The sequence below is a fragment of the Triticum urartu genome, chromosome 6A (assembly GCF_056163025.1).
Source record: "Triticum urartu cultivar PI428250 chromosome 6A, HENAU_Tu73, whole genome shotgun sequence".
NCBI classification, from domain to species: domain Eukaryota; kingdom Viridiplantae; phylum Streptophyta; class Magnoliopsida; order Poales; family Poaceae; genus Triticum; species Triticum urartu.
Window position 1 is genome coordinate 473,298,965 of NC_141878.1, and position 72,089 is coordinate 473,371,053.

Below are 72,089 nucleotides of genomic sequence, written 5' to 3' on the forward strand. Positions count from 1 at the left end.
TATAAGGGGATAAGGATCCACCTTTTTACCTACGCCTTCTTCCTCCTTTGCCTATCCATCTCCTGCGCACTCGAGCTCCAGCGCCCAAGCCTGCACTTCCCACCTCAACCTTCTCCAGCAATGTCCGGAGCGGGAAGCAAGTGGATGGTCTCCTCCGCTACGGAGGGCCAAGTCAAGAAGCTAAGGAAGGCCGGATACCTGTCTAAGGACATCGCGCACCGGCTTCCCGAAAAGGGGCAGCTTCTCCCCACCCCAAGGCCCCATGAGAGGGTAGTATTTCTTCCCCACTTCCTCCGTGGACTGGGTTTTCCACTCCACCCATTTGTCCGGGGGCTCATGTTCTACTACGGCCTGGATTTCCACGATCTGGCCCCGAACTTCATCCTCAACATCTCAGCGTTTATCGTCGTGTGCGAGGCTTTCCTCCGCGTCCGCCCTCATTTCAGCCTCTGGCTCAAGACCTTCAACGTCAAGCCCAAGGTGGTGCGCGGCAGCCAGGCGGAGTGCGGAGGTGCCATGGCGGGCAAGATGGCCAACGTCCTATGGTTCGAGGGCTCTTTTGTGGATACCCTAAAGGGGTGGAAATCCGGGTGGTTTTACATCACCGAGCCACACGATCCGAACTGGATCGCAGCCCCCGAGTTCCGATCCGGACCCCCCACGCGGCTTATGTCCTGGAAAGAGACGGCCTGTCGTGGGGTGATGAAAAAGAGGTGACCGGATTGCAAACATGCATCCAGTCCCTGGTGAACAAGCCAATCCGGCTTGTTAATGTAATCCAGGTTATGCTCGTCCGCCGGATCCTCCCGTGCCAACAACGGGATTTTAATCTGTGGGAGTTTGACCCGGCGTAGCACCAAAACCTTAGCAGGCTCTTCGACACGACGTACGAAGATGCCTGGAAGGTGCTATTCAAGGGCGCTGAGGCTCCCGCATCCGCTTCCGAGGACCGCGGATACAGCTCGCAGCGTCACGCTAGCGAGGTAAGCTATCTTCACCTTTTACAGGATGTTAAGCTTTTTTCATAGTTTGACTCTATGTGAGATCTAAACTCCCTTACCTTTGACAGGCTTGGCGAGCGATATCCGGACTGATTAACTGTCCGGCTCCGCTGCCCGAAGACTCAGCCCCAGCTCTACTAGTGAAGCTGCTGGTTCCGGCGCCTTATGTGGTGCCGGAGAAGAAGGCCAAGAAGAAGAAGACCACGGGGACTCGAAAGAGTGCCCGTAACGTGGTGGTGTCGGACTCGTCATCCGACGAGTCCGAGACGCCCTCCTCCCATGAAAACGAGGAGGAGGAAGAAGAAAACTCCCCCCCCCCAGCGGAGGGAGGAGAGAAGAGGAAGGCCGCCCCAACGGGGGAGGCCGAGGGGTCTAGGAAAAGGAAGACCCCTCCGCCGGACTACTCCCCCGACGCCAAAGAGGGCGGAGAGGAGTGGCCAAACAGGGCCAAGCGTCCGGTGAAATCGTAAGTTCGGATATCAGAGTAACTCATGATGTTCCTTTGTTGCACAGCTTTCCCTAATGTCGAACGTAATTATGCAGCCTGCCCCGGGCCGAATTCAACGAATCGTCGGGCGGCTCCCTGGACTCATCGGACGTGAACTCAGTTCCGCCCGCTGTCTCCCCCCGCACTGCAGACGACGCCGAAGTGGCATCGCGACAAGCTCCAGGGCAGGAGGAGGTGGTCCCGGAGGAGCCGCAAGGCAACCTCCCGGACTCCAGGAGTGAAGGGGATAAGGCCCCCCCAGGGCTCCAAGTCCGGCTTTGTGCCGGACACCGCACCGGAATCTTCCACAGTTCCGGACCGCGGTAGGCGAACTCCTTCCAAGGGGAGCAAGCCTTATGAGCCGGCAGCCTCTATCCAACCGGGGGTGCCGGACAATCTGCTGGAGGTGCTTGACGGCGCCTCCATCGACGAGGGGCACCGTACTATTATGAGTACGGTGATCCAGAAGGTTCAGTCCGCCAAGAGCGGACTGACTGAAGCTTGCGCTAGCCTTCTAACAGGCTTCGAGGTAAGTAAAAATATGTAAAAATATTACCGCATAGACAGTAGCCCCTGATGCTCTGTTTGGCGTTCGGAAAGAAAAGCCGAATAGAGGATCTATTAAATATCACAGGAGTCTAACAAAAAAGAGTCAATATGCGCATGCAGGCTTCGCTGCTATCCACCGCAGCACTGACTGCGGAGGTGGGTTTCCTGAAGCAGGACCTCGAGCAGACCAAGCGAGAGCTCGGCCTTGCCAAGCGGCGGCTCGAGGAGAGAGAAGGTAAGAAATACCTTACAGAAAAAGTGCCTATAAAAAGGCGTGATTGCAAAAAAATAACAGGATTGTACTGCTTATTGTAGGGGCCACGACTGAGGTGGCGACCCTTAAGCAGGCGCTGTCTGAGGCCGAAAAGAAAACGGCCACGGAGCGCACCGAGCGAGACAGACTTGGGGCTCAGGTCGGCGAGGTGCATCAAGAGCTTCAGGCTCTCATGAAAAAACATGAGAGTTTGGAGCTTGAGTCAAAGGCGCAAGCATCCGAGCTCGCGACGGCCCTTGAGACTGCCAAGTCTGCCAAGGCCGAAGCCCAAAAGGCCCTCCAAGAGTTGGAGGAGATGAGGAAGATAGCAGCGGGTAAGGCATTCTTCATGCAAAGCAGAAATATAAAAGTAAACTACTTGTTACTTACCCGAATCCGGAGCTCTCCAGGGGCATTCGCAGATCTTCCCCGCAGCGTATCCGACGCCGCCGCATTCTACCGAGCTGAAGAGGGCAGCTCGACGGAGAAGGTGTTCTGGTCTCAGTATTCTGAGGCCGGACACCCTGTGCCTTTGAGCGACCAGCTGAAACAGCCGGTCGAGCTCCACAAGACGGCCGAACAGGCCATGAAGGGCTTCATAGTTCGGCTGTGGCCCGGAGAGGCCCTGCCTGGGAGCTATTTCGGGTTGGTGCGGCGGCTGGTGGAGGTCTATCCGAGGCTCGAGGTCATCAAGCGCTCCGTCTGCATCGAAGGTGCCCGTCGGGCCCTTGCCCGTGCAAAGGTGCACTGGGGTAAGGTGGACGGTGAGAAGCTTGTGAAGGACGGGCCGCCGCCGGGGAAGGAGCATCGCAAGCTCGAGAACTACTACAAGGATGTTCTTGCAGGTGCCCGCCTTGTGGCGGATGAATGTACCAAGGATGTGATTTTTGAATGAACTCGCTCGTGTTTATCCTGTGCGCTGAAAACTTGTTCATATGCGCTAAGCAATGCTTATTGAATTTAAAATATTACTTTCTGTGCGGCCGTTTATCAAAAAATTGAGAGATGGCCAGTCGTCGGCTTCTGCCCCCATGCCACTAGTGCTGGGGTGTTCGGGATAAACCTGTGCGCTCTTTTTCCCATAGTTGGGTCCTTCGAGGGAGGCGCTCAGCACAACGAACCAGGCAATCGGACTATAATGCTCGAACACTCTCACTTAGCCATAGAACTCTATAATTTTAAATTTCGGCAAAGCCCCTAGTTCGGAAGACCGAGTTCGGGGCGCTATCCACGCCTTGGCCGGACAAAGCCAGCTCCTCGCTCGAAGCGGCATAAGTCTTTAGGGACTCGAAAAACCTCTCGAACAGCGACCGGTCTCTCGCCTCATCATGACAGTCAGTTTTAGCTTTCTCCACTGAGGTGCTTAACCCAGCTGAACCGGGGCACAATCGAAGTGGTTCTCCTAGTGCTACCTTAGCCGATATAGCGGAACGTAAGGCACCAAAACATAGGAGCCGGGCAAACCCAACTATTGACCCAAATCATGATTCGGAGCTGATGCATATAGTGCTATAAGTTCGGGGTGCCGCACTTGTGAAAGTGTACGGACTTCTCACACCATAATGAGGGGTACTGAAGCCCCTGGCGTGTTTGCCGTACCATGGTGTACGGGTGCAATCATGTCATTTAATAAACATATATGTGAAAAGAGGATAATGCAAAAAATAGACAAAAAGCTATGCATTGTTTATAGAGAGGCTATTTATCAAAGCCGAACGATACAAATAGTGCGATAAGCAAAAAGATATTGGACTATTGAACATGTCCTGACCAGGGGCAGGCTGCGGAATTGTATTTAAAACACGTATACTGCTCGTAACAGAGACCACCTGGGAGTTCCATAATGCGGCATGGCTTGTCTACCTCCCTGGATCTTGCATCGTTTGTGCGGCAGTCGAATTGCCGAACAGGTCGTCCGAAGTATGGAGTCCTGAAAGTAAGAAAAAAAATTAAAAAAAAGAATCCGGCAGCCCCTAGTACGTTTTAAGCCGTATTTTGGGCATGCCGTTATTGTGCCCCTTCCCCTGTGCCCATGGTATTTCAAGGGCGTAGTTATGTACGCGAGGTACTAGTTTTGCTATGTCACGAAAGCTGGGGTTGGGGCCGCATTGCTACGCTTGCTCAGAGTGTGCCAGGCGGTCCTGCTGTGGGTTACTCCGGGCGCGCTTGGCAGTGTCTGGCTTTTTAATGGCCGGACTGGAGAATTTCCTGAGAAGGCTACTTTGTACCTCCGCTGCGAGAGCCGCCGTATGCTCCTCCATACGGAGGGAGCGTTCGGTGTTTCCGTTGACCGTAATTACTCCTCGAGGGCCTGGCATCTTGAGCTTGAGATATGCGTAGTGCGGCACCGCATTGAAATTTGCGAATGCGGTTCGTCCGAGCAGGGCGTGATAGCCACTGCGAAACGGGACTATATCGAAGATTAACTCTTCGCTTCGGAAATTGTCCGGGGATCCGAAGACCACATAAAGTGTTACTGAGCCTGTACAGTTGGCTTCTACACCTGGTATAACGCCTTTAGAGGTCGTTCTTGTGGGCTTAATCCTTGAGGGATCTATGCCCATTTTCCGCACTGTATCCTGATAAAGCAGGTTCAGGCTACTGCCGCCGTCCATGAGGACTCTTGTGAGATGAAATCCGTCGATGATTGGGTCGAGAACCAATGCGGCGAAGCCGCCATGACGGATGCTAGTGGGATGGTCCCTTCGATCAAAAGTGATCGGGCAGGAGGACCATGGGTTGAACTTTGGGGCGACTGACTCCATCGCGTATACGTCCCGTAGCGCACGCTTCCGCTCCCGCTTGGGAAAGTGGGTTGCGTATATCATGTTCATCGTCCGCACTTGTGGGGGAAAGCCCTTCTGTCCATTGTTGTTCGGCGGCTTGGGCTCCTCGTCGTCGCTGTGCCGCCCCTTGTCTCTGTTTTCGGCCCTTAACTTGCCTGCCTGCTTGAACACCCAACAATCCCTGTTAGTGTGATTGGCTGGCCTTTTGGGGGTGCCATGTATCTGGCACAAGCGATCGAGTATTCGGTCCAAACTGGACGGGCCCTGAGTATTCTTTTTGAATGGCTTTTTCTGCTGACCGGATGTATAGCCTTTGAATCCGGCATTGACTGCCGTGTCTTCATTGCTGTCGCTGTTAACGCGGCGTTTTTGCTTATTCCGACGTGTCCTGCCACTTTTGTCCTTGGTATCCGAATTACCAGGGTTCTTTGATAAGTTGTTACTACGAGCTAGCCAGCTGTCTTCTCCCGCGCAAAAGCAGGTCATGAGTGTCGTGAGGGCTGCCATGGATTTCGGCTTTTCCTGTCCCAGGTGCCGGGCAAGCCACTCGTCGCGGATGTTATGCTTGAAGGCTGCTAGGGCCTCTGCATCTAGACAGTCGACTATCTGGTTTTTCTTTGTTAGGAATCGTGTCCAGAATTGTCTGGCCGATTCCTCTGGCTGCTGAATTATGTGGCTTAAGTCGTCGGCATCCGGCGGTCGCACGTAAGTGCCCTGGAAGTTGTCGAGGAATGCGGCTTCCAGGTCCTCCCAAGAACCGATTGAGTCTGCTGGCAAGGTGTTAAGCCAATGCTGGCCCGGTCCTTTAAGTTTGAGCGGGAGGTATTTGATGGCGTGTAGATCATCGCCGCGTGCCATGTGGATGTGAAGGAGATAATCCTCGATCCATACCGCCGGATCTGTTGTGCCATCGTATGATTCGATGTTTACGGGTTTGAAACCCTCTGGGATTTTATGATCCATTACTTCATTCGTGAAGCATAGCAGGTGTGCGGCGCCTCTGTACTGGGCTATATCACGACGCAGCTCGGAAGAGCTATGTCTGTTGTGTTCGGCCCGGCCGGATTTGTTGTATTCGGCGTGAAGATCATTGTCACGTGCCGTAGGGCGCCTGCGCGATCCGTAGATCGATCTTGTTTGTCTTGCCTTATCCTCCAGTATGTCTCGCAGGTCGGGCGCATTTTCCCGTGCCTTAGTTGAGCGGCGTCGGGGCATGGCTTGGGTGGAGGGCCGAGAGGCCTCTCTATCGCGGCCGCGAGGTGGCCGGTCTGCCATGTCATGCGCTGGTGATGTAGGTGTTTCCTCCTTTGATCGGGCTAGCGTCCTGCACTTCGGGTGACTCTTGGAGGGGCGTTCGAGTTCATACTCTTCGACTGCAAGGACTTCAGTCCATCTGTCAGCTAGCAAATCTTGGGCAGCTCTAAGCTGTTGTTGCTTTTTCTTGAGGCTGCTTGCTGTGGCTAAAAGCCTGCGTTTAAAACGCTCTTGTTCGGCGGGGTCTGATGGTATGACGAATTCGTCGTCATCGAGGCTTGCCTCGTCTTCGGAGGGAGGCGTATAGTTATCATCCTCGACCTCTCGGTCTGCCGCTCTCTCATGAGGGCTGGCTTTTCCATCTTCCTGTGCCGAATCTTGCTGAGGTGGGTGTTCTTCGGCGCTATCCGGGGTAGTATTATCTCCCGTGCCGGAATCACCGTTTTTGCTTTGGCGGGATTTAGAGCGGCGCCGCTGACGCCGGCGCTTTGGCTGTTTCTTGGGGGCGTCATCCCTCACTGTTCCATCGCCATCTCCATCTTTTGGAGTATCCACCATATATATGTCATATGACGAGGTGGCCTTCCAGCGCCCTACAGGTGCCGGTTCCTGTTCGTCTCCTACATCGTCGTCCATGCCGTCGATGTCTTCGGAGCTGAAGTCAAGCATGTCGGTTAGATCATCGACAGTGGCTACAAAGTGGGTGGTGGGTGGGCTTTGAATTTCCTCATCGTCCGTATCCCACCCTGGCTGACCGTAGTCCGGCCAGGGCTCTCCTGATAAAGAGAGAGACTTAAGAGAATTCAGGATGTCGCCAAAAGGCGAATGCTGAAAGATGTCTGCGGTGGTGAACTCCATTATCAGCGCCCAATCGGATTCGATTGGCAGGGGTGTGGGGGGTTCGGGGTCCGGGGAGGAGTCCGGATCCTCGGAGTCACGGGTCGTGCAGAGTGCGGGGCTAGCGTTCGGCTCGATCGCTTTCGGGATCGCAGTCCCCGAGGTGACGTCCAACCGCTCATCCTCGATTGGCGCAATAGGCTCCGAGTTAGGGGTCGGAACCGATGTGTGTGTGGCCTCCAGGACACTGTCTGGGGGCAGAGCTAGATCATGCCCCTCGAGATAGTGCGGCGCGCTTGGCCGTGGCTCGAGCCCGTCGAAGATCAAGTCTCCACGGATGTCAGCCATGTAGTTTAAGCTTCCAAACCTGACTTGATGGCCAGGGGCGTAGCTTTCGATCTGCTCCAGGTGGCCGAGCGAATTGTCCCGCAGAGCGAAGCCGCCGAAGACAAAGATCTGTCAGGGGAGCAAAGTCTCACCCTGGACTGCATCGTTGTTGATGATCAAAGGAGCCATCGGGCCTAAAGGCGACGACACAGAGGAACTCTCAATGAAAGCACCAATCTCGGTGTCAAAACCGGCGGATCTCGGGTAGGGGGTCCCAAACTGTGCGTCTAGGCCGGATGGTAACAGGAGGCAGGGAACACGATGTTTTACCCAGGTTCGGGCCCTCTTGATGGAGGTAAAACCCTACGTCCTGCTTGATTAATATTGATGATATGGGTAGTACAAGAGTAGATCTACCACGAGATCAAGGAGGCTAAACCCTAGAAGCTAGCCTATGGTATGATTGTTGTATATGGAGTTGATTGCCTACGGACTACAACCCTCCGGTTTATATAGACACCGGATAGGTTAGGGTTACATAGAGTCGGTTACAATGGTAGGAGATCTTGAATATCCGCATCGCCAAGCTTGCCTTCCACGCCAAGGAAAGTCCCATCTGGACACGGGACGAAGTCTTCAATCTTGTATCTTCATAGTCCAGGAGTCCGGCTGAAGGTATAGTCCGGCTACCCGAACACCCCCTAATCCAGGACTCCCTCACCCCTAGATACGTGGGCCCTTTCAAGATCATTGGCAAAAGAGGCGATCTCGCCTATCAACTTGAGCTTCCATCCAACTTTGCAAACGTGCACGACGTGTTTCACGTGTCTCAACTCCGCAAGTGTTTCAAGACTCCTGACCGCACCATCAACTTTGAAGAGATTGATCTCCAAGAAGACCTGTCTTATCATGAGCACCCCATTGCTATTCTTAAAGAAACTGAGCGCAAGACTCACAACAAGTCTATCAAATTCCTGAAAGTCAAGTGGTCACATCATTCCGACCATGAAGCCACCTGGGAACGCGAGGATCACCTCCGTTTTGAGTACCCGGAGTTTCTCCAGTCCTAGATCTCGGGACGAGATCCTTTCGTAGTGGTGAAGTGTTGTAACACCCCGTATGTACCTTGCCATATTTGTATTCCAACTCTTTCCATTTCCGGCACTAAGTTATGTTATTTCCTCGTTGTCAGGTTTTTGTCTTCGTGTTGCTTTGTCTTTGTCTTACATCTCATATCATGTCATCATGTGCATCGCATTTGCATACGTGTCCGTCTCATGCATCCGAGCATTTTCCCCGTTGTCCGTTTTGCATTCCGGCGCTCCTATGTCCTCCGGTGTCCCTTTCTACCTCTTTTCGTGTGCGGGTGTTAAACGTTTTCGTATTGGACCGAGACTTGCCAAGCGGCCTTGGTTTACTACCGGTAGACCACCTGTCAAATTTCGTGCCATTTGGACTTCGTTTGATACTCCAACGGTTAACCGAGGGACCGTAAAGGCCTCGTGTGTGTTGCAGCCCAACACCACTCCAAAGTGGCCCCAAACCCACCTAAACCCTCTCCATCATCTAGGTCATTCGATCATGATCGCGTGACCAAAAACCATGCTCAATTTGGAGCCTCCTAGCTCCTCCTAAATATAAAAGGGCCCTCTCTCCCGAAATCCGGACGAAACCCTAACCTCTCCGTCCCCTCGCGCCGCCGGACGAAATCTTGCCGGACGGACATGTCCGCCCCCGCCGCCGTCCACTCCTGAAGCACCATGTGTCCTCGCGGGTGCCCCACTTCGCTGCCGACCGCGCGGGCCCGCCAGGCCTAGCGCCGACCCTCCCCGCCGCCAACTGGGCCAAGCCTCGCGCGCCTCCTCGCCTCTCCTCCTCCGCCGCGTCGCCGCCCGCCGGCGCCGCCCAGCTCGCAGCATCACCGCCCTGGTCCGCCCGCGCCGACTCGTCGCCGGTGGCCGCCGCCCCGATCCGCCGCCTCATCGCCTCGCCGCGCCGCCGTAGAAGCTCGCTGGCGCTGCCCCGGCCCTGGATCCGGCACCCCGACCTCGCCGGTCCTCTTCTCCGATCCCCGGCGAGCACCGACATCAACTCCAGCGAGCTCGAGTTCATCCTCGGAGTGCGTGCCCGATCTAAATCTGGATCTGAGGGTTGACTTTTGCCCTAACCCTAGTTATTTTATGCATTATTCATCATGCCATATCTCATCATCTGTGGCTCCGTTTTGGGCGTGTAGCATATCAAATTGTTCGTCTCGACGAGTACTTCAGTTCATCCCATTGCACCATGTTCATTTGAGATCATCTTGATACCCTAAATGCTATTGCAAGAGTGCTAGTTTATATTAGTTTCAGATTCTTATCAGCAATTGGACTTTTGTCATTTCTTGCCATGATTAATGTGTGCCTCCTATGAACTTGAGCCCTACATGAGTTTTGAAGTATGCCATGCCATCCTTACAGGGGTGTATGCCATGTATTTTTGTGATCTTTGTGGTGACTAGCACAAGCATGCAAAGTAGCTCTCGTAATGTTGCTGATTTCAGAGACTTAGAAATCTTCTAAGTCTTTGTCCTGTTAATATTTTAATGCCATGTAATCATGTTGCTACAGAGTGATCCATGCCTCTTTTGAGCATGATCAGTAAGGATGTTTTTTAGATATTGTGGTGCTCTATCCATCCATGTATTTGTTTGCAATTATGGAGCACCCTAGCTTGACTCAATCGAGCTCTACTTTTGCTATAAAATGTTCCTGGCAGAATGTTTACGTGTTAAGCATTTTTGCCGAGGTTGTTGTAGTTGATCCATGCATGCTATGATGTTATTCTTGCCATGTTTAGCTTCTATGTCATGTCTACTTGCTGGGTGTATTCTTAGTTTGTCATGCAATGCCTTGTGGTGAGTGCATAGAGCTCGTAATCATGCCTACTTAATATCTGTTTTGCCATGTTTCAGTTTTCTACTAAGTCTGAATCTGTTAACGATAATTGCTATGTTCACATGGTTGCCATTGTATTTTCTGATCCCTTTTGGCTTATGGACAGTAAGGGACTTTTGTTGTATGCTTTGAGTAGCTTCATGACATGCCTTGATTTGCCATGATATGTTCCTGTAGCATGTTGTTATCTTACTCTAAACATTGCTTCCTGATGTTAAATTCTTGACATGTTGTTATTTTCACTAAGTCTGTAACCTGATATCTTTTGCACTTTTGCCATGCTTGTTTGAACCTGCTATTGAGTGAATTAACCGTAGCTCAGTGTTCATATTTTGTCAAGCATCTTGAGTGGATCCCTGACATGTGTTTTTTTGTTATGTTAGAGTGCAGTAGCTTAATTTTCTTGATGCATTTAGATGGCCTCGTGCTGTTAATTGCAGATCGGTGCCATATTTGTTTTGCTTGCCATTTGCAAACTGTGCATCCGATTCCGGTGATCTTTATATCTATTTCGACCGAAATCAACTCCTCTTTACAGTGGCACTCTTGGTTTTCAAAGTTGAGGCCAGGTTCAATCTTTCCTTTCCGAATCATGCATATGCACTGCATATCACGTCCCGTATATCATGCCATGTTTTGCATCATGTTGCTTGTGCATTGCACGTGGTTGATTGTGTCTCCCTTTGCTTGTGTTATTGCTTTGGGTAGAGCCGGGAGACGAGTATGTGATCGAGGAGCCCGTTGATTATGTTTACGAGGATCAAGCTAATATCAACTCAGAGAACTTTGCAGGCAAGATGACCATACCCTCAAAATCACTTCTATCTTTGCTTGCTAGATGCTCGCTCTTTTGCTATGCCTATGCTACGATACCTACCACTTTCTTATCATGCCTCCCATATTGCCATGTCAAACCACTAACCCACCTTGTCCTAGCAAACCGTTGTTTGGCTATGTTACCGCTTTGCTCAACCCCTATTATAGCATTGTTAGTTGCAGGTGAAGATTGGAGTTTGTTCCTTGTTGGAACATGTTTATTGTTGGGATATCATTATTATATCTTGTCTATTTTAATGCACCTATATAATTGTGGAAGGCTCGGCCTTATGCCTGGTGTTTTGTTCCACTCTTTCCGCCCTAGTTTCCGTCATACCGGTGTTATGTTCCTTGATTTTGCGTTCCTTACACGGTTGGGTTATAATGGGAACCCCTTGACAGTTCGCCTTGAATAAAACTCCACCAGCAATGCCCAACCTTGGTTTTACCATTCGCCACCTAGCCTCTTTTTCCCTTGGGTTCTGCGGACTCAAGGGTCATCTTTATTTTAAACCCCCGGGCCAGTGCTCCTCTGAGTGTTGGTCCAAACTAGAGCCCTTTGCAGCGCCCCCTCGGGGAAACTCAAGGTTTGGTTTTAGTTGTACGGAGCGCTCATCTGAGTGTGCCCTGAGAACGAGATATGTGCATCTCCTATCGGGATTTGTCGGCACATTCAGGCGGCTTTGCTGGTTTAGTTTTACCATTGTCGAGATGTCTTGTAACCGGGATTCCGAGTCTGATCGGATTGTCTTGGGAGAAGGAATATCCTTTGTTGACCGTGAGAGCTTGTGATGGGCTAAGTTGGGACACCCCTGCAGGGATTTCAACTTTCGAAAGCCGTGCCTGCGGTTATTGGCAGATGAGAATTTGTTAATGTCCGTTGTAGAAAACCTTAAACTTAACTTAATTAAAATGAATCAACAAAGTGTGTGGCCGTGATGGTCTCTTTTCGACGGAGTCCGGAAAGAGAACACGGTCTTGAGTTATGCTTGAACGTAGGTTGTTCTAGGATCACTTCTCGGTCATAGTTTATCGATCGTGCCTTTGCCTTCTCTTCTCGCCCTCATTTGCGTATGTTAGCCACCATATATGCTAGTCCTTGCTGCAGCTCCACCTCATACCTTTTACCCTTCCTATAAGCTTAAATAGTCTTGATCACAAGGGTGTGAGATTGCCGAGTCCCCGTGACTCATAGATTACTTCCAAAACCAGATGCAGGGACCGATGATACCGCTCCAGGTGATTCGACTGAGCTCAAGTGGGAGTTCGATGAGGACTCAGGACGATACTACGTTTCCTTTCCAGATGATCAGTAGTGGTGCCCAGTTGGGGCGATCGGGAACATTGTTGCTTTTGGGGTTGTCTTTATTTTGGTTCCATAGTCGGACCTTGATTGTATCTGGATGAATGTAATGATATTTATGCTATTGTGTGACGTGGCCAGTGTAAGCCAACTATGTACCTCTTTTCCTTATTTATTACATGGGTTGTGTGAAGATTACCCCACTTGCGACATTGCTTACAATGTGGTTATGCCTCTAACTCGTGCTTCGACACATGGGAGATATAGCCGCATCGTGGGCGTTACAAGTTGGTAATCAGAGCCTTCCCCGACTTAGGAGCCCCCCTGCTTGATCGAATCGTTGGCGTTGTTGAGTCTAGAAAAATGTTTTGAGTCATTTAGGATTATATATATTGGAGAGTAGGATTCTTTTTACTCCTCAGTCCCTTCGTCGCTCTGGTGAGGCATCCTGACGTAGAGTTTTGACTCTTCTCTTCTCAAATTTCACTAATTTTTTTAGGATCACGCGGGTATCTTGGAATCGTTCCGATGGTTTTGTGACGAGAACATTGTTCTTGGTGCCTCCTAACATTTAGGGGTTGTGGCAGTGTCCCGGGGAGTTGAGCTCCGAGGTGTTGTCATCACAATTTTATCGTTGCAATTCTGGAATACCTGAGTTTCGCCGACATCGAAAATCCCTTTTATGCAGTTGTTGGTGAGATAACCTCGATGCCACCCAGTACTGGGGCGGGGGTTCGGGAGTATTGCCATAACTTGTATAATGGATGCTTTTCGAAGGTTGAGGTAAATGATTTCCGAAGGTTTCTTGGTTATGTGTTGAAGGATGGATACAGGTGGATGTAGGATTTGCTAGCTTTGGGTGAGATATTATGCTTCCCCTGTATCCCCAACACCTGATTGCATAACCGAAAAGGTTCGGGAGTTTCATAGGTGGGAATTGATGTAGCTCTAGTATTTCTTCCGCGGATATTTGGTTTGTGATTGGGTAATCCTCACCAAGTATTTGTTCTTGTCTGTACCTTGTTGCTTTATTCATCTACCTCTATCTAAGTGGCTTCTCAATTTATGGAAGTGTGACCATTTCAATTGGAATTCATTCGTTCATTTTGTTCGGATGTTAAGACTATATGTTGCAATTTTCGATCCATTTGATTCAGCTTGAATATATGTCTGTCAAGATGCTAACGGATGTCACCCTCTTCGGGATGGCTCCTCCAACGCGTCAGAATCCTGAACCGCCGCCACCATCTCCACCTCTGGAGGCATGGCAAGCTGTGATGGCCGCTACCAATGCCAACACGCAGCTGATCATGCAAATTTTGCAAGAGCGCAACCAAGGGAATCAAGGCCATGGGCATTCGCTTCAGTACAACCTTTCATCCTCAAACCAGTGGCCAAGTCGAGCGAGTAAATCAAATTCTTGAAGATATGCTCAGGGCATGTGTCATCTATTCGGTATGAAGTGGGAAGATTGTCTTCCATATGCCGAGTTCTCCTACAACAACAGCTTCCAAGCGAGTTCGGGCAAGGCCCCATTCGAGATTCTCTATGGCAGGAAGTGCCGTACTCCTCTTAACTGGTCAGAGACTGGTGAACGCCAACTTCTTGGCAATGACTTGATCACAGAGGCTGAAGAAATGTGCAAAGTCATTCATGAAAATCTCAAAGCCGCGCTATCGCGCCAGAAGAGTTACTATGATAGCAAACATCATGACTTCGCTTTCGAGATCGGAGACCATGTCTACCTCCGAGTATCTCCAATGAAAGGTACTCGTCGCTTCGGTATCAAAGGGAAGCTTGCCCCTAGATACGTGGATCCTTTAAAGATCATTGGCAAAACATGCGATCTCTCCTATCAACTTAAGCTTCCATCCAACTTTGCAAACGTGCACGACGTGTTTCACGTGTCTCAACTCCGCAAGTGTTTCAAGACTCCTGACCGCACCATCAACTTTGAAGAGATTGATCTCCAAGAAGACCTGTCTTATCATGAGCACCCCGTTGCAATTCTTGAAGAAACTGAGCGCAAGACTCACAACAAGTCTATCAAATTCCTTAAAGTCAAGTGGTCACATCATTTCGACCATGAAGCCACCTGGGAACGCGAGGATCACCTCCATTCTGAGTACTCGGAGTTTCTCCAGTCCTAGATCTCGGGGCGAGATCCTTCCGTTGTGGTGGAGTGTTGTAACACCCCGTATGTACCTTGCCATATTTGTATTCCAACTCTTGCCATTTCCGGCACTAAGTTATGTTATTTCCTCGTTGTCGGGTTTTTGTCTTCGTGTTGCTTTGTCTTTGTCTTGCATCTCATATCATGTCATCATGTGCATCGCATTTGCATATGTGTTCGTCTCATGCATCCAAGCATTTTCCCCATTGTCCGTTTTGCATTCCGACGCTCCTATGTCCTCCGCTGTCCCTTTCTACCTCTTTCGTGTGCGGGTGTTAAACGTTTTCGGATTGGACCGAGACTTTCCAAGTGGCCTTGGTTTACTATCGGTAGACCGCCTGTCAAGTTTCGTGCCATTTGGACTTCGTTTGATACTCCAACGGTTAACCGAGGGACCGTAAAGGCCTCATGTGTGTTGCAGCCCAACACCCCTCCAAAGTGACCCAAAACCCACCTAAACCCTCTCCATCCTCTAGGTCGTTCAATCACGATCGCGTGGCCGAAAACCGTGCTCAATTTGGAGCCTCCTAGCTCCTCCTACCTATAAAAAGGGCCCTCTCTCCCGAAATCCGGACGAAACCCTAACCTCTCCATTCCCTAGCACCGCCGGACAAAATCTCGCCGGACGGACATGTCTGCCCCCGCCGCCGTCCACTCCTGAAGCACCACGTGTCCCCGCAGACGCCCCACTTCGCCGCCGACCGCGCGGGCCCGCCAGGCCCAGCGCCGTCCCTCCCCGCCGCCAACCGGGCCGAGCCCCGCGCGCCTCCTCGCCTCTCCTCCGTCGCGTCGCCGCCCGCCGGCGCCGCCCAGCTCACCGCGCCGCCCAGCTTGCCGCGCTGCCGCCCTGGTCCGCCCGCGCCGCCTCATCGCCGGTGGCCGCCACCCCGATCTGCCGCCTCATCGCCTCGCCGCGCCGCCGCAGAAGCTCGCCGGCGCCGCCCCGGCCTCGGATCTGGCGCCCCAACCTCACCGGCCCTCTTCTCCGATCCACGGTGAGCACCGACATCAACTCTGGTGAGCTCAAGTTCATCCTCGGAGTGCGTGCCCGATCTGGATCTGGATCTGGATCTGAGGGTTGACTTTTGCCCTAACCCTAGTTATTTTATGCATTATTCATCATGCCATATCTCATCATCTGTGGCTCCGTTTTGGCGTGTAGCATATCAAATTATTCGTCTCAACGAGTACTTCAGTTCATCCCATTGCACCATGTTCATTTGAATTCATCTTGATGCCCTAAATGCTGTTGCAAGAGTGCTAGTTTATATTAGTTTCAGATTCTTATGAGCAATTGGACTTTTGTCATTTCTTGCCATGATTGATGTGTGCCTCCTATGAATTTGAGCCCTACATGAGTTTTGAAGTATGCCATGCCATCCTTACAGGGGTGTATGCCATGTATTTTTGTGATCTTTGTGGTGACTAGAACAAGCATGCAAAGTAGCTCTCGTAATGTTGCTGATTTCAGGGACTTATAAATCTTCTAAGTCTTTGTCCTGTTAATATCTATATGCCATGTAATCATGTTGCTAGAGAGTGATCCATGCCTCTTTTGAGCATCATTAGTAAGGATGTTTTGTAGATATTGTGGTGCTCTATCCATCCATGTCTTTGTTTACAATTATGGAGCACCCTAGCTTGACTCAATCGAGCTCTACTTTTGCAATAAAATGTTCCTGGCAGAATGTTTACGTGTTAAGCATTGTTGCCGTGGTTGTTGTAGTTGATCCATGCATGCTATGATGTTGTTCTTGCCATGTTTAGCTTCTATGCCATGTCTACTTGCTGGGTGTATGCTTAGTTTGTCATGCAATGCATTGTGGTGAGTGCATTGAGCTCGTAATCATGCCTACTTAATATCTGTTTTGCCATGTTCCAGTTTTCTACTAAGTCTGAATCTGTTAACGATAATTGCTATGTTCACATGGTTGCCATTGTATTTTCTGATCCCTTTTGGCTTATGGACAGTAAGGGACTTTTGTTGTATGCTTTGAATAGCTTCATGACATGCCTTGCTTTGCCATGATATGTTCCTGTAGCATGTTGTTATCTTACTCTAAACATTTCTTCCTGATGTTAAATTCTTGACATGTTATTTTCACTAAGTCTGTAACCTGATATCTTTTGCACTTTTGCCATGCTTGTTTGAACCTTCTATTGAGTGAATTAGACGTAGCTCAGTGTTCATATGTTGTCAAGCATCTTGAGTGGATCCCTGCCATGTGTTTTTTGTTTATGTTAGAGTGCAGTTGCTTACTTTTCTTGATGCATTTAGATGGCCTCGTGCTATTAATCGCAGATCGATGGCATATTTGTTTTGCTTGCCATTTGCAAACCGTGCATCCGATTCCGGTGATCTTTATATCGATTTCGAACGAAATCAACTCCTCTTTCCAGTGGAACTCTTGGTTTTCCAAGTTGAGGCCAGGTTCAATCTTTCCTTTTCAAATCATGCATATGCACCGCATATCACGTCCCGCATATCATGCCATGTTTTGCATCATGTTGCTTGTGTTCTTGCTTTGGGTAGAGCCGGGAGACGAGTACATGATCGAGGAGCCCGTTGAGTACGTTTACGAGGATCAAGCTAACATCAACTCAGAGAACTTTGCAGGCAAGATGACCATACCCTCGAAATCACTTCTATCTTTGCTTGCTAGATGCTCGCTCTTTTGCTATGCCTATGCTACGATACCTACCACTTGCTTATCATGCCTCCCATATTGCCATGTCAAACCTCTAACCCACCTTGTCCTAGCAAACCGTTGTTTGGCTATGTTACCGCTTTGCTCAGCCCCGATTATAGCATTGTTAGTTGCAGGTGAAGATTGGAGTTTGTTCCTTGTTGGAACATGTTTATTGTTGGGATATCATTATTATATCCTGTCTATTTTAATGCACCTATATACTTGGTAAAGGGTGGAAGGCTCAGCCTTATGCCTGGTGTTTTGTTCCACTCTTGCCGCCCTAGTTTTCGTCATACCGGTGTTATGTTCCTTGATTTTGCGTTCCTTACACGGTTGGGTTATAATGGGAACCCCTTGACAGTTCGCCTTGAATAAAACTCCTCCAACAATGCCCAACCTTGGTTTTACCATTCGCCACCTAGCCTCTTTTTCCCTTGGGTTCTGCAGACTCAAGGGTCATCTTTATTTTAAACCCCCGGGCCAGTGCTCCTCTGAGTGCTGGTCCAAAGTAGAGCCCTTTGCAGCGCCCCCTCGGGGAAACTCGAGGTTTGGTTTTAGTTGTACGGAGCGCTCATCTGAGTGTGCCCTGAGAACGAGATATGTGCAACTCCTATCGGGATTTGTCGGCACATTCGGGTGGCTTTGCTGGTTTAGTTTTACCATTGTCGAGATGTCTTGTAACCGGGATTCCGAGTCTGATCGGATTGTCTTGGGAGAAGGAATATCCTTCATTGACTGTGAGAGCTTGTGATGGGCTAAGTTGGGACACCCCTGCAGTGATTTCAACTTTCAAAAGCCGTGCCCGCGGTTATGGGCAGATGGGAATTTGTTAATGTCCGGTTGTAGAAAACCTTAAACTTAACTTAATTAAAATGAATCAACAGAGTGTGTGGCCGTGATAGTCTCTTTTCGGCGGAGTCCGGAAAGAGAACACGGTGTTGAGTTATGCTTGAACGTAGGTTGTTCTAGGATCACTTCTTGATCATAGTTTATCGATCGTGCCTTTGCCTTCTCTTCTCGCCCTCATTTGCGTATGTTAGCCACCATATATGCTAGTGCTTGCTGCAGCTCCACCTCATACCTTTTACCCTTCCTATAAGCTTAAATAGTCTTTATCGCGAGGGTGTGAGATTGCCGAGTCCTCGTGACTCACAGGTTACTTCCAAAAACAGATGCAGGGACCGATGATACCGCTCCAGGTGATTCGACTGAGCTCAAGTGGGAGTTCGATGAGGACTCAAGACGATACTACATTTCCTTTCCATACGATCAGTAGTGGTGCCCAGTTGGGGCGATCGGGAACATTGTTGCTTTTGGGTTGTCTTTATTTTGGTTCCGTAGTCGGACCTTGATTGTATCTGGATGAATGTAATGATATTTATGCTATTGTGTGATGTGGCGAGTGTAAGCCAATTATGTACCTCTTTTCCTTATTTATTACATGGGTTGTGTGAAGATTACCCCACTTGCGACATTGCTTACAATGCGGTTATGCCTCTAAGTTGTGCTTCGACACGTGGGAGATATAGCCGCATCGTGGGCGTTATACTAGCATAGTTGACCAAGTCGTGCGAACTCTTACAGTGGTAGACTAGCAGATGTAGGGGATGTAGGTTTGTACTGTCTACCCGATCGTAAGGTGCTAGCACTTCTGAAAGGCTCTGTCTCGGTCATCCGTTTCTCAAACATCATGTAGTGCGAGAATCCCAACGGAGGAGATCGAGTCTTGTGGGGAGAAGTCCGCAAACCTCTACAGAGTGTATAAACTAATCATGGTTAGCCGTGTCCCCGGTTACGGACGTCTTGAGTATCTAGTGCTTGGATTATCATGTGAATCTCATCATGTTACTTTAATTAATAATGTTGGGTTTTAATGATGATACCTAATTGGGATTGAGAGGATGTCTATCTTCTCAGTGTTTAACAACCACCATGATAGTTAAATAAAATTTATTCCTTTGTAGTAGGGAAAGTTGGCTTTACGCAAAACTGTAACCATAGAGCTTTTCCACCAGCCAAATATGCATGTAGTATAGCTTTATTCCTTCATTATTATCTATGTGTTACTTTGCCAGCATATTCCATGTGCTGACCCGTTTTCGGGCTGCAACGTTCATGTGCAGACTTTTCAGACGACGAGTAAGGTGCCTTTAGGTCGTGGTTCTATACTCAGTGATGCCGTTGGAGTTGATGGACTCACTTATCTTCCAAGCCTTCCATTGTTATCGTTATTAGATGGCCTTAAGCCATATTTATTGTAATAAGTTCTCTTTTGAGACATTCGATGTAATAAGTGTGTGATTGCTCCTTTGTTATAAATCCTTCAAGTACTGTGCGTGTCAGCATTACTGATACAGGGATGACACTAAAGCACAGACATCAGGCTGTTTGAGGTCTGGTCGCTACACCTCGCAGCAAGCGTACAAGATTTGACGAAACACAACTCCAGCCACCGCAAGTTCCAGAACCATGATTTCCAATCAAGGCACCATAACGGAGGGGTTCATCATCCTGACTAGTGCCTCTCTGACGATATTAAACCTTGTTAAACCTTAGAATGGTATAAGAATTTTCCCTTGTACACGGCAGCTTTTTGCCAACCGTAGGTTATAAGGTGAGGATCACCCAGACCCATTTCCTGCAGGAGAAACCACAAATTGTTGACCACCATGAGATATCGATAGTTGTTTAGTTTTGGCGCCAGACCCATCAGCTACGAAGACCTAGTCGCGGAATAACCTTACCAAGATGAAAGGATAGAAGAATTGTGGTAAAGGTTATGCCACTAACCAATAGGGACGTCGTGCAAGAACTAATGAAGCAAGTCAGCCAGCCGATGGACATGAAGCAAGTCCTCCGCCATAGCCACCGGCACCGCCAGGACCAAAGGTTACTACTGCTCCAAAATTAAGGTCAAAAGCATGGAAAAACTTCAATAGGATTTAACAACCTAATCCTGATGAAGTAGTGGCAGAGTGCAATATTTGTCATACTATACTTAGAGCGCCCTCGAAGAATGGAACATCTAGTTTGTTAAGGCATACTACTCAAGTGCATCCACATAATACAAATGAAGTGAATAACTATTTTCTGAAAACTGAAAAGAATGCGGATGGCTCACATTCAGTTAGGAACACAAAGTTGGACATGGAAACTATTAGAGCTGCAATCTCTATGTTCCTAGTTGGGGGTTCACATGCATTTAGTGTGATAGAAGAAGTGGGGTTCAAAAAAAATGATTGGTGCTGCTTGTCCTCAGTTTAAGATTGTTAGTCGGTACACAATTAGAAGGGATATCATGGCAATGTTTGAAAGAGAGAGGACTGAATTGAGAGAAATTATCAGCAACAGCCCTGGTAGAGTTAGCTTCACCACGGACAATTGGAAATCAGATGTGACAAAGTTTAGTTATATTTGTATTACTTGTCATTATGTTGATGATGCTTGGAGACTGAACAAAAGGATAATATGGTTTAAAAAGTTGAATCCACCTTATGATGGGGCTACAATTGCTGATGAAGTCCATTTATGTTTTCGTGAGTGGAAGGTTGACACCAAAATAATGTGCATGACTCTTGATAATGCTGCATACAATGATTCAATGATCAACACTTTGAGAACTACATTGCTGCCTAAAGGTGTGTTACCATTGTTTGGAACCTTCTTTCAAGTCCGATGTTGTGCACACATTTTAAATCTGATTGTCCAAGCTGGTATGAAACTTATTGATAAATCTGCTGACAAGATTAGAGAGGGCATTCAATATATCAAAATTTCTAGCAATCGTATTCACAAGTTCTATGAAACTGCCAAGAACATTTACCATTTGAAAGAAGATAAAAGGCTGAGAGTAGATATGCCTCCAATTTATAAAGTGACATGCACATTATCCGGGTCAAAGTATCCTACCTCCAATTTGTATTTCCAGTGTGTGTTCTTGGTTCAATCATGTGTCTTGAAGGCATCTAGTGAAGGACATGAGTTCATGTCTCCAATGCTAGCTCCAATGAAAGAGAAGTTTGATAAGTATTGGGCTGATTATAATGTCTTCTTGTCTTGTGCTGCTGTCCTTGATCCCCGTTGCAAGCTTGGTTTTGTTAAATACTGTTATGGAAAACTTTATGCCCCCGACGAGGCAGAACGTCGGATGCATGAAGTTAAGAAAACTTTGGAGAATTTGTTTGTTGAATATAATGGTGCTGCTGTTAGTCAAACATTATCAGATGGTGCTACAAACAGTAGGGGAAGTAGGGGAGATGGTTCTGATATGTTTGATGACTATGAGAGTTACATTCAATCTCAACGGACAAATGTAGAGAGGTCTCAATTGGATATTTACTTGGAAGAAACTCCTAGAAAATTGACTGATGAGTTGGATGTCTTGGAATTTTGGAGCAAATCATCTATGCGATACCCTGAGCTTGCATCAATGGCTCGGGATATTCTTGCTGTCCCCATTTCTAGTGTTGCTTCGGAGCAAGCATTTATCATGAGTCATAACGTTATAACACCTAACCGAGCTTCACTTAAGCCTAAGACCATCGAGGCTTTAATGTGTCTCCAAGATTGGTATCGTTGGAAGATGTCTCAGAATGAAGGTACAATCAACTGCCTATTGTTGTTTCATATTAACATCACCATTGCACACATTACCATTGATTCTTGTATTGTTTGTTTTGTAGAAATGAGCACTACAAGAGGTGGACCTTCAAGTTCTCATGCAGATGAGTTATCTTCAGATTCGGTTTGTATCCATTCATGTCATTTCTATCTAACTTACTATCTTGTCTTGTTTACCATATATCAGTTATGCACTCATTTACTACCTTGTCTTGTTTGTTGATATCAAACTTGCTTTCGTGCTTCATGCCATTCCTATTTTTCTTATTTTCAACTTGTGCTTTCATCCAGGAAAATGATGAAGTTTAGATAGCTTGATGGAACAAGGAAGAGATGGATTCAAAGGAGTCATCAGCTTGTGGCTTTGAACTTGCTATTTGATATCTTTATTATGTAATGGTTGTTATGTAATCGACTTGTTGAACTATGTGTGGACTTATTGAACTATATTGTGGACTTACCGAACCATGTTGCGGACTTGTCAAACTATGTTGCTTGTGTCTTTGGACTTGAGAAATATGCTGCTGTTATGTAATAATGTAATGAATAGATTACATGTATATGTATATGCTGCTGTTTTGTGAAATGCAGCTGTTTTGTGAAATATGTATATGCTGCTGTTTTGTGAAATATGATGTTGTTACTTAAAGATCACATGTATATACCATGCTATTGTTTATAATGCTGTTGTTTGCTGAAATATGCTGTTTCTGTAACTTGTTGTACATAAGGATCATGAGTTTTCGGGCTTCGGGCCGGGCTATGGGCTTCGGGCTTTTCAGCCGGGCCGGGCTCGGGCTTGTAAACATGAATTTTTGTCGGGCTTTTTTCAGGCTCGGGCTTTACATTTTAGCACCAGGCTTTCTGGAGCCCGGCCCGAGAGATGCCCGGGTTTAGTTTGCAAGATTGCCTCCTTCACTTCCGGATGAGGATAAGATCTTTCTCTTGCACCTTAGGAAGCTAAGAAAGAAAATGATTTCCAACCCCTTATTGATAAAATGGGGTCTAAGCTAGGAGGTTGGAAAAGTAGAAAAATCACCCATGCTGACAGAATTACTCTTGCATAATATGTTCTTGTTGCCATCGACATCTTCCATATGTTCGTCCTCTTCCTACCCAACTCATTGACGGGGACATGGTTTGTCACCCCAAGGAGCTTGACGGTCTTAGTATCCTCGGTCTTGCTAGATTTGGGAGCGTGTTGTGCCTCTATTAGCGGGGTTTCCTTGGACCACTCCGGACAGGTCATGGGTCCTAATGATATGGATCTATTCATAACAGTCACCACCGTCACTATTGGGGATAGTATGAAAGATATAACACTACCAATTTTTCACTTGTGAGGCTTAAGCATGGGTCAAGGTGCTGCTTAATGACCACTGGATACGCTCCATTGGAGTTGTCAATTCTACTCAGCACAAAGCTCGAAAATGTTCAATGCGAGCCACAACTAATTAATGACTCCATCGTGTGGCCTGCATTAACACGTACCAACTTCAGTTTGTTGGCGCCATGATGCCTTTCATGGTTAGAAAATTTTGTAAGAGCACTGCTACATGGACGACATTCATCAGACGATACATGCACAGCATGTCTATCACACCATTCATAGGCAAGTGTGAAACAACAACTAACGGCTGGATTAGCCATCGTTCCAGTGTCGTTCAGCGATGTATCCTCCGTGAAGTACTTCCAATTTTGGAACTACAAAGTTGGCCCCAAATGCAATAATTTCATGTGGCTTCTTCTTCACCAGAAGGCTGTTACGGCAGATCGGCTTGCCATCCGTAGATAGACTCACGACAAGATTTGCAAGCCTTTCCTGACCGGTTACGAGACAGATAAGCATCTGGCGCGCGTGAATGTTTTTCTGTTTTGGCCTGTGGTGTATTGTTTCAACTTGGCTCTCTATCCCTATAGGACGACACATACATTTGTACTTCTTTAATGATTGGTGGGACATGAAAATTATTGTTTGGAATGCTATTTCTTTCAAACGGTTACATTTGTGTTTTGGAATATTTGGAAAGAAATGAATATGCGGATCTTCAACAACTCGTCACAAGCTCAAAGAAGACCTTGAGCAAGTTTGGCTAGCATTTTTGCTGGAGATGTAGCCCTTTGTGTAATTTTTATTTTCTTTCCGCCATTTCTCATGTAGATAATTCATTTAGTACCTTTTTTTCTTTTCTCTGTCCTAATGAAATGGGTAGATCGCCTGGTTTTCTCGTAAAAAAGCAAAACAATATAGATACAATAGACACAGGGTAGAAGAAAATGGCTCATAGGTTCTTCAAGTGGCCGTGATCTGAATCAGGAAGCAAACAAAAAGAGGAGCAATTTTCCCTAGAAATTACAAACAAGTGGGAATATGGGCCCGTGATTCAAAAATGTGTATAGTAGTACGCGGTAGTACCATTCCCGACGTGTAACTAGGATATATGCTCTTCCTCTGTCCGTACGTACGTAGGAGCTCACGCTCTTCTACAGGCACGCATGCATGCTGAAACCGTGCAACGGCAAAGGCCTGATTGATGGTGGAGCCCTACTGTGGCTGCGGCCGCCGCACCTGGGGCGCGCTCTCTCTCTCCGCCGCCGCTGCCGCGGCCGCCTGCGCCTGCGCCTTGGGGGAGTTTTGCTTCTTCCTCCGGTGTCTCGCCTTCTCCGTCTCGATTTGCTTCCTCCTACACTCCTCGCTGCAGAATGGCGTGTCCCCTCTGAACGACCAAACGCATGGCGTGGGTGCACAATGTCAATAACATTTCTCTTTGCAAGCAAGGCGTACGTAGGCTCTGTCATGACGTGCGAGCGTGGTTGACCTGTACATGAAGATGTCGCCGGTGAGGCCTTTGTGGCAGCGGGAGCACTCGTTCAGGAAGTGGTGCGCCTCCCCCAGCTCCTCGTCGGGGACGACAAAGGTCACGGACGAGGGGTTGGCGGTGGGCCTAGCCACCGCGGCTCCCTTCTCCGCCTTCACGCTGGCTCCCTCGCCGTCGCCGGCGGAGGGGTTCGGCCGGAGGGCCTGCGCGCTGCCGTCGGAAAAGACCGCCGCGAAGTCGGGGTTGCCGAACGCGTGGAAGTAGGATGCGTTGAACTCCATCGGCCCCGTCAGCTGGCACGCAACCTGCCGCCGGGTCGGGAGCCGAGGAAGGAGGCGAAGGAAACCTAGAAGACGCGCTCGAGAGAGACAAGAAGCCAAGGGAGGCCGATTAATAGGCAAAGAGCTAACGGTTTTAACCGATTTAGCTTTAGCTATGTTCTGTTTCTAGGAGTAGGAGAACCACTCGATACACGCAGGTGGCCTTGATCTGGCCATGGAGAGCCAAAAAGGTAAAGTTGTGTCCTGGCATATGGATCGTCTAGTATCTGCAATTACCACGCACGTGTTTGTGTTCCTCACATGAACCTAAATATAGATACTAGTTTGCTGTTTATACAGCATGACACCCTGGATTTCCAGGAGATGCGCGAGTTATTTAAGCTCTTTTGCCGTGTTATCTGAGGTTGGTAGTAATGGATGAAAATGGCATGTGGCTTCTTTAAGCTAGTTATCTCATACTGTATAGACTAGAACTTGAAGGTGCGCTTTGCCGCGCTTCGTTCATATGGAAGAACCAACGATGAAAATAGGCCTTGTACGGCCTTAGGGTTTTTGGTGCCTTGGGATGTGCTTCTATCCTTTGGCCGTCACCCCTTAATCCTATATAAGTAGATCAATATCGTAGCGTTTTCTTTGGGCTTTGTTAGGATTAAAGTTTGTCATAACTGTAAATACGTACTTCATTTGTGTCCAAAGACCAGACCAAGACATTCACAGAACCCTAAACTTTCATCAATAATGCTTTCATCTTAAATTGCAATATCCAGATTGCAATCTTAGTTCTTGCTTATTCTTCGTTTGCGTGCAAGAATTAGACCTTCATGGCTAGGTTGATCGTGCTTCGGCGTGGTCAATAACCTTTTGAAGTTGCTTTACTGATTGCTAAGGTGCGACGTCTTCGCACGTTTTTAGTCGGATCGCCAAAATCTACTTCACCCAAAATGATAGTTAAGCCCCTGAACAAAAGAGGTATTGATCGAAAGGCCGAGAAACATCGTTCCGGTCTATATAAAGAGAGGAAAGCCTAACTTTTGAGGCAACTATCCATTATCACGAATCTGCCTCTCCCTTGGCAGTCATCAAGGGGGGAGAGACTCCTCCATAGATACCAGCACCATCTCCAAGGAAGAGAGGGGGGGGGGGGGCAAAGGGCCGCCGCCTGCCGTGGCCGCCGTCCCTGCCCCCTTCACCTCGGGGCTGCACCTCTCCATCAACAACTCTCTCTCTCTCTCATGGTGAGGGGTGAGTAGTCCTCCTTCAGGGCTGATGGTATGTACTAGTGGCTATGTGTTCTTGAATGGGCTGATGAGTAGCTATGTGCTCTCTCTCTCTCTCTCTCTATCCCATGTTCTTCAAAGTTTCCGATCTTGATTGTATCTTGACTTTATTAATGGAGTTGGATCTTATGATGTTTCCCCCTCTATTCTTTTTGTGGTAAATTGAGTCTTGTTCATCTATGTGTTTCTTTAATTGGATTGAATCTTTTGGATTTGAGATTACAAGATGCATGTCTAGTATAACTTGCGGATACCTGTGATGACATGAGGGTATTCTATGTATAAAATGTTGAACGATAGCTATCATATTGTGTTGTCGTGGTATAATTTCCGGGACTATCCGTGAGACATTGTGCTGGTTCAATATATTAAGATTGGAAAGACGACTTTGAGGTGGTTTGCTGTTAGCGCACCTACATGATCTCATCCTACTTTCTCCGACAAAACAGGGAACTTCGGAGTGATTCTTTACCACTTTTGAGGGCGTATCATATTGTTCAATTATGTTAATGATGTTGAGAGTTGGCACTAGTGAAAGTGTGAATCCTAGGCCTTATTTGCAAGCATTGAAACACCATTTTTCATTCACTTTTGTTACTTGTTACCTTGCTGCCCATATTTATTCAGATTATAAAAAGCTACTTCTACCATCCGTATTACACATCTATCACCATCTCTTCACCAAACTAGTGCACCTATACATCTAGCAATTTGTATAAGGTGTGTTGGAAACACAATATACCACTTGTATTTGATTGAAGGATTGTTTGCGAGGGATCACTTTAATCCTACACCTCATGTGGATTGATAAACGTTATGTCATCCACTTGAGGGAAATTTGTTGTTGTCCTACAAAACTCTGCACTTAGAGGCCCAACAAAGTCTACAAAAGTAGAAGTTGTGTAGTAGACATCAAGCTATTTCTGGCACCGTTGCCGGGGATGTGAGTGCTTGAAGGTATCTTCTTTAGATCTTGCTATTGAATCTTTTAGAATTTTGTTCACTAGTTGGCTTATGAAAGAAGACTAAGGAGAAAATGAAGATGAGTGAACTTGGTTATCTTTATAAAGTTTATCTTGAAAACATTGGATTAAACATGGTCTTGATGTATTCAAGGAAGAATTTAAAAATGTGATTGATGTGAGTTCCTTGAATGTTAATCATGATTGAAATGTTGTCAGTACATATTCTATGAATATGAGTTATGCTAATGATATGCAAAGCTATAAGCTTAGGGATGACGTGTTTGATGAATATGAAATTTCTAGTCCTTCTACACTGGAGGAGAAAATTAATTATGATGAGAATGTGTCTTCTATTTATGATGATTACAATGATGAAAAAGAATTTGAAAAGGCCATGACTTTTGATAGTGTTGATTCCACTACTTTGGAGAGTGTTAAGTCTAATTTTAATATTGATCAAAGTGGATTTGAAGAGGTCATGACTTTAGATAGTGGTTATTCCACTACTTTGGAGGATGTCTCAATTGATTATTATGAGAACAAAGTTGCTATCCATGATGATTATTGTGATGGCACATATGCTATAAACAATAATGATCCTAAAACTTATATTTTGATGTTCAATTCGGTTATGACAATCAAGTATCACATGCTAGTTATTTTGTTGAATTTTCTCCCACTACTCATGAGAAGCAAAAATGCTACACTTACATATGAGTTCTACATAACCTTACGCACCTTCCTTCTCCATTGATCAAAACTCCGCCCCCTGATTTTTAGGGTGGGCCCGCGCGCCCCTAATGACTAATGATAGTCCTCCAAATCAGCCCATGCATAACATTACGCAAATAAATCATGTAGATGTAGCATTGCTCTATGAGAAGAAACTTGCTTATTTGGGGAGTAATAATAACTTTATGCATATTGATCATGAAAAGAATGATTTATGTGATAGTCATATTGCTGATTTTGTTCATGATGCCACTAAAAATTATTATGATATAGGAAGACATGCTTACACATATCTCAATAATATCAATTTCCTCTCTTTATGTTGAAAGTTTTGAAATTGCACTTGATTTGCCTTCCTACGCTAGTTACTTTGTGCTTCAATGAATTGTTACTCCGCGAGAGGGGATGCATGGCGTACAACAAGATGGGATGCATGGGATTCATGCAAGCTCCTTTATAACTGATGGGGGAGCTCCTTTATAACCGACAGTGGGAGAATGAGCTCGAAGGAGGGGGGTGTCCGACCAACTATAAACAATCAGGACATGAGCACCGGTGAAGGTTGAATACGGGCAGCCGGGGTAGGCTTCTTGGGGGTGTGCCGACATAAATGGTGGTAGACAAGAGGGCGGTGAGACAGTATGAATGCATAGAGGGTTCTAGAGTCGACCGGAGAGGGTTTTAGGGTGGAACCTGGGTGTCGGAGTCTGACATGGAGGACTCCTGAACTCACCCAAAGCTCTCCTAAATTGGGACCGGTTTGTGGGATTTCGAACGTCCGGATCGGTTCAAATGGATTTGGTGAGCCATATTGGATGGCTAAAAGTGTCCCGACCGCCCGGTCCGAACATTTTTGGGCATTTAGGTGATCCATGTTGGAGATGCCCTTGGCGTTCCCCAAGATTCTCTTCCGAGGAAGAAGTTGAAGGAAATATGCTCTAAAGGCAATAATAAAGTTGTTATTTATATTTCCTTATATCATGATAAATGTTTATTATTCATTCTAGAATTGTATTAACCAGAAACTTAGTACATGTGTGCATACATAGACAAACAGTATGTCCCTAGTGTGCCTCTACTAGACTATCTCGTTAATCAAAGATGGTTAAGTTTACTGACCATAGACATGTGTTGTCATTTGATGAACGGGATCACATCATTAGAGAATGATGTGATGGACAAGACCCATCCGTTAGCTTAGCATAATGATCGTTTAGTTTTATTGCTATTGCTTTCTTCATAACTTATACATGTTCCTCTGACTATGAGATTATGCAACTCCTGAATACCGGAGGAACACCTTATGTGCTATCAAACGTCACAAGTAACTGGGTGATTATAAAGATGCTCTACAGGTGTCTCTGGTGGTGTTTTTTGAGTTGGCATAGATCGAGATTAGGATTTGTCACTCCGTGTATCGGGGAGGTATCTCTGGGACCTCTCGGTAATGCTCATCACTATAAGCCTTGCAAGAAATGTGACTAATTAGTTAGTTACGGGATGATGCATTACGAAACGAGTAAAGGGACTTGCCAGTAATGAGATTGAACTAGTATGATGATACCGACGGTCTAATCTTGGGCAAGTAACATACCGATGACAAAGGGAATAACGTATGTTGTTATGCGGTTTGGCCGATAAAGATCTTCGTAGAATATGTAGGAGCCAATATGAGCATCTAGGTTCCGCTATTGGTTATTGACTGATGTGTCTCGGTCATGTCTACATAGTTCTCGAACCTGTAGGGTCCGCACGCTTAATGTTCGATGACGATTTGTATTATGAGTTGTGTGATTTGATGACCGAAGTTTGTTCGGAGTCCCGGATGAGATCATGGACATGACAAGGAGTCTAGAAATGGTCGAGAGGTAAAGATTTCATATATTTGAAGGTTGCATTCGGACATCGGCATGGTTCCGAGTGGTTTGGGCATTTTTCCGGAGTACTGGGAGGTTACCGAACCCCCGGGAGAAGTATTGGGCCTATTGGGCCTTACTGGAGGAGAGAAGAAAGGCCACGTGAGAGGGGTGACGGTGTCCTGGACTAGGGGGTACTCACCACGTCGTCTCCTGGTCAGTTAGATTGGGCTGAGGACCCCCATGGCCGTATACTCATGGGCTAGTCCGGACAGCTGCCACATACAAGGAAGATTCCACAAGACTTGGTGGTCAAGACAAGGACTCCTCCCCCACCGGCATATTCGGCTAGGACTCTTGTTATCCTAGGCCTCTGGTGCATTATATAAACCAGGGCTAGGCTAGTCGATAGATATACAAAAACAATCATAATCATAGGCTAGCTTCTAGGGTTTAGCCTTTACGATCTCGTGGTAGATCAACTCTTGTAATACTAGATCAATCAAGCAGGAAGTAGGGTATTACCTCCATCGAGAGGGCCCGAACCTGGGTAAACATCGTGTCCCTTGTCTCCTGTTACCATCGACCTTAGACGCACAGTTCGGGACCCCCTACCCGAGATCCGCCGGTTTTGACACCGACAATGGTGCTTTCATTGAGAGTTTCATTGTGTAATTGGCAAAATGATTAATGTCTCGTCTGCAGATTAACTGCGACATTGACATCTTCGTCACCGGCTCGACTGGTCACCCTGGCTTGACCGAGGACTATGCCCTGCCTCCGATCGTCATGTTCGGACCAGGGCCTTCATCAACACTAACTCCGATCTCTATCAAGATCATGGAGGAATCGTCCATGGAGCTCGGGGGCTCAACGTCAACATTGCCCTCGGGCGACCGTGCTGTTTTTCTAGACAGCGAACGCGTATCCACCGCCACCGCCTCCTCGAGTGTCGTTTTAATGATCGCTTTAGTGGAATTATGCGGAATAGAGTCTACAACAACCCTGGAAAATTTCGTCGCATTCCGATGGAGGAATCTCTGACAATCTACGATATATCGGAGCCCTGTCAAATCCAGACGGGAATCTGGACGAGTTTAGGTCGTGGTCTCCAGAGCCCAGCTCGGAAGTCCTTTGGAAGATCCAACCATTCATCTGCTGCAGAATTACCGTATCTACCACCCCTCAAAATTTCAGCTCGATCCGATCGTCCAAACTCCGGGAACCTTCCGATTAGTGCATCACTTTTCAGATCTGTTTCCTGCGCGAATACGGATCCGACCCGAATTCATGTTTCTTTATAACGTGATATTTGACAACCTTTTAAAAAGGAATTTTCTTCTAAGGTATTATGCGTTGTTTTTAACACGCGCCCATAAAATTTTAATCCTCCTCTGAGGTAATCTTCGCCATCACGCTGGTGTCAAAGCAGTCCGGCAATATAGCTCCACGACTGCCAACCTGCGCTAGACATGTCGTCGCTTTTTATGCCGAGCTCAACTTCTTCGGATCCTAACTCAGCGAGCCGAATAAGAGTTAGGAATCGCCAAGGATAAATCATCACCAACATCGCCACCCCATGGATTACACGGAGCAGGCACACCGGCATCGCCGCATGGTCACTTCATCAAACCAGCATTGGCCGCGTCACAAGTTACGACCTGGGTCGGCATGGCCGCACTGTTGCTTCTTCAAGCCAATGTCCATCACGCCAAACTACTTCAACACCTCGGCTGACATGGCAGCTACAACAACTCCTCACCGGCCTACTCCGTCACCTTGGCTAGACCGGGGACTTGACTATTTCTTCATCAACATACTCCGGTGACTTCGGCGTCACCAACCGACCAACTTCGTCACGTTAGCTGGACCGAGGGCTTCGCAAGCCAACCTTTGCCAGCATCACCAGGCCATTGCTTTATCGCCCATTAGACAATGGGTGTGCGGATCGATTCCCGATTTTGGGAGTCTCTTTTCTTCGGAATGCTACAAGAAATAAACCAGGTGCTATTAATCATAACAATTTTTGCTTGTTGGGTTTATTTTTCTTAAGGAATTATTACTCTGGTTTGTTCCATCATCTGTACACATGTCTATCAAATGACGGCCACATTAATAACGGTCGCGTGGTGGTTCGGTCAGTTTCCGTACATAGTTCGGCGAACGCCGCATCCGGAGCCCGGACCGCCCTGCAAATTCAGGCTTTGTCACGCCTTCACTGCGTCACGCTGACGCCCTGCATCTACATTGGCTTTGACGCCATGCCACATTTCTTTAAATAAATTATTTTTGCGTAAAGCAATTATGCAAGGATTATATATATATATTATTATTATTATTTCCTGAACCGCACTGTTTTATGTGTGCAGGTAATCGATTTTGACTGCGTTAGGTGGTCACTACTCCGGAGTGCTGAACTCCTTGCTCGGACACCTCAGGCCTGGGGGATCGGACCTCGGCCATGCCGAGGACGGCGAACCTTGTAGGATCTTTCACAGATCAATGGGCGTCTTCGTCCCGCCACAAGCTTGAATCGCGTCATCAACACCGAGCACATTAACCAGCTAAGTTGCTTTCATGCTCAAAAACTTTCAGTTTTAAATTTTGTTCGGTTCAACCAAGCATTATACTTTTCGGCACAAAGTTGTTTGTGACAAAGTTCCTTGTCAAAACTTTGTTTGTGATGCGCATATTCAAATACCCCGTTTATTTGGGGCTCCCTTGATGGAGCTTTTCCTCTTGCATATGATTATACTTGTACGGCTTCGTTCCTTGTTCGTGTATTACGCCACAATATGCACCATATTGACCTAAGCGATTTGCAAGCTGGGTTGCCTCGCTCCTGTGTTTACCCCTACGTTCCCGATTGTTCGGCTAGGGAGTAAAGGGAGCACCTCTGCAATTGTCATGATCGGGTCATCCGAGCCGGACCTCAGACTGGATGAAGCCGAAAGCTAGCTCTCTTACTGTTTTAAATAATGGTCAGCACACAACGGAACTCATAAGTACAAAAAATCTATTGCACAAGTCTCATAGTAATAATGAGCAACCGAAGAAAGGTATCGGTGGGGGTACTATTTTCTTCGAAGATGCTTCTTACACTTTGTTAGTAATATAGCATAAGTTCCCTGAGCACGTTTTGTCTGTTACAGCCTTATGGCCTGATTGCTTGGTTATCGGAAACACCGTCGATATTCTCGACAGGGGGAGTACATAACACTTTTCGGTCCTTGGCCGAAGAGGGAGAAGCCGACGGTCGGTTAAGACGCGTATAAAGTTCGGGTGAACACATATATGATATAAGTACTTCGGTACATACAATCATTATACATAAAATTCTTTTACCCAAGTCACTTGTGGGCTCTTAAAATTTGTATATGAGCTGTAAATGTGTTTTCTTGGTCGTTGTCAAAACACGACAGAAGCACATTTTTTTCTCTTCCAATTTTTGGATTGGCATCGAACACTTGATCTTGTTCGGACGTCATGTTTTTACTGACGTTTTTTGGTTTTCCAAGCTTTTGGCACTTTTAAACTATTTGTGTGTTTTCAGCACAGGTCTCGCAGTGCAACGCCGGACACCTTTAGAGATTCGGCAAAAACATTCTCGGATCTTGCTATATATGCATTGGTTTCAAATTGTGTCCCACTATCGGGTCAATAGTTGGGTTGCCCGGCTCCTGTGCTTGACTCCTATGTTCCGCTTTGTTCGGCTAGGTGTGCAACGGGAGAACCACTGCGATTGTGCTTCCAGCTCGCATGGTTAAGCACCTCAGTGGAGAAAGCTGAAAATTGACTGCCACAATAAGCGCAAACTGGTCAGCGATCCGATGACCGTGTTAAATGATGGGTCGTTCATAACATTGGCCGAAGTGTTTACGGCTTGACCTCAGCTGTCGCCGAACATTAACCGTGGGCTCGTAGCTAGCTTCCCCAGTTTAAAGCTCCTATGACTAAGTGAAAGTTATAAAGCCAAGATATCTGATTGCCTCATTTCCGCTAACACAACCGCCTGCGGTCACCGAGACGTCGGCTAAAGGGTTGTCTGGTTATTGCAGAAACACCCTGCGTAGTATCTACAAAGGGGTAGAAGCCGATGATGGTCCACTCTCAACTGATAAACGGTCGCAATGGAGTCAAAATAAGTATCTATCATCAACATTTGTATTCATTATACAAGCGTTGCCTTCCGTACTTATCGTTATATAAAGCCATAAATATGCATCAATTTGACTTTAGATTTTGGCCAAGCTGGCTTGCCTGGCTCCTGTGCTTACCCTTACGTTCTTGATTGTTTGGCTAGGCGGTAAAGGGAGCATCTCTGTGATTGTTACTACCGGGTCATCCGAGTTAGTACCTCAGACTGGGTGAAGCCGAAATCTAGCAATCTTAAAGGATCACATTGGTCGGCAATGATGGAAGTAAATTTTTTGGTTCATTAATACCATAGAGTTCGGGAACTTTCCTTGAACTAAATCCTCAATATTTTCCTCCCACATTGATCGGAGCTGAGGTTTCATGATCATGCTTAGCATGACAACCCAAAGAAGGGAACCGATAGTGGGACTATGTTCTTTGGAAGATGTTTCTTACGTTAAAAAGTAATATAACATATCTCTCTGCGTACCTTTGTTTATAAAACCGTATGGCCGGATTGCCTTGTTTGCCGTAAATCTTTGACCTCGTAAAGGCTTTATAAAGTAGGACAAACACTCCTCGGCTGCTGGCCAAGGAGGTGGAAGCCGATGGTCGGTCAACAAAGTTTTTACAATGCAGATTCAAGCATCAATGATGTAAAGTACTTGGATACATAGAATCATTACACATAATTTGTGATTTTATTACGGATATCGATCCTTAATTCAGCCACCCGTGCCCACATTAAGTCTCGGGGGCTACTGGGCTTCGTGCTTATCATTTACAAATATTAAAGGGGTACATCGATCCCCTGATCTGGTGTTGCCACCCGAGCAGTGGCTCGGGGGCTACTGCATTAACAATCCAATGCAGAAAATTTAAAGTGCAATATAGTTTTCGAGGAGATTATTATCCTCAAGTTGGTCGGCCACACCCAACCTGAGTCTCGGAAGCAGCCCAGGGCCAAGGTGGTGCATCACCTCGGAAGCAGTCCGGCATAAAGCTCGGGCACCAGTGGCTGGCTCCATAGCGGGCATTTCCGACATTAAGCTCGGCTAAGCTCCTTCAAACTTTTTTGAGCCAAGGTGATCTATGACACCTCGGATATAGTCCGGCGTTGAAGCTCGGATACATTCCGGCATTGGAGCCCGGATGCAGTTTGGCGTTGGAGCTCGGATACATTCCAGCGTTGGAGCTCGGTTGCGAAAGATAAATCGGATGCAATCCGGCGTTGGAGCTCGGACGCAAGAGGACACTGCCGCCCGGGAACAACTTCAAACCCGAGGTGTGGCATAAAAATAACAAGGCATTGATAAAGGTCCAAAACTTAAAGGGGCTCCTCGCATACCCGATGTATAAAATCTTCGGATGCACGTTCGTGATCCTCAAGATCGAAGAAGATTTGTTGAACCATCAAGACCGACGACCGAAGATGAAGAAGAGTTCAGAAGAATCGAGGAGTGTCCCCAACTTGAAGACCGGTTCAGGGGGCCACTGATGGTGTCCTGGACTAGGGGGTACTCACCACGTCGTCTCCCGGTCAGTTAGATTGGGCCAAGGACCCCCATGGCCGTATACTCATGGGCCAGTTTGGACAGCTGCCGCATACAAGGAATATTCCACAAGACTTGGTGGTCAAGACAAGGACTCCTCCCCCACCGGCGTATTCAGTTAGGACTCTTGTTATCCTAGGCCTCTGGTGCATTATATAAACCAGGGCCAGGCTAGTCGATAGATATATAAAAACAATCATAATCATAGGCTAGCTTCTAGGGTTTAGCCTCTACGACCTCGTGGTAGATCAACTCTTGTAATACTCATATCATCAAGATCAATCAAGGAGGAAGTAGGGTATTACCTCCATCGAGAGGGCCCGAACCTGGGTAAACATCGTGTCCCCTATCTCCTGTTACCATCGACCTTAGACGCATAGTTCGGGACCCCCTACCCGAGATCCGCCGGTTTTGACACCGACAAGGGGTGCCCCCTTGCCCAAACCGAATTGGACTAGGGGATGGGGCCGGCCCCCCTCTTTCCTTCTCCCTCTCTCTCTCTCCCTTCCCCTTTTCCCTCTCCGGTGGAAGGAAGGAGGGGGAGGCGAATCCTACTTGGACTAGGAGTCCAAGTAAGACTCCCCCCTTACGGTGCGCCCCCCTATGCCGGCCACCTACTCCTCCCCCCTTTATATACGGAGGCGGGGGCACCCCAAAGGCACAACAGACAATCTCTTAGCCGTGTGCGGTGCCCCCTCCACGGTTTACCACCTCGATCATATCGTCGTAGTGCTTAGGCAAAGCCCTGCGCCGGTAACTTCATCATCACCGTCTCCACGCCGTCATGCTGACGGAACTCTCCCTCGTCCTCAACTGGGTCAAGATCTCGAGGGACGTCATCGAGCTGAAGTGTGCTGAACACGGAGGTGCCGTACATCCGGTGCTAGGATCGGTTGGATTGCGAAGACGTTCGACTACATCAACCGCGTTACTAAATGCTTCTGCTTTTGGTCTATGAGGGTACGTGGACACACTCTCCCCTCTCGTTGCTATGCATCACCTAGATAGATCTTGCATGATCGTAGGAATTTTTTTGAAATACTGCGTTCCCCTACAGTGGCATTCGAGCCAGGTCTATGCTTAGATGTTTTATGCACGAGTAGAACACAAAGAGTTGTGGGCGATAATAGTCATACTGCTTACCACCAACGTCTTACTTTGATTCTGCGGTATTGTTGGATGAAGCGGCCAAGACCGACATTACATGACCGCGTTCATGAGACTGGTTCTACCGACGTGCTTCGCACATAGGTGGCTGGCGGGTGTCTATTTCTCAAACTTTAGTTGAATCGAGTTTGACTACGGACGGTCCTTGTTGAAGGTTAAAACATCACACTTGAGAAAAAATCATTGTGGTTTTGATGCGTAGGTAAGAACGGTTCTTGCTAGTAGCCCGTAGCAGCCACGTAAAACTTGCAACAACAAAGTAGAGGACGTCTAACTTGTTTTTGCAGGGCATGTTGTGATGTGATATGGTCAATACGTGATGAGATATAAATTGTTGCATGAGATGATCATGTTTTGTTGAAGTTATCAGCACCTGGCAGGAGCCTTATGGTTGTCTCTTTATTGCATAAGATGCAAGCGCTATATAATTGCTTTACTTTATCGCTATGCGATAACAATAGTTGCAAAAGCAATAGTTGGCGAGACGACCATGTGATGACACGTTGATAGAGATCAAGATGACGAAGATCATGGTGTCATGCCGGTGACGATGGAGATCATGACGGTACTTTGGAGATGGAGATCAAAGGCACAAGATGATGATGGCCATATCATGTCACACATTTTGATTGCAGGTGATGTTTATCTTTCATGCATCTTATTTTGCTTAGTACGGCGGTAGCATTATAAGATGACCCCTCAGTAAATTTCAAGGTGTAAGTGTTCTCCCTGAGCATGCACCGTTGCGACAGTTCGTCGTGCCGAGACACCACGTGATGATCGGGTGTGATAAGCTCTACGTTCACATACAACGGGTGCAAGCCAGTTTTGCACACGCGGAATACTCTGGTTAAACTTGATGAGCCTAGCATATGCAGATATGGCCTCAGAACACTGAGACCAAAAGGTCGAATGTGAATCATATAGTAGACATGATCAACATAGTGATGTTCACCATTGAAAACTACTCCATCACATGTGATGATCGGACATGGTTTAGTTGATATGGATCATGTGATCATTTAGATGACTAGAGGGATGTCTATCTAAGTGGGAGTTCTTAAGTAATATGATTAATTGAACTTTAATTTATCATGAACTTAATCCTGATAGTATTTGTAAATTATGTTGTAGATCAATAGCTCACGTTATAGCTCCTCGTTTATTTTTGATATGTTCCTAGAGAAAAATAAGTTGAAAGATGATAGTAGCAATGATGCGGACTGGATCCATGATCTGAGGATTATCCTCATTGTTGCACAGAAGAATTACGTCCTGGAAGCACCGCTAGGTGCAAGACCCACTGCAGGAGCAACTCCGGACGTTGTGAACGTCTGGCAGAGCAAAGTTGATGCCTACTCGATAGTTCAGTGTGCCATGCTTTACGGCTTAGAATCGGGACTTCAAAGATGTTTTAAACGTCATGGAGCATATGAGATGTTCCAGGAGTTGAAATTAATATTTGAAGCAAATGCCCGAATTGAGAGATATGAAGTCTCCAATAAGTTCTATAGCTGCAAAATGGAGGAGAATAGTCCTGTCAGTGAACATATACTCAGAATGTCTAGGTATCACAACCACTTGACTCAACTGAGAGTTAATCTTCCTGATGATAGTGTCATTGACAAAGTTCTTCAATCACTGCCACCAAGCTACGAAAGCTTCGTGATGAACTATAATATGCAAGGGATGGATAAGACAATTCCCGAGCTCTTCGCGATGCTAAAGGCTGCGGAGGTAGAAATCAAGAAGGAGCATCAAGTGTTGATGGTTAACAAGACCACTAGTTCCAAGAAAAAGGGCAAAGGGAAGAAGGGGAACTTCAAGAAGAACGGCAAACAAGTTGTTTCTCAAGTGAAGAATCCCAAGTCTGTACCTAAGCCTGAGACTGAGTGCTTCTACTACAAAGGGACTGGTCACTGGAAGCGAAACTGCCCCAAGTATTTGGCGGATAAGAAGGATGGCAAAGTGAAAGGTATATTTGATATACATGTTATTGATGTTTACTTTACTAATGCTCGTAGTAGCGCCTGGGTATTTGATACTGGTTCTGTTGCTCATATTTGCAACTCGAAACAAGGGCTACGGATTAAACGAAGATTGGCTAAGGACGAGGTGACGATGCGCGTGGGAAATGGTTCCAAAGTCGATGTGATCTCCGTCGGCACACTACCTCTATATCTACCGACAGGATTAGTTTTAGACCTAAATAATTGTTATTTGGTGCCAACATTGAGCATGGACATTATATTTGGATCTTTTTTTATGCGAGACGATTATTCATTTAAATCAGAGAATAATGGTTGCTCTATTTATATGAGTAATATCTTTTATGGTCATGCACCCTTGATGAGTGGTCTATTTTTGTTGAATCTCGATTATAGTGATACACATATTCATAATATTGAAGCCAAAAGATGCAAGGTTAATAATGATAGTGCAACTTATTTGTGGCACTGCCGTTTAGGTCATATTGGTGTAAAGTGCATGAAGAAACTCCGTGCTGATGGGCTTTTGGAATCACTTGATGCTTGCGAACCATGCCTCATGGGCAAGATGACTAAGACTCCATTCTCTGGAACAATGGAGCCAACAACTGATTTATTGGAAATAATACATACTGATGTATGCGGTCCAATGAGTGTTGAGGCTCGTGGCAGGTATCGTTATTTTCTGACCTTCAAAGATGATTTTAGTAGATATGGGTATATCTACTTGATGAAACATAAGTCTGAAACATTTGAAAAGTTCAAAGAATTTCAGAGTGAAGTGGAAAATCATCATAACAAGAAAATAAAGTTTCTACAATCTGATCATGGAGGTGAATATTTGAGTTATGAGTTTGGTCTTCATTTGAAACAGTGTGGAATAGTTTCACAACTCACGCCACCTGGAACACCACAGTGTAATGGTGTGTCAGAACGTTGTAACTGTACTTTATTAGATATGGTGCGATCTATGATGTCTCTTACTGATTTACCGCTACCGTTTTAGGGTTATGCTTTAGAGATGGCTGCATTCACGTTAAATAGGGCACCATCTAAATCTGTTGAGACGACACCGCATGAACTGACGTTTGGCAAGAAACCTAAGCTGTCATTTCTTAAAGTTTGGGGTTGCGATGCTTATGTGAAAAAGCTTCAACCTGATAAGCTCGAACCCAAATCGGAGAAATGTGTGTTCATAGGATACCCAAAAGAAACTGTTGGGTACACCTTCTATCACAAATCCGAAGGCAAGATCTTTGTTGCTAAGAATGGATCCTTTCTAGAGAAGGAGTTTCTCTCGAAGAAGTGAGTGGGAGGAAAGTAGAACCTGATGAGGTAATTGTACCTTCTCTCAAATTGTAAAGTAGCTCGTCACAGAAAACCGTTCCTGTGATACCTACACCAACTAGAGAGGAATGATAATGATCATGAAACTTCAGATCAATTTACTACCGAACCTCGTAGGTCAACCAGAGCCTGTTCCGCACAAGAGTGGTACGGTAATCCTGTTCTGGAAGTCATGTTACTAGACCATGATGAACTTACGAACTATGAGGAAGCGATGATGAGCCCAAATTCCATGAAATGGCTTGAGGCCATGAAGTCTGAGATGGGATCCATGTATGAGAACAAAGTATGGACTTTGATTGACTTGCCTAATGATCGGCGAGCCATTGAGAATAATTGGATCTTCAAGAGGAAGACGGACGCTGATAGTAGTGTTACTATTTACAAAGCTCGAATTATCACAAAAAGGTTTTCAACAAGTGTTGACTATGATGAGATGTTCTCACTCGTATCGATGCTTAAAGTCTGTCTGAATCATGTTAGCAATTGCCGCATTTCATGAAATCTGGCAAATGGATGTCAAAACTGTATTCCATAATGGATATCTTAAAGAAGAGTTGTATATGATGCAACCAGAAGGTTTTGTCGATCCTAAAGGTGCTAACAAAGTGTGCAAGCTCCAGCGATCCATCTATGGACTGATGCAAGCCTCTCGGAGTTGGAATATATGCTTTGATAGTGTGATCAAAGGATATGGTTTTATACAGACTTTTGGAGAAGTTTGTATTTACAAGAAAGTGAGTGGGAGCACTACAACCTTTCTGATAGGTATATGTGAATGACATATTGTTGAACAAAAATGATGTAGAATTTTCTGGAAAGCATAAAGGAGTGTTTGAAAGGATTTTTTTCAAAGAAAGACCTCGGTGAAGCTACTTACATATTGAGCATCAAGATCTATAGAGATAGATCAAGACACTTGATAAGATTTTTCAATGAGAACATATACCTTGACAAGATTTTGAAGTAGTTCAAAATGGAACAGTCAAAGAAATAGTTCTTGCCTGTGTTGCAAGGTGTGAAGTTGAGTAAGACTCAAAAACCCGACCACATCAGAATATAGAAAGAGAATGAAAGACATTCCCTATGCCTCAGTCATAGATTCTATAAAATATGCCATGCTGTATACCAGACCTATTATGTACCTTGCCATGAGTTTGGCAAAGGGGTACAATATTGATGCATGAGTGGATCACTGGACAATGGTCAAAATTATCCTTAGAAGACTAAGGAGATATTTCTCGGTTATGGAGGTGATAAAGAGTTCGTCGTAAAGAGTTACATAGATGCAAGCTTTTACACCGATCCGGATGACTCTCAGTCTCAATCCGGATACATATTGAAAGTGGGAGCAATTAACTAGAGTAGTGATGACCCACAAGTATAGGGGATCTATCGTAGTCCTTTCGATAAGTAAGAGTGTCGAACCCAACGAGGAGTAGAAGGAAATGATAAGCAGTTTCCAGCAAGGTATTCTCTGCAAGTACTTAAATAAGTGGTAATAGATAGTTTTGTGATAGGATAATTTGTAACGAGCAACAAGTAACAAAAGTAAATAAAGTGTAGCAAAGTGGCCCAATCCTTTTTGTAGCAAAGGACAAGCCTGGACAAACTCTTATATAGAGGAAAGCGCTCCCGAGGACACATGGGAATATCGTCAAGCTAGTTTTCATCACGCTCATATGATTCGCGTTTGGTACTTTGATAATTTGGTATATGGGTGGACCGGTGCTTGGGTACTGTCCTTACTTGGACAAGCATCCCACTTATGATTAACCTCTATTGCAAGCATCCGCAACTACAACAAAAGAATTAAGGTAAACCTAACCATAGCATGAAACATATGGATCCAAATCAGCCCCTTACGAAGCAACACATAAACTAGGGTTTAAGCTTCTGTCACTCTAGCAACGCATCATCTACTTATTACTTCCCAATGCCTTCCTCTAGGCCCAAATAATGGTGAAGTGTTATGTAGTCGACGTTCACATAACACCACTAGAGGCTAGACAACATACATCTCATCAAAATATCGAACGAATACCAAATTCATATGACTACTAATAGCAAGACTTCTCCCATGTCCTCAGGAACAAACGTAACTACTCACAAAGCATATTCATGTTCATAATCAGAGGGGTATTAATATGCATATAGGATATGAACATATGATCTTCCACCAAATAAACCAACTAGCATCAACTACAAGGAGTAATTAACACTACTAGCAACCTACTAGTACCAATCCCGGACTTGGATACAAGAATTGGATACAAGAGATGAACTAGGGTTTTGAGAGGAGATGGTGCTGATGAAGATGTTGATGGAGATTGCCCTCTCCCGATGAGAGGAGCGTTGATGAAGACGATGGCGATGATTTCCCCCTCCCAGAGGGAAGTTTCCCCGGCAGAACAGTTCTGCTGGAGCACTAGATTGGATCCACCAAGGTTCCGCCTTGTGGCGGCGGAGTTTCGTCTGAGGAGATGGCTTATGAATTTTTTCCTCATCAAAAGACAACATATAGCAGAAGATGGCCATCGGAGGGCCACCAGGGGGGCCACGAGGTAGGGGGCGAGCCCAGGGGGTAGGGTGCGCCCCTACCCTCGTGGGCAGGGTGTGGCCCCCCTGGTGAACTTCTTCCGCTGAGTATTTTTTATATATTCTGAAAACGTCTTCCGTGAAGTTCCAGGAATTTTGGAGCTGTGCAGAATAGGTCTCTAATATTTGCTCCTTTTCCAGCCCAGAATCCCAGCTGCCGCATTCTCCCTCTTTATGTAAAACCTTGTAAAATAAGAGAGAATATGCATAAGTATTGTGACATAATGTGTAATAACAGCCCATAATGCAATAAATATCGATATAAAAGCATGATGCAAAATGGACGTATTAACTCCCCCAAGCTTAGACCTCGCTTGTCCTCAAGCGAAAGCCGGTAACAATAAATATGTCCACATGTTTAGAGGTAGAGGTGTCGATAAAATAAAATACGGATATGAGGGCATCATGATCATTCTTAGAACAACAACATATATGGATATTGTCATATGATTTCTTATGCTAGAGTAATAATTCAGTCACAATTTCAAGTATGAATCATAAACTTCATTGACAACTAACAAATTATAATCTCGATCATTGGGGCAATTGCAATTTATCATAACATAGGAAAGAGTCAATATAAGAGCTTTTCAGCAAGTCCACATACTAAACTATCATATAGTCTTTCACAATTGCTGACACTCACGCAATACTTATGGGTATGGAGTTTTAATCGGACACTGAGAAAGATAGGGGCTTATAATTTTGCCTCCCAACGTTTTACCTCAAGGGTAATGTCAACAATAATAGTTCATGAAAACTCACATCCAATTAGCCATATATACCAGGATCTTTCCAACATATTGTGCTTGCCAAAGGATAAAATATAAAAAGGAAGGGTGAAGATCACCATGACTCTTATGCAAGGTAGGAGATAAAAGTAAAAGACAGGCCCTTCACAGAGGGAAGCAGAGCTTGTCATGCACTTTTATGGTTGGATGCACAAAATCTTAATGCGAAAGAACGTCACTTTATATTGCCACTTGCGATATGGACCTTTATTATGCAGTCTGTCGCTTTTATTTCTTCCATATCACACGATTGTATAAAGCTTATTTTCTCCCACACTAGTAAGTCATACATATTTAGAGAGCAATTTTTATTGCTTGCATCGATGACAACTGATGACCCACAAGTATAGGGGATCTATCGTAGTCCTTTCGATAAGTAAGAGTGTCGAACCCAACGAGGAGCAGAAGGAAATGATAAGTGGTTTCCAGCAAGGTATTCTCTGCAAGTACTGAAATAAGTGGTAACAAATAGCTTTGTGATAGGATAAGTTGTAACAAGCAACAATTAACAAAAGTAAATAAAGTGCAGCAAGGTGGCCCAATCCTTTTTGTAGCAAAGGACAAGCCTAGACAAACTCTTATATAAGGAAAAGCGCTCCCGAGGACACATGGGAATATCGTCAAGCTAGTTTTCATCACGTTCATATGATTCGTGTTCAGTACTTTGATAATTTGATATGTGGGTGGTGTTGGGGATCGTAGCAGAAATTTAAAATTTTCTACGCATCACCAAGATCAATCTATGGAGTCATCTAGCAACGAGAGAGAGGGAGTGCATCTTCATACCCTTAAAGATCGCTAAGCGGAAGCGTTCAAGAGAACGGGGTTGATGGAGTCGTACTCGTCGTGATCCAAATCACCGATGATCCTAGCGCCGAACTGACGGCACCTCCGCGTTCAACACACGTACGGAGCGGAGACGTATCCTCCTTCTTGATCCAGCAAGGGGGAGGAGAAGTTGACGGAGATCCAGCAGCACGACGGCATGGTGGTGGAAGTAGCGGGATCCCGGCAGGGCTTCACCAAGCACAAGCGGGGAGGAAGAGGTGTCACGGGAGGGAGGGAGGCGCCAGGGCTTCAGGTGCGGCTGCCCTCCCTCCCCTCCACTATATATAGGGGCGTAGGGGGGGGCGCCGACCCCTTGTAGATCCCATCTAGGGAGGGGGGCGGCAGCCCTAGGGGTGGCTTGGCCTCCAAGCCAAGTGGAGGCGCCCCCACCCCTTAGGGTTTCGAATCCTAGGCGCATGGGAGGCCCAAGGGGGGCGCACCAGCCCACCAGGGGCTGGTTCCCACGGCCCTTCAGCCCATGGGGCCCTCCGGGATAGGTGGCCCCAACCGGTGGACCCCTGGGACCCTTCTAGTGGTCCCGGTACAATACCGATGACCCCGAAACCTTCCCGATGGCTGAAACTGGACTTCCTATATATAAATCTTTACCTCCGGACCATTCCGGAACTCCTCGTGACGTCCGGGATCTCATCCGGGACTCCGAAAAACTTTCGGGTTACCGCATAATATCTCTACAACCCTAGCGTCACCGAACCTTAAGTGTGTAGACCCTACGGGTTCGGGAACCATGCAGACATGACCGAGACAACTCTCCGGCCAATAACCAACAACGGGATCTAGATACCCATGTTGGCTCCCACATGTTCCACGACGATCTCATCGGATGAACCACGATGTCAAGGATTCAATCAATCCCGTATACAATTCCCTTTGTCTACCGGTATAGTACTTGCCCGAGATTCGATCGTCGGTATCCCGATACCTTGTTCAATCTCATTACCAGCAAGTCTCTTTACTTGTTCCGTAACACATCATCCCATGATCAACTCCTTGGTCACATTATGCACATTATAATGATGTCCTACCGAATGGGCCCAGAGATACCTCTCCGTTTACACGGAGTGACAAATCCCAGTCTCGATTCGTGCCAACCCAACAGACACTTTCGGAGATACCCGCAGTGCACCTTTATAGCCACCCTGTTACGTTGTGACGTTTGGTACACCCAAAGCATTCCTACGGTATCCAGGAGTTGCACAATCTCATGGTCTAAGGAAATGATACTTGACATTAGAAAAGCTTTAGCATACGAACTACACGATCTTGTGCTAGGCTTAGGATTGGGTCTTGTCCATCACATAATTCTCCTAATGATGTGATCCCGTTATCAATGACATCCAATGTCCATGGTCAGGAAACTGTAACCATCTATTGATCAACGAGCTAGTCAACTAGAGGCTTACTAGGGACATGGTGTTGTCTATGTATCCACACATGTATCTGAGTTTCCTATCAATACAATTCTAGCATGGATAATAACCGATTATCATGAACAAGGAAATATAATAATAACTAATTTATTATTGCCTCTAGGGCATATTTCCAACAGTCTCCCACTTGCACTAGAGTCAATAATCTAGTTCACATCGCTATGTGATTAACACTCAAGGTCACATCCCCATGTGACTAACACCCAAGAGTTTACTAGAGTCAATAATCTAGTTCACATTACCATGTGATTAACACTCAATGAGTTCTGGGTTTGATCATGTTATGCTTGTGAGAGATGTTATAGTCAACGGGTCTGAACCTTTCAGATCCGTGTGTGCTTTACAAATCTCTATGTCATCTTGTAGATGCAGCTACCACGCTCTATTTGGAGCTATTCCAAATAACTGTTCTACTATACGAATCCGGTTTACTACTCAGAATCATCTAGATTAGTGTCAAAGATTGCATCGGCATAACCCTTTACGACGAACTCTTTTATCACCTCCATAATCGAGAAAATTCCTTAGTCCACTAGTTACTAAGGATAACCTTGACCGTTGTCCTGTGATCCATTCCTAGATCACACTTGTACCCCTTGAGGTGCCGTACACAACATAGCATACTTTAGAGCCTACGTCTAAAGCATAGGGGACGACCTTCGTCCTTTCTCTCTATTCTGCCGTGGTCATGTCTTGAGTCTTACTCAATACTCATACCTTATAACACAACCAAGAACTCCTTTTTTGCCGATCTATTTTTTTGAACTCCTTCAAAATCTTGTCATGGTATGTTCTCGTTTGAAAGTACTATTAAGCGATTTGATCTATCCTTATAGATCTTGATGCTCAATGTTCAAGTAGCTTAATCCAGGTTTTCCATCAAAAAACACTTTTCAAATAACCCTGTATGCTTTCCAGAAATTCTACATCATTTTGATCAACAATATGTTAACAACATATACTCATCAAAAATTCTATAATGCTCCCACTCACTCCTTTGGAAATACAAGTTTCTCATAAACTTTGTATAAACTCAAAATCTTTGATCATCTCATCAAAGCGTACATTCCAACTCCGAGATGCTTACTCCAGTCCTTAGAAGGATTGCTGGAGCTTTGCATACTTGTCAGCATCTTTCAGGATTGACAAAACCTTCTGGTTGTATCACATACAACCTTTCCTCAAGAAAAATGTCGAGGAAACAATGTTTTGACATCCTATCTGCAAGATTTCATAAATAATGCAGTAACTGCTAACATAATTCCAACAGACTCTTAGCATCACTACGAGTGAGAAAGTCTCATCATAGTCAACTCCTTGAACTTGTCGAGAAACATCTTAACGACAAGTCGAGCTTTCTTAATGGTGACACTTACCATCATTGTCTATCTTCCTTTTAAAATCCATCTGCACCTAACAGCCTTACGACCATCAAGTAGTTCTTTCAAAGTCTATACTTTGTTTTATACATGGATCCTCTCTCGGATTTTATGGCCTCGAGCCATTCGTCGGAATCCGGGCCCACCATCGCTTCTCCATAGCTCGTAGGTTCATTGTTGTCTAGCAACATGACTTCCAAGAAAGGATTACGTACCACTCTGAAGTAGTACACATCCTTGTCGACCTATGAGGTTTGGTAGTGACTTGATCCGAAGTTTCATGATCACTATCATAAGCTTCCACTTCAATTGGTGTAGGTGCCACAGGAACAACTTCCTATGCCTTGCTACACACTAGTTGAAGTGTGTAGCGACCAGACCTCAAACAGTCTGATCTCTGTGCTCCGGTGTCATCCCTGGATCAGTAATGCTGACACCACACAGTACTCGGAGGATTTATAGCAGAGTAGCAATCACACACTTATTACATCGAGTGTCTCAGAAGAGAACTTATTACAATAAATATGGATTAAGGCCATCTAATAACGATAACAGCGGAAGGCTTGGAAGATAAGTGAGTCCATCAACTCCAACGGCATCACTGAGTATAGAACCACGACCTAAAAACTCCTTAATCGTCGTCTGAAAAGTCTGCAACATTAACGTTGCAGCTCGAAAACGGGTCAGCACATGGAATATGCTGGCAAGGTAACACATAGAGAGTAATGGAATGAAACAGCTATACTATATGCATATTTGGCTGGTGGAAAGCTCTATGGTTACAGTTTTTGCATAAAGCCAATTTTTCCCTACTTCAAAGGAATAATTTTATTTAACTATCATGGTAGTTGTTAAACATTGAGAATGGTTGACAGCATTCTCAATCCCAATTAAGCATCATCATTAAACATAACCCAACAAAATTAATTTAGAGTAACATGTTGAGATTCACATGATAATCCAGGTACTAGATACTCAAGATGTCCATAACCGGGGACACGGCTAATCATGATTAGTTTGTTACACTTTGCAGAGGTTTGCACATGTTTCCCCACAAGACTCGATCGCCTCCGTTTAGTTTCTCGCACTACAGGGTGTTTGAGAAGACGGATGACCGATACATAGTCTTTCAGAAGCACTAGCACCTTACAATCGGGTAGACCGTACCACCTACATCCCCTACATCTGCTAGTCTACCACTGTAAGAGTTCGCACAACTTAGTCAACTATGCTAGAGCCCATAATAGCTTGTGGCTGCACACGTAAGTTTCTAGTATGAATAGTCTTATGATCCCTTTGAGCCTGGGTGGCGGTCCAAAAGAAAACAGGCAAGTCCTGGAATACCCAGGTGCCTCAATCCACCCAAATGTGTGTTTAAGTTTCCACCTTAGATAAACCACTAATTAACAATCTCACATCTGTCAATGGATTTCACTCACCCAATCCACGTCTACTAGCATAGCATGGCATGTTAAGCAAACGTAGAAGTAACTCCCAAAGGTTTGAAAATAAACTGGTAATAGGTACTACCTCATCTACTTCCCATCCCACGATTTAATTAGATCCTAATCATGCAATGTGTGAGGATTGATCTAATGTAATAAAACTGGGAAGTAGAGAAGGTATGATCAAATTGTTACTTGCCTTGCTGATGATCCGGGAAAACTAGCGATTCGAAGTAACAGGCGGCGCACTCCGGATACTCTATCGCAAACAAACAAACAAACAAGCATACAATAAGTACTCATATAATGCACAGGTAAAACTCAAATAATAGATCTAACCAGAAGGTTCAACTTAAGAACTCCGGTTGGCAAAAGAATCAAATCGAACGAAGCAACAAAAGACAAACGGCGAATGAAAACAACTTCGTTCTAGTAATCTGGATCTAGGGCAAATTTTACAGTAGCAAAATCTTGTTTAGGTTGGTTAAACGGATAGAGGGTTTCGAGACGAATCCCTAGGCACTTGAATCGCCTGATTCCGATAAACGAGCGAAAAGATAAACTAAAACGAAAATTGGATCAGGAATCGCGATCAGAAAAATCGCGGATTTAATCCGAGAAAAAGAAAAACAAAGAACAGATTAACGAACGAACGTTCGTTATCTGAAACTAAACGATGAACGCGTTCGTTAAAACGAACGAATCGGTGAACGTTCACTAATTAAATAAACCAGAGAAATAAACCGATCTAGGGTTTCGAAAAAAAATAAACCGAGGCGGTTTTTTTTAAACCGAACGGCGAACGGCGGCGGCTATACCTCCGGCGAGGCACTCCGGCGGGTGGGGCGGGGCTCCGGCGGCGGCGGTGGCTATGCGGGGCGGCGCAGCAGCGGCAGCGGCGGCGGCGGCAGCGCAGGCGGCGGGGCGGCTGCGGCTTGGCGGGCGGCGGGGCGGGGTGAGGTGAGGGGCGGCGGGGCGGCTCGGTATTTAAGAGAGGGAGGGGGGGGTGCTGCCTTGGGGGAGGGGGCACGGCGGCGGCCCCGAGCCAGACTCGGGCGGCGGCGCGGCTCTGGTCTCCTGGAGGGAGACGCAGGCGGCGGGGTGGGCCGTCGGCTGGGCCTTGGCCCAGTCGGCGCGCGGCGCGTTTTTTTTAAATATTCTGCTTGGAAGAAAAGAAAAAAAGAAATACTAAACGGACTCCAAAAATTCCGAAATAAATTTTCACGGGCTTCTAAAATCGAGCCTCACAAGGTGAACATTTATTTGGGACCTAAATGCAAATGTAAAAACGCATTTTTTTTCCTAATTTCAAATAAAACACCAAAAAACTCCGAAATAAAATCTTATTTGATTTTATTATTAAATCCTCAATATTTATTTATTTTGGGAAAGTCATTTTATTCCCTCTCTCATATTTCTGTATTATAAATAATTGATGATAAAATAAATAAAATCAAATGATCCTATTCTCAAAATTTGAGAGAACTCAAATATGAAAATATCAAAATCCCCAACTCTCTCCATGGGTCATTGAGTTGCGTAGAATTTCTAGGATCAACCAAAATGCAAAAGAAATATGATATGCATTGATGATCTAATGTATAACATTCCAAATTGAAAATTTGGGATGTTACAAAGTGACGGTTCAATAACCTCATCAAGTCTCCACCATCCTCCCACTCAATTCTTTTGAGAGAAACTTTTCCTCGAGAAAGGACCCGTTTCTAGAAACAATCACTTTTGCTTCCGGATTTGAAATAGGAGGTATACCCAACTATTTTTCGGTATTCTATGAAGATGCATTTATCCGCTTTGGGTTCGAGCTCATGAGCCTGAAACTTTTTCACATAAGCATTGCAGCCCTAAACTTTTAAGAAACGACAGCTTAGGTTTCTCTAAACCATAGTTCATACGGTGTCGTCTCAAAGGAATTGTGTGGTGCCCTATTTAAAGTGAATGCGGTTGTCTCTAATGCCTAACCCATAAACGATAGTGGTAATTAGATAAGAGACATCATGGTATGCACCATATCCAATAGGGTGCAGTTATGATGTTCGGACACACCATCACACTATGGTGGTCCAGGCGGTATTAGTTGCGAAACAATTTCCACAATGTCTTAATTGTGTGCCAAACTCGTAACTCAGATATTCATCTCTATGATCATATCATAGACATTCTATCATCTTGTCACGACGATCTTCAACTTCACTCTGAAATTACTTAAACCTTTCAATAATTCAGACTTGTGTTTCATCAAGTAAATATACTCAGTATCTACTCAAATCATCTATGAAGTAAGAACATAACGATATCCACTGCGTGCCTCAGCACTTATTGGACTGCACACATCAAAATGTATTACTTCCAACAAGTTGCTTTCTTGTTCCATCTTACTGAAAACGAGGCCTTTCAGTCATCTTGCCCTTGTGATATGATTTGCATGTCTCAAGTGATTTCAAAATCAAGTGAGTCCAAACGATCCATCTGCATGGAGTTTCTTCATGCATATCTACCAATAGACATGGTTCGCATGTCTCAATCTTTTCAAAACGAGTGAGTCCAAAGATCCATCAACATGGAGCTTCTTCATGCGTTTGATACCAATATGACTCAAATGGCAGTGCCACAAGTATGTGGTACTATCATTACTATCTTATATATTTTGGCATGAACATGTGTATCACTACGATCGAGATTCAATGAACCATTCATTTTAGGTGCAAGACCATTGAAGGTATTATTCAAATAAACAGAGTAACCATTATTCTCCTTAAATGAATAACCATATTGCGATAAACATGATCCAATCATGTCTATGCTCAATGCAAACACCAAATAACAATTATTTAGGTTTAACACCAATCTCGATGGTAGAGGGAGCATGCGATGATTGATCACATCAACCTTGGAAACACTTCCAACACATATCGTCATCTCACCTTCAGCTAGTCTCCGTTTATTCTGTAGCCTTTTATTTCGAGTTACTAACACTTAGCAACTGAACCGGTATTTTAATACCCTGGTGCTACTAGGAGTACTAGTAAAGTACACATTAATATAACGTATTTCCAAAATACTTCTGTCGACCTTGCCAGCCTTCTCATCTACCAAGCATCTAGGGTAGTTCTGCTTCAGTGACCGTTCCCCTCATTACAGAAGCACTTAGTCTCGGGTTTGGTTCAACCTTGGGTTTCTTCACTAGAGCAGCAACTGATTTGCTATCTCATGAAGTATCCCTTCTTTCCATTGCCCTTCTTGAAACTAGTGGTTTAACCATCAACAATTGATGCTCCTACTTGATTTCTACTTTCGCGGTGTCAAACATCACGAGTTGCTCAAGGATCATCATGTCTATCCCTGATATGTTATAGTTCATCACAAAGCTCCAATAGCTTGGTGGCAGTGACTATGGAGAATCATCACTATCTCATCTGGAAGATTAACCCCCACTCGATTCAAGCGATTGCAGTACTCAGACAATCTGAGCACATGCTTAACGATTGAGCTTTTCTCCCTTAGTTTGCAGGCTTAAGAAACTTGTCAGAGGTCTCATACCTCTTGACGTGGGCACTAGTCTGAAATCCCAATTTCAGTCTTTGGGACATCTCATATGTTCTGCGACGTTTCAAAAATGTCTTTGGTGCCACAATTCTAAACCGTTAGCATTATGCATTGAACTATCATGTAGTCATCAAAACGTGTATGTCAGATGTTTCCCAACATCTACAGACGACGCTCGAGGTTCAACACACTGAGCGGTGCATTAAGGACATAATCCTTCTGTGCAGCAATGAGGACAATCCTCAGTTTACGGACCCAGTCCGCATAATTGCTACTGTCAACTCTCAACTAAATTTTCTCTAGGAACATATCTAAAACAGTAGAACCAAAGCGTGAGCTACGACATAATTTGCAAAGACCTATTGACTATGTTCATAATAATTAAGTTCATCTAATCAAATTATTTAATGAACTCCCACTTAGATAGACATCCCTCTAGTCATCTAAGTGATACATGATCCGAGTCAACTAGGCTGTGTCCGATCATCACGTGAGACGGACTAGTCATCATCGGTGAACATCTTCATGTTGATCGTATCTTCTATAGGACTCATGTTCGACCTTTCAGTCTTCCGTGTTCCGAGGCCATGTCTGTACATGCTAGGCTCGTCAAGTCAATCTAAGTGTATTGCGTGTGTAAATCTGGCTTACACCCGTTGTATGCGAACGTTAGAACCTATCACACCCGATCATCACGTGGTGCTTCGGAACACCTTAGCAACAGTGCACAGTTAGGGGGAACACTTTCTTGAAATTATGGTGAGGGATCATCTTATTTATGCTACCGTCGTTCAAAGCAAATAAGATGTAAACCATGATAAACATCACATGCAATCAAATAGTGACATGATATGGCCAATATCATTTTGCTCCTTTTGATCTCCATCTTCGGGGTGCCATGATCATCGTCGTCACCGGCATGACACCATGATCTCCATCATCGTGTCTTCATGGAGTTGTGTCGTCAACTATTACTCCTACTACTATGGCTAACGGTTAGCGATAAAGTAAAGTAATTACATGACGTATAAGTTGACACGCAGGTCATAAATAAATTAAGACAACTCCTATGGCTCCTGCCGGTTGTCATACTCATCGACATGCAAGTCGTGATTCCTATTACAAGAACATGATCAATCTCATACATCACATATATCATTCAGCACATCCTTTTGGCCATATCACATCACACGGCATATGCTGCAAAAACAAGTTAGACGTCCTCTAATTGTTGTTGCAAGTTTTTACATGGCTGCTTGTAACACCCCGGATATGACTTTCCCAATATGTATTCCAACTCTTGCTGTTTCCGGCGTTAAGTTATTTTGTTTTTCTCGGGTTCGGGTTTTTGTCTCCGTGTGTTGTTCTCGTTGTCTTGCATCTCATATCATGTCATAATGTGCATTGCATTTGCATACGTGATCATCTCATGCATTCGAGCATTTTCCCCGTTGTCCGTTTTGCATTCCGGCACTTCGTTCTCCTCCGGTGGTCATTTCTACCTTTCTTTCGTGTGTGGGGATTAAACATTTCTGGATTGGACCGAGACTTGCCAAGCGGCCTTGGTTTACTACCGGTAGACCGCCTGTCAAGTTTCGTATCATTTGGACTTCGTTTGATACTCCAATGGTTAACCGAGGGACCGAAAAGGCCTCGTGTGTGTTGCAGCCCAACACCCTTCCAATTTGGCCCAAAACCCACCAAAACCCTCTCCATCATCTAGAGCATTCGATCACGATCGCGTGGCTGAAAACCGCACCTCATTTGGACACTCCTAGCTCCCTCTAGGCCTATAAATAGGTCCTCCTCCGAAAATCCGGATCTCTTCCCCGTCCAAACCCTAAAAATCGCCCCGCCGCCACCGGACACGTCCGGCCGCCGCCGGACGAAGTCGCCGCTGCCGCCCGCGCCAATCAGGAGGCGCCACGTGGCCGGCCGCCTCCTCCCACCGCCGCCCATCTCCTACCTCCCGCCGCCGCCTTGCTCAGCTCCGGCGAGCGCGAGCCGCCGCACCACCGCTCCGGCGCGCTGCTCGCCCGCGCGCCTCGCCGCCCACCGTCGCCCGCCGCCTCCTCGATGTCCGGCCCCGCCGACCTCCTCCTCCCCTCGTCGCCGGCCTCCTCCACGCCAAATCTGGCCGCCGTCGACTACAACTCCGGCCGGAGAGCTTCGGGAAGCGTGCCGCTACAGTGCCGGTCGATCTGAGATCTAGATCCAGTTTTCCTCGCGGTTGACTTTTTGCCCGAAACCCTAGTTCATATGCTCCTGTTCATCGCATCGTAACTCCTCATCCGTAACTCCGTTTTTGGCATATAGCATATCAAAATGTTCGTCTCAGAGAGTACATCATTTCATTCCATTGCATCATTTTCATTTGAGTTTATCTTGATGCCCGAAATGCTGTTAGAAGAGTGCTACTTGAGATAATTGTCAGATCTGTTGCTCCATTTAGATATTTGTCATTTTTGCCATGTTTATTGTGTGCATGATATGCCCATGAGCTCTACATATGTTTTGTTAAGGGTTTTGCCATCTTTCCAGAGGTGCAGCCCATGTATTTTTGTGATGTGTGTGGTGACTAGCACAAGCTTGCAAAGTGAGGCACTTGGTAATGCTGATTTCAGGGACTTAGCAGTTCCACTAAGTCCTTGATCTATTTTTCTCATGATGCCATATGTTTATGTTGTTTCCTAGTGATCCGTGCCTCTTTTGAGGATGATCAGTAAGTATGTTTTGTTAATCTTGTAGTGCTCTATCCATCCATGTCTTTGTTTGCAATTTATGTAGCACCCTAGCTTGAGTCAATCGAGCTCTACTTTTGTCATTTCGTGAATCTGGGCAGATCGTCTACTTGTTAGCGATTTTGCCGATGATGTTGTAGTTGATTCGTGCATGCTATACTATTGTTCTTGCCATGTCTAGCTTGCATTTTGTGTATTCTTGATGGGTGTATACTTAGGTTTCCATGACTTGCTCTGTAGTGAGTGCATCGAGCTCGTAAACATGCCTACTTGATATCTGTTTTCAGCATGTTCCAGTTTTCACCAAGTCTGAGAACTGATTATGTTTTTGCCATGTTCACATGCTTGCAAATGTATTTTCTGATCCATTTTGGCTCAAGGTCACTAAGGGACTTTGTTAAGCTCTTTGAGTAGCTCCATGCCATGCTTTACTTTGCCATTTTCAGGTCCTGTAGCATGTAGTTTTGTTGCTCCAAAGAGTGCTATCTGATCTGAAATTCCAGACAAGTGTTAATTTCACCAAGTCTGAGATCTGTTTGTCATATGCATTTTTGCCATGCTTGTTTGAACCTGTTAATGGATGATTTGGCCGTAGCTCAGTGCTAGACTTTTGTTAAGCATCTTGAATGGATTCCTGCCATGTATTTTGATGCCATGTTTGGGTGCTGTAGCATGTTCATATTGTTGCATTTAGATGGCTACTTGCTGTAAATCGCAGAACGTGGTCATATTTGAATTGCTTGCCATTTTCAAACCATAACTCCGATTCCGGCGTTCTTTATATCGTTTTCAAGCGATTTCATCTCATCTTTCCAGTGGCACACTTGGATTTCCAAGTTGAGGCCAGGTTCATGCATCCCTTGTCAAATCTTGCATATGCATCCCGCATCGCATCCCGCATAGCATACCATCCTTGCATCATATTGTTTGAGTTTTGCACGTGGTTGATTGTGTCCTTGTTGCTTGTTTGTCTTGTTTGGGTAGAGAAGGGAGATGAGTTCGCTAACGAGGAGCCCGTTGAGTTTGCTTTCGAGGATCCAGTCAACTCTGACAACTTTGCAGGCAAGATGATCATACCCTCGAAATCACTACTATTTTTGCTATGCTAGATGCTCGCTCTTTTGCTATGCCAATGCTACGATGCCTACCACTTTCTTTCAAGCCTCCCAAATTGCCATGTCAAACCTCTAACCCACCATGTCCTAGCAAACCATTGATTGGCTATGCTACCGCTTTGCTCAGCCCCTCTTATAACGTTGCTAGTTGCAGGTGAAGATTGGAGACCGTTCCTTGTTGGAACATTTATTTACTTGTTGGGATATCATTATATTGCCATGTTATCTTAATGCATCTATATACTTGGTAAAGGGTGGAAGGCTCGGCCTCTCGCCATAGTGTTTTGTTCCACTCTTGCCGCCCTAGTTTCCGTCATATCGGTGTTATGTTCTCGGATTTTGCGTTCCTTACGCGGTTGGGTTATAATGGGAACCCCTTGATAGTTCACCTTGATTAAAGCTTTTCCAGCAATGCCCAACCTTGGTTTTGCCATTTGCCACCTAGCCTCTTTTTCCCTTGGGTTTCCGGAGCCCGAGGGTCATCTTATTTAAACCCCCCGGGCCAGTGCTCCTCTGAGTGTTGGTCCGACCGAGTAGACTGCGGGGCCACCTCGGGGCAACTTGAGGGTTGGTTTTACTCGTAGGATGTCTCATCTGAGTGTGCCCTGAGAACGAGATACGTGCAGCTCCTATCGGGATTTGTCGGCACATTCGGGCGGTGTTGCTGGTCTTGTTTTAACCTGTCAAAGTGTCTTGAAGAACCGAGATACCGAGTCTGATCGGAACGTCTCGGGAGGAGGTCTATTCCTTCGTTGACGGTGAGAGCTTGTCATGGGCTAAGTTGGGACTCCCCTGCAGGGATTTGAACTTTCGAAAGCCGTGCCCGCGGTTATGGGCAGATGGGAATTTGTTAATGTCCGGTTGTAGATTACTTGAACCTTAACTTAATTAAAATGAATCAACAGTGTGAGTTACCGTGATGGCCTCTTCTCGGTGGAGTCCAGGAAGTGGACACGGTGTTGGAGTAATGTTTGCGCAGGTTGCTCTCTAGTTATTCGATCGCGCTTTGCCTCCTCTTCCCGCTCTCTTTTGCGAACAGGATAGCCACCATACATGCTAGTCGCTTGCTGCAGCTCCACATATTTTACCTTGCCTTACCTATAAGCTTAAATAGTCTTGATTGCGAGGGTGCGAGATTGCTGAGTCCCTGTGGCTCACATATTACTATTACACCAGATGCAGGGCCTGATGATTCCGCTCCAGGTGACGCGCTCGAGCTCAAGTGGGAGTTTGACGAGGACTCTCAACGATACTATGTTTCCTTTCCTGATGATCAGTAGTAGTGCCCAGTTGGGGGTGATCGGGACCGTGTCGCATGTTGGGTTATCTTTTATTTTGGCGCCATAGTCGGGCCATGAGTGTTTGAATGATGTAATGTTATTTATGTACCCTGATTGATGTGGCGAGTGTAAGCCAACTATGTTATCTCCCTCTTTATTATCTATATATTACATGGGATGTTGTGAAGATTGCCTAACTTGCGACATATGCCGTCAATGCGATTATGCCTCTAAGTCGTGCCTCGACACGTGGGAGATATTGTCACATCGAGGGTGTTAGAAGTTGCTAATCAGAGCCTTCCCCGACCTTAGGTGCCCCATTGCTTGATCATTTTTAGCGGACGAGTTGTGTATAGAAAAAATGTTTTGAGTCATTTAGGAATTATATATCGGAGAGTTTAGGAATTCTTTTTACTTCCCAGTCTCCTCATCGCTCTGGTAAGGCATCCTGACGTAGAGTTTTTACTCTTCTCTTCTCAAATTTCACTAAATTTTTTTTAGGATCACGCGGGTATCTTGGAATCGTTCCGATGGTTTTATGACGAGAACATTGTCTTGGTGCCTCCTGTCAGGGGTTTTGTGGAAGTGTCCCAGGGAGTTGAGCTCTGAGGTGTTGTCGTCATAATTTTATCGTTGCAGTTCTGGAATACCTGAGTTTAGTACGCCGACATCGAAAATCTCTTTTATGCAGTTCGTTGGTGAGATAACCTCGACGCCACCCAGTACTGGGGCGGGAGTTCGGGAGTATCGCCATAACTTGTATAACGGATGCTTTTCGAAGGTTGAGGTAGATGGTTTACGAAGTTTCTCTCGGTTATGTGTTGAAGGATGGATACAGCTGGATGTAGGATTTTCTAGATTTGGGTGAGATATTATGCTTCCCCTGTATCCCCAACACCTGATTGCATAACCGGAAAGGTTCGGGAGTTTCATAGGTGGGAATTCTCGTAGCTCTAGTTCTTCTTCCACGGATATTTGGTTTGAGATTGGGATTTCTTACCGAGTATTCGTTCTTGATCCGTACCTTGTTGATTTATTTCTCTACCTAAATTCTAAGTGGCTTCTCAATTTATGGATATGTGACCATTTCAAGAGGAATGCATTCGTTCATTTTGTTCGGATGTGAAGACTATATGTTGCAATTTTCATTCCGTTGGATTCAGCTTCATTTTATCTGTCAATGTGCTAACGGTGGTCAACCTCTTCAGGATGGCTCCCGCTAAGAGCACCAATCATAATCAAAATCAAGATCCGCCACCACCTCCACCTCCTCCGGAGGCATGGCAAGCTGTGATGGCCGCAACCAATGCAAACACACAGTTGATCATGCAAATTCTCCAAGAGCGCAATCAAGGCAACCAAGGGAACCAAGGCAACAATCAGAATCACTTTGCTACACTCAACCAGTTCCTTGCTAACGGGCCAAAGACTTTCAGCAATTGTGTTGAGGCTACTGATGCTGACGATTAGCTCGTGGATCTGTGCAAGCATTTCGAGTGCAGTAACGTCAGGCCTGAGGACTTCGTCAAGTTCGCTTCCTTCCAACTCAAAGATCAAGCTGCAGAATGGTTCCGGCAGTACAAGGATTCCAGAGGTGGACGTGTGATCACCTGGGATGAATTCCGTCAAGATTTCAGAGCTCACCATATCCCTCAGAGCATGGTGGAAAGCAAGCGTGAGGAATTCCGCAACCTGAAGCAAGGCTCTTTGTCTGTCTATGACTACAACAAGTTGTTCCAGAAGCTCGCCCGCTTTGCCAAGCAGGACGTACCTGATGAGAAGAGCATGATATACCAGTTCAGAGGTGGTCTCAGAGAAGAAATCCAGCTAGCTCTTGTTCTCTTTGAGCCCTTGAGGTACGATGAGTTCTACAACATGGCATTGAAGCAAGAGGCCGCTCAACTGAGGTGTGATGCTTCCAAGAAGCGAGTCAGAGATGCTACTCCTTCTTCCTCTACTCAAGTGGCCAAGCAGCAGAAGTATTGGCTTCCTCCTCCTCCGTCCCGTCAGCCGTATCAGCAGAAGAGCAAAGGTGGCAGTGGATCTTCCCACCCACCCAACCCTGGCTTTCAGAACAAGACTTTGTCTCAGGCTCCAAGATCGAGTGCTCCGTATCACCGTCCGCTTTCAGAGGTCACGTGCAACAAGTGCTAACAAAAGGGTCACTATGCCAACAAATGCTTCAATCAGAGGCGCCTTCCTCCTCCTCCTCCTGTGAGATCAGCAAGTACAGCTGTGGTCAAGCATAATCCCAAGCACGCCAAGGTCAACTTGATGAATGCAGCTCAGGCAGAGGACTCGTCAAATGTCATCATGGGTAACCTTCCTGTTAACGATGTTCCTGCAAAAGTACTTTTTGATACTGGTGCATCGCATTCTTTCTTGTCATGCCCTTTTGCATCGAAGCACAATGTTGATACTGAGATCATGCCCAAAGTCATGCAAGTTGTTTCTCCCGGCAAGCTTTTGACTTCTAGTTTGGTTGCTCCCGATATCTCTATCACGTTGGGCGACTACAAGTTTCTTTCTTCTCCGGTGGTTCTTGGTAACTCTGATATTGATCTTATTCTCGGGATGGATTGGCTTTCTAAGCACAAGGCGCATCTTGATTGTGCAGCCAGGCAGATTCAATTGACTCATTCGTCTGAGGATGTAATTGTCTTTGCCGCTCGTGACGATACCATCCGTCTGTTTTCTCTCAATGAGAAGGGTGAACTCGATGCCATCTCTCAAATTCTAGTCGTTTGCGAATATCAAGACGTATTTCCCGAAGAGCTTCCAGGAATGCCTCCGCACCGGCCAGTTGAATTCGTCATTGATCTTGAGCCTGGCACGGAACCTGTGTGCAAGCGTCCTTACAAGCTCGGACCTGAAGAGTTGAAGGAGCTGAAGAAGCAACTCGGTATTCAAGAGAGAATGGGTCTCATCCGGCCTAGTTCTTCTCCGTGGGGTTGTGGTGTTCTTTTTGTGAAGAAGAAGGATGGAACAGACCGACTTTGTGTTGATTACCGTCCATTGAACAAGAAGACCATCAAGAACAAATACCCACTTCCCAACATCAATGAGCTGTTCGAACAACTCAAAGGTGCCCAAGTATTCTCCAAGATTGATCTCCGTATGGGTTATCATCAGATTCGAATCCGTGAGCAAGATATTCCCAAGACGGCTTTCAGGACAAGCTATGGTTCATATGAATACACTGTCATGTATTTTGGCCTCGTCAACGCTCCTCCGATGTTCTCTCGCATGATGAACTTCATCTTCAACACCTACACCAATGACTTCGTTTTGGTCTATCTCGACGACATTCTGGTTTTCTCGAAGAACAAGGAAGATCATGCCAAGAACTTGCATTTGGTACTCGATAAGCTGAGGGAACACCAGTTCTACGCCAAGTTCTCCAAGTGCGAATTTTGGCTCGATGAGGTTCTTTATCTTGGTCATATCATCTCTGCCAAGGGCATTGCAGTGAATCCTGAGAAGGTGTCTGCAATTGTGAATTGGGAACCTCCTCAGAACGTGAAGCAACTCCGTAGCTTCCTCGGTCTCGCAAGCTACTGTCGAAGATTCGTTGAAAACTTTTCTAAGATCACAAAGCCTCTCTCAAATCTTCTCCAGAAGCACGTCAAGTACGTTTGGTCTCCGGAGTGTGACATTGCTTTCAACACTTTGAAAGAGAAATTGGTCACTGCTCCAGTTCTGACTCCGCCTGATGAATCCAAGCCGTACGAGGTCTTTTGTGATGCCTCTCTCCAAGGTCTTGGCGCAGTGTTGATGCAAGAGAAGAAAGTTGTTGCTTATACCTCTCGCCAGTTGAAGCCCAATGAGAAGAACTACCCCACTCATGATCTCGAGTTGGCGGCAGTTGTGCATGCTCTTTTGACTTGGAGACATCTCTTATTGGGAAGAAAAGTGGACATCTTCACTGACCACAAGAGTCTCAAGTACATCTTCACTCAGCCTAATCTCAACCTCAGGCAAACTCGATGGGTCGAAATGATTCAAGAGTATAATCCGAGTATCAAGTATACTCCAGGCAAGGCCAATGTGATTGCTGACGCATTGAGCAGGAAAGCTTATTGCAACAGTCTGATTCTCAAGCCTTATCAACCCGAGCTTTGTGGAGCTTTCCGCAAACTTAATCTGCAAGTTGTTCCTCAAGGTTTCCTCGCCAACCTTCAAGTCTCTCCTACCTTGGAAGACCAGATTCGCCAAGCCCAGCTTCTTGATGCTATGGTGAAAAAGGTGAAGATTGGGATTGCCAAGAGTCAACCCAAGTACAAGTGCTACCGCCTAGATGACATGGACACTCTCTTCTTCGAGGATCGTATTATTGTGCCCAAAGGTGAACTTCGTAAAGTGATCATGAACGAGGCTCACAATTCTCTCCTCTCCATCCACCTTGGGAGTACGAAGATGTATCAGGACCTCAAGCAGGCTTATTGGTGGACTCGAATGAAGCGCGAGATCGCTCAGTTCGTGAATGAGTGTGATGTCTGCAGAAGAGTGAAGGCAGAACACCAAAGGCCAGCTGGTCTCCTCCAATCTCTTGCCATTCCAGAATGGAAGTTTGACCACATTGAAATGGACTTCGTGACTGGGTTTCCAAAGTCCAAGCATGGCAATGATGCTATATTCGTTGTCATCGACAAACTCACTAAAGTGGCTCACTTTCTGCCTATCAAAGAGTCAATCACTGTAGCTCAATTGGCGGAACTCTATACCTCTCGAATTGTCTCTCTGCATGGTATCCCAGAAGTGATCTCTCCAGACCATGGCAGCATCTTTATCTCCAAGTTTTGGGATTCTTTTCAGAAGGCCATGGGCACCAACATCCGCTTCAGCACAGCTTTCCATCCTCAAACTAGCGGTCAAGTCGAGCGTGTCAACCAAATTCTTGAAGATATGCTCAGGGCTTGTGTGATCTCCTTCGGCATGAAGTGGGAGGATTGTCTTCCATATGCTGAATTCTCCTATAACAACAGTTTTCAAGCAAGTTCGGGCAAGGCCCCATTTGAAATTCTGTATGGCAGGAAGTGCCGTACCCCTCTCAACTGGTCTGAAACCGGTGAACGTCAGCTTCTCGGAAATGACTTAATCACAGAGGCAGAGGAAATGTGCAAAGTCATTCGAGATAACCTCAAAGCAGCCCAATCCCGCCAGAAGAGCTACGATGATAGTAAGCACCATGATTTGGCTTTCGAGATCAGAGATCATGTTTACCTCCGCGTCTCTCCTATTAAAGGTACTCGTCGCTTCGGTATCAAAGGGAAGCTTGCCCCTAGATACGTGGGACCTTTCAAGATTGTCAGCAAGAGAGGCGACCTCGCCTACCAACTCGAGCTTCCTTCAAACTTTGCAAATGTTCATGACGTGTTCCATGTCTCTCAGCTCCGAAAGTGCTTCGAAACTCCTGACCGCACCGTCAACTTCGAGGACATTGAGCTCCAAGAAGATCTCTTATCGTGAGCACCCAGTTGCTATTCTTGAAGAGACTAAACGCAAGACTCACAACAAGTCAATCAAATTCCTCAAAGTCAAGTGGTCACACCATTCCGACTGTGAAGCTACCTGGGAACGCGAGGAACACCTCCGTTCTGAGTACCCGGCGTTCTTTCAGTCCTGGATCTCGGGACGAGATCCTTTCGTAGTGGTGGAGTGTTGTAACACCCCGGATATGACTTTCCCAATATGTATTCCAACTCTTGCCGTTTTCGGCGTTAAGTTATTTTATTTTTCTCGGGTTTGGGTTTTTGTCTCCGTGTGTTGTTCTCGTTGTCATGCATCTCATATCATGTCATCATGTGCATTGCATTTGCACACGTGATCATCTCATGCATTCGAGCATTTTCCCCGTTGTCCGTTTTGCATTCTGGCGCTTCGTTCTCCTCCGGTGGTCATTTCTACCTTTCTTTCGTGTGTGGGGATTGAACATTTCCGGATTGGACCGAGACTTGCCAAGCGGCCTTGGTTTACTACCGGTAGACCGCCTGTCAAGTTTCGTATCATATGGACTTCGTTTGATACTCCAACGGTTAACCGAGGGACCGAAAAGGCCTCGTGTGTGTTGCAGCCCAACACCCTTCCAATTTGGCCCAAAACCCACCAAAACCCTCTCCATCATCTAGAGCGTTCGATCACGATCGCGTGGCCGAAAACCGCACCTCATTTGGACACTCCTAGCTCCCTCTAGGCCTATAAATAGGTCCTCCTCCGAAAATCCGGATCTCTTCCCCGTCCAAACCCTAAAAATCGCCCCGCCGCCACCGGACACGTCCGGCCGCCGCCAGACGAAGTCGTCGCCGCCGCCCGCGCCAATCAGGAGGCGCCACGTGGCCGGTCGCCTCCTCCCACCGCCGCCCTTCTCCTACCTCCCGCCGCCGCCTTGCTCAGCTCCGGCGAGCGCGAGCCGCCGCACCACCGCTCCGGCGCGCCGCCCGGCCGCCGTGCGCCGCCCACCGTCGCCCGCCGCCTCCTCGACGTCCGGCCCCGCCGACCTCCTCCTCCCCTCGTCGTCGGCCTCCTCCATGCCAAATCCGGCCGCCGTCGACTACAACTCCGGCCGGCGAGCTTCGGGAAGCGCGCCGCTACAGTGCCGGTCGATCTGAGATCCAGATCCAGTTTTCTTCGCGGTTGACTTTTTGCCCGAAACCCTAGTTCATATGCTCCTATTCATCGCATCGTAACTCCTCATCCGTAACTCCGTTTTTGGCATATAGCATATCAAAATGTTCGTCCCAGAGAGTACATCATTTCATTCCATTGCATCATTTTCATTTGAGTTCATCGTGACGCCCGAAATGCTGTTAGAAAAGTGCTACTTGAGATAATTGTCAGATCTGCTGCTCCATTTAGATATTTTTCATTTTTGCCATGTTTATTGTGTGCATGATATGCCCATGAGCTCTACATATGTTTTGTTAAGGGTTTTGCCATCTTTCCAGAGGTGCAACCCATGTATTTTTGTGATGTGTGTGGTGACTAGCACAAGCTTGCAAAGTGAGGCACTTGGTAATGCTGATTTCAGGGACTTAGCAGTTCCACTAAGTCCTTGATCTGTTTTTCTCATGATGCCATATGTTCATGTTGTTTCCTAGTGATCCGTGCCTCTTTTGAGGATGATCAGTAAGGATGTTTTGTTAATCTTGTAGTGCTCTATCCATCCATGTCTTTGTTTGAAATTTATGGAGCACCCTAGCTTGAGTCAATCAAGCTCTACTTTTGTCATTTCGTGAATCTGGGCAGATCGTCTACTTGTTAGCGATTTTGCCGATGATGTTGTAGTTGATCCGTGCATGCTATGCTATTGTTCTTGCCATGTCTAGCTTGCATTTTGTGTATTCTTGATGGGTGTATGCTTAGGTTTCCATGACTTGCTCTGTAGTGAGTGCATCGAGCTCGTAAACATGCCTACTTGATATCTGTTTTCAGCATGTTCCAGTTTTCACTAAGTCTGAGAACTGATTATGTTTTTGCCATGTTCACATGCTTGCAAATGTATTTTTCTGATCCATTTTGGCTCAAGGTCACTAAGGGACTTTTGTTAAGATCTTTGAGTAGCTCCATGCCATGCTTTACTTTGCCATGTTCAGGTCCTGTAGCATGTAGTTTTGTTGCTCCAAAGAGTGCTATCTGATCTGAAATTCCAGACAAGTGTTAATTTCACCAAGTCTGAGATTTGTTTGTCATATGCATTTTTGGCATGCTTGTTTGAACCTGTTAATGGATGATTTGGCCGTAGCTCAGTGCTAGACTTTTGTTAAGCATCTTGAATGGATTCCTGCCATGTATTTTGATGCCATGTTTGGGTTCTATAGCATGTTCATATTGTTGCATTTAGATGGCTACTTGCTGTAAATCGCAGAACGTGGTCATATTTGAATTGCTTGCCATTTTCAAACCGTAACTCCGATTCCGGCGTTCTTTATATCGTTTTCAAGCGATTTCATCTCATCTTTCCAGTGGCACACCTGGATTTCCAAGTTGAGGCCAGGTTCATGCATCCCTTGTCAAATCTTGCATATGCATCCCGCATCGCATCCCGCATAGCATACCATCCTTGCATCATATTGTTTGAGCTTTGCACGTGGTTGATTGTGTCCTTGTTGCTTATTTGTCTTGTTTGGGTAGAGCCGGGAGACGAGTTCGCTAACGAGGAGCCCGTTGAGTTTGCTTTTGAGGATATCATTATATTGCCATGTTATCTTAATGCATCTATATACTTGGTAAAGGGTGGAAGGCTCGGCCTCTCGCCATAGTGTTTTGTTCCACTCTTGCCGCCCTAGTTTCCGTCATATCGGTGTTATGTTCCCGGATTTTGCGTTCCTTACGCGGTTGGGTTATAATGGGAACCCCTTGATAGTTCACCTTGATTAAAGCTTTTCCAGCAATGCCCAACCTTGGTTTTACCATTTGCCACCTAGCCTCTTTTTCCCTTGGGTTTCCGGAGCCCGAGGGTCATCTTATTTAACCCCCCCGGGCCAGTGCTCCTCTGAGTGTTGGTCCGACCGAGTAGACTGCGGGGCCACCTCGGGGCAACTTGAGGGTTGGTTTTACTCGTAGGATGTCTCATCTGAGTGTGCCCTGAGAACGAGATATGTGCAGCTCCTATCGGGATTTTTCGGCACATTCGAGCGGTGTTGCTGGTCTTGTTTTAACCTGTCGAAGTGTCTTGAAGAACCGAGATACCGAGTCTGATCGGAATGTCTCGGGAGGAGGTCTATTCCTTTGTTGACCGTGAGAGCTTGTCATGGGCTAAGTTGGGACTCCCCTGCAGGGATTTGAACTTTCGAAAGCCGTGCCCGCGGTTATGGGCAGATGGGAATTTGTTAATGTCCGGTTGTAGATAACTTGAACCTTAACTTAATTAAATTGAATCAACAGTGTGAGTTACCATGATGGCCTCTTCTTGGCGGAGTTCGGGAAGTGGACACGGTGTTGGAGTAATGTTTGCGCAGGTTGCTCTCTAGTTATTCGATAGCGCTTTGCCTCCTCTTCCCGCTCTCTTTTGCGAACAGGATAGCCACCATACATGCTAGTCGCTTGCTGCAGCTCCACATATTTTACCTTGGCTTACCTATAAGCTTAAATAGTCTTGATCGCGAGGGTGCGAGATTGCTGAGTCCCTGTGGCTCACAGATTACTATTACACCAGATGCAGGGCCTAATGATTCCGCTCCAGGTGACGCGCTCGAGCTCAAGCGGGAGTTCGACGAGGACTCTCAACGATACTATGTTTCCTTTCCTGATGATCAGTAGTGGTGCCCAGTTGGGGGTGATCGGGACCGTGTCGCATGTTGGGTTATCTTTTATTTTGGCGCCGTAGTCGGGCCATGAGTGTTTGAATGATGTAATGTTATTTATGTACCCTGATTGACGTGGCGAGTGTAAGCCAACTATGTTATCTCCCCCTTTATTATCTATATATTACATGGGATGTTGTGAAGATTGCCTAACTTGCGACATATGCCTTCAATGCGATTATGCCTCTAAGTCGTGCCTCGACACGTGGGAGATATAGTCGCATCGAGGGTGTTACACTGCTATAGGTTTCTAGCAAGAACGTTTCTTACCTACGCCAAAACCACAACGTGATATGCCAATTTCTATTTACCCTTCATAAGGACCCTTTTCATCGAATGCGATCCGACTAAAGTGTGAGAGACAGACACCCGCTAGCCACCTTATGCAACTAGTGCATGTCAGTCGGTGGAACCAGTCTCACGTAAGCGTACGTGTAAGGTCGGTCCAGGCCGCTTCATCCCACGATGTCGCCGAATCAAGATAAGACTAGTAACGGCAAGTAAATCGACAAAATCAACGCCCACAACAACTTCGTTCTACTCGTGCATAGAAACTACGCATAGACCTAGCTCATGATGCCACTGTTGGGTTATGTAGAAGAAATTTAAAATTTTCTACGCATCACCAAGATCAATCTATGGAGTCATCTAGCAACGAGAGAGAGGGAGTGCATCTTCGTACCCTTGAAGATCGCTAAGCGGAAGCGTTCAAGAGAACGGGGTTGATGGAGTCGTACTCGTCGTGATCCAAATCACCGATGATCCTAGCGCCGAACTGATGGCACCTCCGCGTTCAACACACGTACGGAGAAGAGACGTCTCCTCCTTCTTGATCCAGCAAGGGGGGAGGAGAAGTTAATGGAGATCCAGCAGCACGACGGCGTGGTGGTGGAAGTAGCGGGATCCCGGCAGGGCTTCACCAAGCAGAAGCGGGGAGGAAGAGGTGTCACGGGAGGGAGGGAGGCGCCAGGGCTTCAGGTGCGGCTGCCCTCCCTCCCCTCCACTATATATAGGGGCCTAGGGGGGCGCCGGCCCCTTGTAGATCCCATCTAGGGACGGGGGCGGCAGCCCTAGGGGTGGCTTGGCCTCCAAGCCAAGTGGAGGCGCCCCCACCCCTTAGGGTTTCCAACCCTAGGCGCATGGGAGGCCCAAGGGGGGGGGGGCGCACCAGCCCACCAGGGGCTGGTTCCCACGCCCCTTCAGTCCATGGGGCCCTTCGGGATAGGTGGTCCCACCCGGTGGACCCCTGGGTGTTGGGGAACGTAGTAATTTCAAAAAAATTCCTACGCACACGCAAGATCATGGTGATGCACAACAACGAGACGGGAGAGTGTTGTCTACATACCCTCGTAGATCGGAAGCGGAAGCGTTATAACAACGCGGTTGATGTAGTCGTACGTCTTCACAGCCCGATCGATCAAGCACCGAAACTACGGCACCTCCAAGTTTTTGCACACGTTCATCTCGATGACGATCCCCGGACTCCGATCCAGCAAAGTGTCGGGGATGAGTTCCGTCAGCATGACGGCGTGGTGACGATCTTGATGTTCTACCTTCGCAGGGCTTCGCCTAAGCACCGCTACAATATTATCGAGGATTATGGTGGAGGGGGGCACCGCACACGGCTAAGAGATCAATGATCAATTGTCGTGTCTCTGGGGTGCCCCCTGCCCCCGTATATAAAGTAGTGGAGGAGAGGGCCGGCTAAGGAGGGTGGCGCGCCCAAGGGGGGAGTCCAACTCCCACCGGGAGTAGGACTCCCCTTTTTCCTATTAGGAGTAGGAGAGGGAAGGAAGAGGAAGGAGGGAGGAAGGAAAGGGGGGGCCGGCCCCCCTCCCAATTCGGATTGGGCTTGGGGGGGCGCCCCCTCCCTTGCTCCTTTCCCCTCCTTTCCACTAAGGCCCAATAAGGCCCATATACCTCCCGGGGGGTTCCGATAACCTCTCGGTGATCCGGTATTGTCCCAATCTTACCCGGAACCTTTCCGGTGTCCAAATATAGTCGTCCAATATATCGATCTTTATGTCTCGACCATTTTGAGACTCCTCATCAAGTCCGTGATCACATCCGAGACTCCGAACAACCTTCGGTACATCAAAATATATAAACTCATAATGAAACTGCCATCGTAATGTTAAGCGCGCGGACCCTACGGGTTCGAGAACAATGTAGACATGACCGAGACACGTCTCCGGTCAATAACCAATAGCGGAACCTGGATGCTCATATTGGCTCCTACATATTCTACGAAGATCTTTATCGGTCAGATCGCATAATAACATACGTTGTTCCCTTTGTCATCGGTATGTTACTTGCCCGAGATTCGATCGTCGGTATCTCAATACCTAGTTCAATCTCGTTACCGGCAAGTCTCTTTACTCGTTTCGTAATACATCATCTTGCAACTAACTTATTAGTTGCATTGCTTGCAAGGCTTAAGTGATGTGTATTACCGAGAGGGCCCAGAGATACCTCTCCGACAATCGGAGCGACAAATCCTAATCTCGAAATACGCCAACCCAACATGTACCTTTGGAGACACCTGTAGAGCACCTTTATAATCACCCAGTTACGTTGTGACGTTTGGTAGCACACAAAGTGTTCGTCCGGTAAACAGGAGTTGCATAATCTCATAGTCATAGGAACATGTATAAGTCATGAAGAAAGCAATAGCAACATACTAAACGATCGGGTGCTAAGATAATGGAATGGGTCATCTCAATCACATCATTCTCCTAATGATGTGATCCCGTTAATCAAATGACAACTCATGTCTATGGTTAGGAAACATAACCATCTTCGATTAACGAGCTAGTCAAGTAGAGGCATACTAGTGACACTTTGTTTGTCTATGTATTCACACAAGTATTACGTTTCTGGTTAATACAATTCTAGCATGAATAATAAACATTTATCATGATATAAGGAAATAAATAATAACTTTATTATTGCCTCTAGGGCATATTTCCTTCACCGGGACCCTTCCGGTGGTCCCGGTACAATACCGATGACCCCCGAATCCTTCTCGGTGGCCGAAACTGGAGTTCCTATATATAAATCTTTACCTCTGGACCATTCCGGAACTCCTCGTGACATCCGGGACTCCGAACAACTTTAGGGTTACCGCATACTAATATCTCTACAACCCTAGCATCACCGAACCTTAAGTGTGTAGACCCTACGGGTTCGGGAACCATGTAGACATGACCGAGACAACTCTCCGGCCAATAACCAACAGCGGAATTTGGATACCCATGTAGGCTCCCACATGTTCCACGATGTTCTCATCGGATGACCCACGATGTCAAGGATTCAATCAATCCCGTATACAATTCCCTTTGTCTACCGGTATAGTACTTGCCCGAGATTCGATCTCGTTACCGGCAAGTCTCTTTACTCGTTCCGTAACACATCATCCCGTGATCAACTCCTTGGTCACATTGTGCACATTATAATGATGTCCTACCGAGTGGGCCCAGAGATACCTCTCCATTTACACGGAGTGACAAATCCCAGTCTCGATTCGTGCCAACCCAACAGACACTTTCGGAGATACCCGTAGTGCACCTTTATAGCCACCCAGTTACGTTGTGAAGTTTGGTACACCCAAAGCATTCCTACGGTATCCGGGAGTTGCACAATCTCATGATCTAAGGAAATGATACTTGACACTAGAAAAGCTTTAGCATACGAACTACACGATCTTGTGCTAGGCTTAGGATTGGGTCTTGTCCATCACATCATTCTCCTAATGATGTGATCCCTTATCAACGACATCCAATGTCCATGGTCAGGAAACCGTAACCATCTATTGATCAACGAGCTAGTCAACTAGAGGCTTACTAGGGACATGGTGTTGTCTATGTATCCACACATGTATCTGAGTTTCCTATCAATACAATTCTAGCATGGATAGTAAATGATTATCATGAACAAGGAAATATAATAATAACTAATTTATTATTGCCTCTAGGGCATATTTCCAACAGGTGGACCGGTGCTTGGGTGTTGTTCTTACTTGAACAAGCATCCCACTTATGATTAACCTCTATTGCAAGCATCCGCAACTACAACAAAAGTATTAAGGTAAACCTAACCATAGCATGAAACATATGGATCCAAATCAGCCCCTTACGAAGCAACGCATAAACTAGGGTTTAAGCTTCTGTCACTCTAGCAACCCATCATCTACTTATTACTTCCCAATGCCCTCCTCTAGGCCCAATTAATGGTGAAGTGTTATGTAGTCGACGTTCACATAACACCACTAGAGGCTAGACAACATACATCTCATCAAAATATCGAATGAATACCAAATTCACATGACTACTAATAGCAATACTTCTCCCTTGTCCTCAGGAACAAACGTAACTACTCACAAAGCATAAACATGTTCATAATCAGAGGGGTATTAATATGCATATAGGATCTGAACATATGATCTTCCACCAATTAAACCAACTAGCATCAACTACAAGGAGTAATTAACATTACTAGCAACCTACTAGCACCAAACCCGGACTTGGAGACAAGAATTGGATACAAGAGATGAACTAGGGTTTTTAGATGAGATGGTGCTGATGAAGATGTTGATGGAGATTGCCCTCTCCTGATGAGAGGAGCATTGGTGATGACGATAGCGATGATTTCCCCCTTCGGGAGGGAAGTTTCCCCGGCAGAACAGCTCTGCCGAAGCTCTAGATTGGATCCGCCAAGGTTCCGCCTCATGGAGGCGGAGTTTCGTCCCGAAAGGTTGCTTCTTATTTTTTTTCTCGACGAAAGACCTCATATAGCAGAAGATGGTCATCGGAGAGGCACCAGGGGTGTGGGCCCCCTAGTCTTCATCTTTGGCGAGGATTTTTCATTATTTATTATAAGGTGTTTCGTGGAGTTTCAGGACTTTTGGAGTTGTGCAGAATAGGTCTCTAATATTTTCTCTTTTTCCAGCCCAGAATTCCAACTGCCGACATTCTCCCTCCTTATGTAAACCTTGTAAAATAAGAGAGAATAGCCATAAGTATTGTGACATAATGTGAAATAACAACCCATAATGCAATAAATATCGATATAAAAGCATGATGCAAAATGGACGTATCAACTCCCCCAAGCTTAGACCTCGCTTGTCCTTAAGCGAAAGACGATAACAATAAATGTGTCCCCATGTTTAGAGGTAGAGGCGTTGATAAAAATAAAAATACTGACATGAAGGCATCATGATTATTCTCACAACATCAACATATATAGATATTGTCATATGATTACTTATGTTCACGTGATGATCTATTCACAATTCAAAAGTATGAATCAGAAACCTTATTGAGAACCAACAACTATAACGTCGGTCATTGAAGCAATTGCAATTTGTCATAACATCAGAAAGAGTCTATGTCAGAGCTAAAAAGCAAGTCCACATACTCAACTATCATCTAGTCCTTCAT

General features: G+C 46.0%; 2 protein-coding genes across 2 annotated transcripts; one reads left to right on the top strand and one right to left on the bottom strand.

Annotated features, from left to right (window-relative positions):
* The first annotated feature begins 19,453 nt into the window (after positions 1-19,453).
* Positions 19,454-24,147, top strand: LOC147965748 (zinc finger BED domain-containing protein RICESLEEPER 2-like). The gene has a single exon (XM_087528371.1). It carries the CDS (start codon positions 20,651-20,653, stop codon positions 22,256-22,258), a length of 1,608 nt encoding a protein of 535 aa, XP_087384497.1. The 5' UTR covers positions 19,454-20,650; the 3' UTR covers positions 22,259-24,147.
* Positions 24,148-24,303: 156 nt separating this feature from the next.
* LOC125512353 (uncharacterized) lies at positions 24,304-25,243 on the bottom strand. Its single transcript, XM_048677444.2, has 2 exons — positions 24,855-25,243; positions 24,304-24,752 (listed from the first exon to the last, which is right to left on the bottom strand). The coding sequence occupies exons 1-2, from the start codon at positions 25,133-25,135 to the stop codon at positions 24,581-24,583; spliced, it is 453 nt and encodes a 150-aa protein (XP_048533401.1). The 5' UTR covers positions 25,136-25,243; the 3' UTR covers positions 24,304-24,580.
* Between the last annotated feature and the right edge of the window lie 46,846 nt (positions 25,244-72,089).

Excerpts from the sequence above, each read along its gene's own strand:
- LOC147965748 (XM_087528371.1), top strand. The coding sequence starts at position 20,651 with ATGATTGGTGCTGCTTGTCCTCAGTTTAAGATTGTTAGTCGGTACACA.
- LOC125512353 (XM_048677444.2), bottom strand. The coding sequence starts at position 25,135 with ATGGAGTTCAACGCATCCTACTTCCACGCGTTCGGCAACCCCGACTTC. Across the intron at positions 24,753-24,854 it reads GGCGACATCTTCATGTACAG|AGGGGACACGCCATTCTGCA; the intron begins GTCAACCACGCT and ends TTGGTCGTTCAG.